The sequence below is a fragment of the Silene latifolia genome, chromosome X (assembly GCF_048544455.1).
Source record: "Silene latifolia isolate original U9 population chromosome X, ASM4854445v1, whole genome shotgun sequence".
In the NCBI taxonomy this organism is placed as follows: Eukaryota; Viridiplantae; Streptophyta; class Magnoliopsida; order Caryophyllales; family Caryophyllaceae; genus Silene; species Silene latifolia.
This window is the reverse complement of record NC_133537.1, coordinates 22,705,871-22,777,959: the sequence shown is the minus strand read 5'-3', so window position 1 is coordinate 22,777,959 and position 72,089 is coordinate 22,705,871. Positions and strand designations below refer to the sequence as shown.

The window sequence follows — 72,089 nt, the reverse complement described above, 5'->3', positions numbered from 1 at the left end:
TTACCTTGTGGTCGTCGCTTTGTTCCCCCTTAACTCTCTCGGCATGTCAAACAACGGGCCACAAACTCAAATCTCTTTCTTCATTCCAGGCCACCAAAACGTGTTCTTCAAATCCTTATATAGCTTGTCACCACCTGGATGTCTCGAATACGGTGTGCAATGTGCCTCTGTCATGATAGTCTTTTTCAACTCCTCATTATTAGGAACACACCACCTACCATTAAACCTCAAACTACCATCTGTGGGATGGAGAATCGAGACACTTGTCCCTTTCTCTACTCCACTCTCCACTCCACTATCTTAGGATCCAACGCCCGCTTACCTCGAATGTCATCATAAAACTCAAGCCGCACTTTGTCATATCACCCATGGCATCTCCTTTCTGCATCATATGTATCCCAAACCTCGCTACCTCATCTCTCGGCCTCATCAAAGATAGAGCTGCACACGAGAATGTACACTCTTCCTACTCAAAGCATCAGCAACTACATTGGCCTTCCCTTCATGGTAGATAATTTCCATGTCATAATCGCCAATACGCTCCATCCACCTCCTCTGTCTCATGTTCAACTCCTTTTGAGTGAAAATATACTTGAGACTCTTGTGATCAGAAAATACCTTAAAGATTGCTCCATAAAGGTAATGTCTCCATATCTTGAGAGCAAACACCACTGCACCTAACTCCAGATCATGAGTAGGGTAGTTCTCCTCATAAGGCTTCAATTGCCTAGAAGCATAGGCAATCACTTTACCGTTCTGCATCAACACACATCCCAACCCATTCTTTGAGGCATCTGTATAAACCTCAAAGTTCTCGATCTCTTCAGTCAATGCTAAGATAGGAGCTGTGGTCAAACGCTCCTTTAATGTTTGGAATGCCGTCTCACAACTCTCATCCCAACGAAACCTGTTCTCTTTCCTCGTCAACGCTGTCATAGGTCTAGCTATCTTGGAGAAATCTTTCACGAACCGTCTGTAGTACCCAGCTAAACCCGAAAAACTCCCGATCTCAAGAACATTCTTTGGTGCTTCCCACTTTGTCACTTTGCCTTAATCTTCGCGGGATCCACAGCTACTCCCTCCTTAGAGATCACATGCCCCAGAAAAGCAACTTTCTCTAACCAGAACTCACACTTGGACAGCTTAGCATACAACTCATGCTCCCTCAAAGTTTGCAACATGATCCTCAGATGCTCCTCATGCTCCTCCTTAGTCTTAGAGTAGACTAAGATGTCATCGATAAATACCACCACAAACTTGTCCAAAAACTGTCTCAAGATTCTTTCATCAAATCCATAAACACAAATAGGTGCATTAGATAACCCAAACGGCATCACTACATACTCATAATGGCCATACCTCGACGTGAAAGATGTCTTTGGTATGTCCACTTCTCTAATCTTCACCTGATGGTACCCCGACCTCAAATCAATCTTGGAAAAGACCGATGCACCACTCAACTGGTCAAACAGGTCATCTATCCTTGGCAAAGGATACTTGTTCTTCACCGTCACTCGGTTCAGCTCCCTGTAATCTATGCACAACCTCAAACTCCCATCCTTCTTCTTCACGAAAAGAACTGGTGCTCCCCACGGCGATACACTAGGTCTAATGTATCCCTTCTCTATCAGATCATCCAACTGTTTCTTAAGCTTCTCCATCTCCTTAGGACCCATACGGTACGGTGCTTTAGAGATTGGCCCCGTCCCTGGTTTCAACTCTACTGTGAAATCTATCTCTCTTATCAGCGGCAACCCCGGAATCTCCTCTGGAAATACATCCTCAAACTCTCCCACTACTGGTATCTGATCAACTGTCGGACCCTCTATCCGGTCATCTCTCACATGGCACAATATCAAAGGACATCCCTTCCTCAGATATGACTTCAAAGTGACAGCTGCAATCAACTTAACTTTGGGTTTGACTAGAAACCCACGATAAGACACACTAACACCCTTAGGACCTCTTAAAGACACTTTCTTTTGATGACAGTCTATCTTAGCTTTATACGTTCCCAGCCAATCCAACCCAACTATCATCTCAAAACCGTCAAAAGGAAACTCTAGCAAGTCTACAGGGAAGTCAACTTGCCCAACTATCATAGGTACATCCCTATATAACCTCCCACAAGATACAGACTCACCCGAAGGTATAAAAACTTGCTCACTTACAGACTCATATACCCTCAAACCCAACCGTTTAACATGACTCGAAGATACAAACGACTGAGAAGCCCCCGAATCAAACAAAACAAAGGTATAAATACCATTAACAAGAAAAGTACCGGTGATAACGTGTGCATCCTCCTCAACTGCTTTCTTCTCCATCATGAATAACTTTCTACTGGTCTTCTGTCCACCTCCCTGGACAGTACTGGCTGATGTGGTCAGCTTAGCACCCGACCCTTGATTGTTGTTGTTGTTCGTCGATGGTTTCTGATAAGAATTACCGCCATTGCGGTTACCTCCACCCTGATAGCTCTGACTTCCCCGGTTTGCCCATGATCCAGCCGGTCTATTGCTCGCATAGCTCTGCGCAGATCTCTGGAAAGTTCCCGGTGCACTTGTGCACTCATGTCTCTTGTGGCCTACACCACCACAACTATAGCAGGTCACTCCCCAACTACCACTAACACTTCCACGGCCACGCCCAAAGGAAGCCCCAAAGACCGAACCCGACCCCTTAAGAAAACCCTTTAGACTGATTGTGGTTGCCTTTCTTGTGACTAGGTTGGCCACCACCCTCGCTCTCAGACTTCCTTTTCTCACCACCTAACCTCTCCTGAGCCATCTCCACCAACCTCTCAGCTCTCCCAGCCCTCTCATAAGCTTCCTTAACATCAGTAAGGACTCCCACGGGTAACTTATCCATAATCTTAGGAGTCAACCCCCTCTCAAACCTCGGCGCCACAGATTCTCCTCACTCAAACCCATATCCTCAGCATACCTAGACTTGTCATTGAACTGCCTGTATTACTCGGCCACAGACATCTCATCGGTCATCTTAAAACTGTCAAACTCTTCTCTCAACTTACTCCTCACATGCTCCGGTGCAAACTCTTTTCTCATAGCCCTACGAAACTCTTCCCAAGGTATAGCAGGTAAACCTTGGTTCACATACAACTCCTTAGCACTCACTTTCACCGTATCCCACCACTTACCACCGCCTCCCTCGGATAGAATGCGGCTGTTCCACTCTCATCTCATCAGGACAGTGAACCAAATCTAATATGTTCTCCATCTCTCTAAGCCAGCTATCAAGAAGGTTCGGCTCCCCAACTCCCTTGTACTCTTTCGGGTTAAACCTCGCTATATAGAGGCTGATTTTAGAGTGATCAACCTCTTCCTCCTTATCCTTATCCTTATCTTTCCCCACAGTCTTTAAAGCCTCAGTAAGAGCATCCTGATGCTCCAACATCTTAACGATGTCATCTATGTTCATAAGCTCAGCTCTCGCATACAACGCATTCTTTTTGGGCGGCATCTTTAAAATATAACAGAAAAAGGGGTGGATATAAACATACGCGCCAAAACCTCAAAACAAGAAAACAAGCTGCCCGGACCCTACTCGATCGAGTTCCCAAACATACTCGATCGAGTAACAGGCTACTCGATCGAGTGCCCACTATACTCGATCGAGTGCCCCAACATCAGACCCCAAACAGACCTTCTGATCTCTAACATACTCGACCGAGTAGCTAGGCTACTCGATCGAGTGACCCCCTACTCGATCGAGTGCCCAAAAACACGATTCTGGACTCAAAATCGTCAAAAACCCACCCGATCAAGTCAGTCCCACTCGATCGAGTCATGCTAACTCAGAAATGCTACCCGTATGCTATATCATATGCTAACATGCTAAAAACTTTATAAAACCAACATTATATCATAACTAAGCATATAATGCTACGCATCTTTTCATACGATCTACGAAATCCTTATATCATGTTATTAAACGCCACATTGTAAACATCCATCATGTTTCTCATTCCAACAACAGTTCTACATATATCATCAACCTTTCTTTCATATTCTCAACTTTCTACTGCAATCATCCAACAGTTACACACACTTCATCACATTCACACACAAGCTAACCAAACAACGCATACGACCTTGACATACACTCCCCATGTGACCGGTTCAAAATTGTAGGGCGAGTTCGCGACTTCAGGACGTCTCCCAAGCCTTTGCATTAGCTCCTACAACCTTTACCCCGGGTTCATTTTAATTGACTCCCTATGTTCATTAGGTTCATTGGTTACAGGTTTCAGGATCGTCGCTCTGATACCATTTGTAACACCCCCATACTCCAAGTGCCTTACCAGGACCACTCAGGTATAAGGATGCTACCATCTCGGTTACCCGAGGCATGATATTCATAAGACAATAACGAAACAACTTAAATAATATAACTTTAGTGAAAAGTACAACTGAAACCAAATCCCAAAATACGGGTACAAGTTCTTAAAACCAACTGTCTACTGAAATACTGAAATGTCATAAAACTAAAAGACTACAGCGGAAGACTTCTATCGTCAGACGGTGGCACCTCCCAGCTATCCCAAGACTCAACTCAAACTCGCTCAATTCTTGCTCACCATCCCCGAATGGATCACCGCAGTTTACAAAACAACAACCGGGTCGATACTAATCACACAACTCAATATATCAACAATAAGATAAACAGACGGCTTAACCGTCACACACACACAACCACACCAATCCCAACAATCTCAATCACCGACCGTCCACCGGACCGATCCCTGCGCGATGGGGGACCGCACCATACCCACCAAATCCCCGCTCCTCATAATGAGCGATAACCCCGTCCATTAATGTGCACATCCCCTTCCGTGGCGGGTTCCACGAAGGGCGAAACTAGGGCGTGAAGCCACTCCCGCAAGTGACCCCCACTCGGTAGAGGACACGCCTCGAGAACCAGAGACAAACAATCACAATCAACAAACCGTCACAATACAATTACCATATTATTCAATCAACCACAACACATCAACAATCATCCCATTATGGGACTAATGCGAGTAGGAAATCCTACCGGAAAGCACAACTATCGACGGTCTCTACAAATTTGTATCAAAAAGCTTCTTCTACGAAACCTCCTCCTATCATACAACATACAAATGCTACCAAATCACAAACTACTCAAAAACCCCCAAATCCCTAGATTAGGGTTTAACCAACTTAAAGGAAAGACAACAAAAAGGGTACATAGATCTTACCCTTGACGCAAGGATCTCAACGGTATAACAAACGATGAAAACCGACCTTCCAAACTCCGGGATTTGCTAACAATGCGATTAAGATGATGAACGTACTTGCTTTCTCTCTTTGACAGTAAATTAGGTTTTGCAAAAGTGTTTAGAATGATGACGGAAAAGATTATATATCTTAATCGCATAATTAACAAAACCCGAGAAAAACTCCCCGTAAACCGGCTACTCGATCGAGTACCCAAGGTACTCGATCGAGTACCCCCTTACTCGATCGAGTATCCTAGTTACTCGATCGAGTACCCAACAGGTCAGAAGCTATTTTAAAACGCAACTTATCCTTACTCGACAGAGTAAGGCCTACTCGATAGAGTACCCAAAGACTCATAAATACGGAGTATTACAACCGACCACCATTTGCATTACCATCAAGCTGCCATGACTCCGTTCCAGCACCATACTCGGCCACCACCGTGCTCCTCTGATCCTCATCTGCTTAATCAACAATTCGATATTAGCAGCAGCAGCAATCCAACCATCCACGACAACCACAACCCCATCGTCACATCACAAGAACCACCATAGCTCGAATCACCCACCACCGCTGCTACTTGAACTCGGAATCAAAACCAAGTCAAATAGAAGCAATTGGGTTTTAATCCGGTCAACCGATTGCCTCCTACCCAACCGGCTGGGAATACGCAATTAATTATCCCTCATTTGGCAGAGAACTCCCTGCCGGCAAGCTCACCGACGGCCGGCCTACCGGCTCGCAACACAAATCGTACCAAAATTGATCTCCTAGCCGGGGCACCGGCTGCCGACACCCCCACCGGCTCCCACTACCACCAAATCGCTCCTTTTCTTCCAGAGAATCCTCAGCCGGTCACCTAACCGGCGGCCGGTGGGCCGTCTGGGAGAACATATGGTGCTTGACGTCTTATCGTGTTACTCCTCTTCCCCTTTTTGTCTTGGTTATGCTTTGTGTCGATTGTTTGGATGTAATTAGAGTATTTATTATCATTATTATTATTATTATTAGATTATTAATTATTATTATTATTAGAACTATTATATTATTAATTTTATTAGATTAGTATAAAAAGAATACCACATACTACCTTACCTCATAACACACTACCTTAGAAATTAGATTAGAAATTAGTCTCTCTATTAGACTCTCTCTATTATTGTAACAAGAACCCTAATATTTCTCTCTTCAATTTCATTAATAAAAGTTATAATCTTTCTTCATAATTAATTTTTGTAACACCCCCATATACCAAGGAGCCTTAACAAGACCTTCCCTAGCATATAAAGGTGTCACTTTCTCGGTTGCCTGAGGGAAGCAATCATCAAAAGTCGATAAAAGAACGTTTATAATAACTTTACAAGTGATTGCCCAAGCTACTAATATACATAATACAACTCATCAAATACTATGAAGACTACTCCTGTCATGACTCGTGAAGACTCATCCCGCCAAGACTCCAGCTACCATCCAAAACATCACCTGCTAAGACTGACTGCTCACCATAAGGGATCACGGCAGACACAACAGAAGCAAATAAGAAAACAACCACACAAGGTCAGTACTGCGGACAATATAGTAACAACAGGAAACTCACTACAGACACAACAGAACACACACACAAGCCACAACACTCCAAACAATCACCGTCACCGATTGTCCACTGGACCAGCCCTGCCAGTGGGGGACAGCAGCCGTACCCATCAAATCCCCGCTCATCAAACCGAGCGATAAACCCGGTCTCATTAATGTGCACATCCCCTCCCGTGACGGGTTCCACGGAGGGCGAAACTAGGGCGTGAAGCCACTCCCGCAAGTGACTCCACTCAGCCGAGGACGCACCTCGAGAACCACGACAATCGATCCACAACCAATCAGTATCACAACAACGACAACAACAACAACAACAACAAAAACAACAACAACAACAACAACAACAACAACAACAACAACAACAACAACAACAACAACAACAACAACAACAACAACAACAACAACAACAACAACAACAACAACAACAACAACAACAACAACAACAACAACAACAACAACAACAACAACAACAACAACAACAACAACAACAACAACAACAACAACAACAACAACAACAACACCAACAACACCAACAACAACAACAACAACAACAACAACAACAACAACAACAACAACAACAACAACAACAACAACAACAACAACAACAACAACAACAACAACAACAACAACAACAACAACAACAACAACAACAACAACAACAACAACAACCGACACCCTAAACAACCAACAAAAACTGAGTAGGCGAACCTACCTTTAGCCAATCGCAGCGATTCCTTGTTCAACCACATGACACCAACCAAACAAGAAAAAATCCTATATAAAAAGCATAAACAGCTATTACTACTACCACAATCCTACAAGGAACAATAAGGACAAAGATGATGATGATGACATACCTACGCATCGTATATCGCCGTCAAGACCGCTACCCGACTCAGCAACCTATACCCAAGGCACAAGCATCCTCAAAGGCTACCATGGAAAGAATTAAGGTAAAAGGAAGGAGGGAGGCGACATCTAGGTCTGAAGAAAAGAGGCGGAAATTATTTGCGGTTCTATCAAAACACGATTATAAACCCTCGCTGTAAAGACGCTACTCGATCGAGTGACCAAATTACTCGATCGAGTGGCCCCTACTCGATCGAGTACCCAAGCTACTCGATCGAGTAACCTCTATTCGATCGAGTACCACTCATCCCCAAAGTCTATCATGACACAAAGCATCTCTTGTACCAATTCCTAAAGACTATCACACGCCCAAAGGTCGGTCAACGGGTCCCTAAAAGGACGGGTATTATAGTCTTCCCCCCTTAAAAAGAACTTCGTCCCCGAAGTTCGACTCATCCTCCCCCAAACTACACGACAAGGAACCAAGGTCGACAGCACCGTTTACCCGACACAGGTCAACAACTCTCTAGCAGTATTATCCCACTACGTATGTCCATCAAACATCATCATCATCACTTGTCCAACACACACCACATATTCAAGTCCCGAAGAACCACTACTTGAATTACCGAACACACAACATGCGCCAACTCGACTATTGCTTATACAACTACACCGAATAAGCAATTACCAGACTATGCTATCACTAGCCAACAATTACCAACATAAAACATACAACACAACGGTCCTATCATAGATTCACAACAATGTATGATTCATAGCCGCATAACGCAAAACCACTGATGACGACCCCACTACTGCTCATGACCTCATATTCTCATTATATCATGACGAATGATTACTAAAATAAGGTATAACGACATGTCATCTTGTTCGACAATTATCGACAATTATTCCCACTCACGCAATTATACAATTCCCACAATAAAACTATTAAAACAATTATAACTCATATTTTAAATATAACAGACATACTATAAACATCGCTAACATACTGCAAAATTGCTATAATTGCGTCATTTATTTTTCTTTTGCGACATTACTCTTCCTCTCTAAAAAGGAACTTCGTCCCCGAAGTTTACCATCAAACGACTTCCCAGTTCCTTAACCCGACACTTATCGCATCTTGTCTACATTATTCACTAACCACGACTAACATTAACTTATATACACCTGCTACTTTATGAGAATGATTAACAACAGCCATGAAGGACATGCAAACCTTACTAGTATTTTTTTTTTTATTTTCAAGTGTGTAACAACCTGTGTATAATGGAATTATGGAAAGTCCATGAAGTAAGTAACAAGTCTTTTCGGTAATAAATAAGTAAGGCTTGCTTGTAGACGTTGAGGAAGTAAAATGAATGCATTAAGAACCAATTAATATTTTTCACTTTGTGACACCTGACGCCACATAGCCACTACTCGCAAGGTAAAGATATGTATACATACAAAAATATGAACTTTTATAACATTACTTGTATGCCAAATTCCCGCAACAATATGTGTTATTGTCCCGTCACATCTATTTCTCACAAAACGTCATTTATAAGTCAAGCACGAACCCAAGCATATCTAATAAATCGACCCAAACATGTTACTAACCTTCAATAACCATGATAAATATCGAAATATGCGAAAATAAAGGCATTCAAACAATTTAATTTTTGAAAAGTGCCTGTAACAGTGCTACTCGATCGAGTGGGTTATGCACTCGATTGAGCTAGCCCTACTCGATCGAGTAACTTAGCTACTCGATCGAGTAGCCCGATATTAGAATGCTCCCAAATTGACACACATGCTGCTACTCGACCGAGTGAGGGGCACTCGATCGAGTGGCTTCAGGTCAAAAGCTACTCAAAACTTCCCTAACACAATATATATGATCGCATAATCACTAGTCGGGATGGTAACCCAACCACAAATCCTGCAAAACAAGTCCAGAAAAAGCAAGTACAGCCTTATGGCCACCAATACAAACCAAATATGACAGGTACGAACCGAAATAAACTAATATCCAACATGACCGATAATCATACAAAAAAGGAAAAGTAATATCACTCCTGTTGCTGCTGCTCATCCCCCATATACCAAGGAGCCTTAACAAGACCTTCCCTAGCATATAAAGGTGTCACCATCTCGGTTGTCCGAGGGAAGCAATCATCAAAAGTCGATAAAAGAACGTTTATAATAACTTTACAAGTGATTGCCCAAGCTACTAATATACATAATACAACTCATCATATACTATGAAGACTACTCCTGTCATGACTCGTGAAGACTCATCCCGCCAAGACTCCAGCTACCATCCAAAACATCACCTGCTAAGACTGACTGCTCACCATAAGGGATCACGGCAGACACAACAGAAGCAAACAAGAAAACAACCACACAAGGTCAGTACTGCGGACAATATAGTAACAACAGCAAACTCACTACAGACACAACAGAACGCACACACAAGCCACAACACTCCAAACAATCACCGTCACCGACTGTCCACTGGACCAGCCCTGCCAGTGGGGGACCGCAGTCATACCCACCAAATCCCCGCTCATCAAACCGAGCGATAAACCCTGTCCCATTAATTTTCACATCCCCTCCCGTGGCGGGTTCCAAGGAGGGCGAAACTAGGGCATGAAGCCACTTCCGCAAGTGACTCCACTCAGCCGAGGACGCACCTTGAGAACCACAGACAATCAGTCACAACCAGCCGTATCACAACAACAAAGACAACAACAACAACAACAACAACAACAACAACAACAACAACAACAACAACAACAACAACAACAACAACAACAACAACAACAACAACAACAACAACAACAACAACAACAACAACAACAACAACAACAACAACAACAACAACAACAACAACAACAACAACAACAACAACAACAACAACAACAACAACAACAACAACAACAACAACAACAACAACAACAACAACAACAACAACAACAACAACAACAACAACAACAACAACAACAATCGACACCCCAAACAACCAACAAAAACTGAGTAGGCGAACCTACCTTTAGCCAATCGCAGCGATTTCTTGTTCAACCACATGACACCAACCAAGCAAGCAAAAACCATATACAAACATCATAAACACCTATTAATACTACCACAACCATACAAAGAACAACAACGACAAAGATGATGATGACGACATACCTACGAATCGTATATCGGCGTCAAGACCGCTACCCGACTCAAGTAACCTATCCCCAAGGCACAAGCATCCTCAAAGGCTCCCATGGAAGGAATTAAGGTGAAAGGAAGGAGGGGGGCCATCTAGGTCTGAAGAAAAGAGGCGGAAATGATTTGCGGTTCTATCAAAACACGATTATAAACCCTCGCTGTAAAGACGCTACTCGATCGAGTGACCAACTTACTTGATCGAGTGGCCCCTACTCGATCGAGTACCCAAGCTACTCGACGAGTAACCTCTATTCGATCGAGTACCACTCATCCCCAAAGTCTATCATGACACAAAGCATCTCTTGTATGAATTCCTAAAGACTATCACACGCCCCCAAGGTCGGTCAACGTTGATCAACGGGTCCCTAAAAGGACGGGTATTACAATTTTAATCTCTCTTTAGTTTATTCAAGTTCTTCAATTCTCATTAGTTTACATTTAGATTATTGGGTTATAAGAAGATTGAAGGTTTCTCCTTTCTTATTTCAATCCAAGTTCCTTTCCTTGCTATTGAGTTGGTATAATTTCTCTCTTTAATTTTATTTGTTTACATTTGCTTTTCTCTTAAGTTTTGTTAATTGTTTATGCTTGAATTTTTCTCTTTTGTTGTTAGATTATTATTGTCTCTATCTTGTTCATCTTATTCATGTTCACCATTGTTGTTTCTCATCTAAAGGTTGAACCTTTGGGTGATTGTGTTAAATTTTGAGTCTTTTTGTCTTAATCCTTGCTCTTCTTAGTTAAATTAGCATTTCCTTTTAGATTTGTTGAGTTATTACATGATTAATTGTAGAATCCATTTTGACATCATGTTCATGATTAAAGAATCCATCTTTATTGTCTCTTTTTTCTTAAGAACCATGATTAGTGAGTAGTCTTTTACTAGGACTCGGTTTGACCCAACATGAGTAATTTCACCAATTGATTCACATAAGGGTTAATTATTGGGGGGATATTGGTAAGGGTAGTCTAGAGGATTGATTTGGTTTATGGGTCAATTGTGGGTAGTGTCGATTTGTAACCCTTGTCCACCAACGAAAGTTGGTTAGGTTGGGAATTGGGTACCCGGAAATTGGTCTTATCGCTAACCTAGGTTGAGACCGATAGGGAGAACCAAGGGAGGGTAACTCTAGGGTAGTGTTTGAAATCGACCTCCGAGAGGAGTGGGATGACCCGGAATACGATGAGTGCTTTGTGACCTTAGCCTAATACTAGGTTACCTCGGGAAAATGCATGTTTTTGGGGTAGCCGGGTGTTAAGTTAGGGATTCCGACCTTCGAACCCGAGAGGGGGGTTGGTGGGTAGAGCTAGTGTCCTATTATGAGCCCGAGAGGGAGTTAGTAGGCAAATTAGAGCCATCTCCCCCTTACTTGTCTACCCGAATAATTAGCCTAGAGAATCGTGATGTGGAATTACGAATTGTTGTGGGAGAACCGAGTTCTAGGCCTTTTAATCATTTGATTTACACTTAATCTTTTCTTGCTCAATTTTCTTTCTTTTGTTTAATTGCATTTCATTTTGTTAGTTTAGTTGTTAGATTAATACCATCATCTTATTATTGTCGAATTAGCTAAGCTTAAGAATTAAAACAATTAGTAATCTTCCTAGCTCTTCGTGGGATCGACCCTCAATAGTGTACAACGACAACCGCGCACTTGCGAGGTTTAATTTGAAACCATCAGTTAAAGCGAAAGGGAGAGAGAAATAGAAGCACGCGGAAGATGGAGAGGGCGAGGGATATGAAGGCGGGGAAAGAGGAGAAAAAGAAATATGAAGGGTGAGGGAAGAATACCGAGTAGTATGAGTAGAAAAGGGAGGAGGAGCGGAGGTGTATGAGGACGCGAGAGCGTTGAAGATAAAATTGCGAAGAGAAAAAGTATGAACGTTAAGAAGGGGAGGAATTAGGGAAAGAGGGGAATAGGAAGGGGTAAGGAGGGAAGGACGAGTCTTATAAGGAGAAAGAGGTAGGAGTAGTACTTGGAAGGGAAACGATTAAAATTGTAACATTCCGTCTTGATGTTGATCTTGTTTGATGGATTGTCTTGGTATTGAGTTTGCTAGGGAGCGTTATGGAAGTAAGACAAAGTTGACAACACTTATGTTGTGGGTATTCGATAGTATTATGGAGTTAGTATCGAGAGGCTATGCTGTAGTTGAGGCTATGCTGTAGTTGGGACGATATCGTGAGTCATGGTATGGAAGTAAGCATGGTTGGTGGAGTTAGTGTTAGGTGTTCATGTTTTATAGTTGGGTTGAAACTTCGGGGACGAAGTTCTCTTTAAGGAGGGAAGATTGTAATACTACGGTTTTCCTAAGTCTGTTACTCGGCTGAATATGGCTTACTCGGCCGAGTAAGTGCGTCGTGTATTTCTAGTCAGGCTAATGTCCAGGGATACTTGGCCGAGTATGGGAATACTCGACCGAGTAGGGGATACTCGACCGAGTATACTCTATACTCGACCAAGTATCCGGTCTGACGGTGTTTATTTCCGCGGTTTGATTTAGAGAGGATTAGAGTTATATAAACGAGATTTACAGTTTCTTAATCAGTTTCTTCCGTGAGTCTTGTTCATCCTTCCTTTGCGCCAATTGTGTCGGTAAGCCTTTAGTTCTATGAGCTTTGTCATTTATCTTTTAGGGTTTTGCCCTAGTTTTATGATTTGAAGGAAAGGGGTTGTTGTGCATGTTTGTGATTCAATTGTATGATTATTGTTAGGTGGAGAATTCGTAGAGGAGCCACTTTAGCTTGCTTGATTACCTCGTGTCAGATTTGTGCTAAGGTAGGGTTTCCCTACTCGGTTTACTGTTTAATTAATTTAAGATATGTGTTATAATTGATTGTAAGATTGATATTGTGATTGATTGTTGTTGGTGGATTGGAGTATGGTGTTGGTGTTGAGATGGTTGATGATGTTCGCAAGGTGCGTCCTCAGCTGAGTGGAGTCACTTGCGGGAGAGGCTTCACGCTCTTGATTCGCCCTCCGTGGAACCCGCCTCAGGAGGGGATGTGCACATTAATGAACAGGGTTATCGTTCGTTGATGAGCGGAGGCTTAGGTGGGCAAGGCTGCGGTCCCCCACTGGCAAGGCTACACACTTTTGTGTGTAGTCAGTTACGAGAGGTGATTGGGAGTTGGAGATGGAGTGTGGAACAACTGTTTATCTTTATCCTACTTTGTCTTATTTTGATTATGCAGTGAACTGACCCCGTTGTTGTTTTGTAAAATCTGTGGTGATCCATTCGGGGATGGTGATCCGATTGTGATAGGTGATGATGGTCTTTAGCTATGGGAACGAGATGAGGAGTCATCACTTCGAGTCTAGCTTCCGTTGTTACGAGTTTAGTTGTTTAGCTTTCAGTTGTTTTGAGTAGTAGTAAACATTTCTTTGGTCTTGTTTTTGGAACTATGTAAACTTTAACTTATACACTTTAATAAATGTTGTGGAATGGTAACAGTCTCTCATGCTAGGGTGGTCCTTGGTAAGGTGCCTTTGTATGTGGGGGTGTTACAAAAATGAAAAATTAAAATAAATAGAAAGAAACTCGACTAAAAAACAATTATTAACCTTATCATGTTTCTTTTTCATTAATGTAGTTGTTAATAAAGACAATCTTCATAAAAATGTCATTTTCTTGGAAAAAGTATATGGTAATTGATGGAGGAGTCACAGTAGAAGGTAAGGAGCCACAAAAATATAACGGAGAGGACGAATAGAAAATAGGAGAAGGAGGATGATAAGATAGAGGAACATAAGGAGGCGGCAACTGTAACACGCCCACTTACCAAAGAGCCTTAACAAGACCTTCCCCAATAAGTAAGGGCGTTAACATCTCGGTTGGCCGAGGTATGTATATCAAATAGACCATAAAAGAACGATTAAATATCTCTTTACAAATTACAGCGGAAACAAAAGATAAAGGACTAACTATGACACTATAAGAAAGTACAATTAGTGAACTACTATCGACTCAAACCAACTTTATGTCATGCGACCATTCCAATACCGCAGCTATAACCAGAAAACAACTATAGCAACCTGAAACGTCTCACTGCTCACCATTTGCCGGCAATATCAAATGGATCACCGTAGACACAGGCAAAAAGAAGAAACACACCAATAAATATACCACACAAGTCAGTAACGGGATATTAAGATAGAAGAGTAAAGCAACTCAACATAACAAAACAACTTAACCAACAATTGCCGAACTCCACCACTCCTACCATATAGAATCCAATGGTACCCATCGCAGCAGGTAACCAAAACCGCCAGTGGGGGACCGCAACCTTGCCCACCTAAGCCCCGCTCATCACAACGGGCGAACCCAAATCATTAATGTGCACATCCCTCTTGTGACAGGAGCCACAAGGGGCGAACGTGGGGGTGAAGACCATCTCCCGACAATGGCTTCACAGTCAATACCAGTAATAACAACATCACCACCATCACCGTTTTCATACTGTAGCCGAAACAACTCATCAAGGTAACAATCAACAACAACAACAATAACCACTTGACATAATCAAACAAGCAACACCCATAAACTAAAACTGAGTAGGGAAACCTTTTCGTTGTTTCATAGAAATGTATCAATCATACTATACCAAGCAAAAACCCATATCATACCCTACAAACAACAATCATACCCTATTACTATACTATTCAAGATCTACTGAAAGATAAACAATTATTCACAAACTCATCTTGAAGAACAAATAGATGCCGACGACGACGGCAACCCGACTCGGTGACTCTATGCATAAGCTATCTCCCTTCCTGGATTAGTGTTACAGGCTAACTCATGATTGGTAGAGGGGGATGAGAGAATTGGGAGAGAGAGGAAATTAGGATTAGAAATGATAAAATGTATCGTGGAAATGAATTTTGTTTTAGCCTCCGTGTTTTATATTAACACGCTATCAGACGCGCTACTCGGTCGAGTATGGGACATACTCTACCGAGTACGCCGCACTCGGTCGAGTACCACAGTTACTCGGCCGAGTGACCTCTACTAGGTCGAGTAACGAGTTACGATGGCAACATAATCTCCCCTTGTCTCCTTTACTAAGGGTCTCTTATGATCAAAAGGTCAGCAAACGGGTCCCTAACGGGGCGGGTATTATAGCAACATTAAAGAGAAGAGAAGAGAAGAGAGAGAGAGAGAGAGAGAGAGAGAGAGAGAGAGAGAGGGGGGGGGAGAATGAGGGCGAGAGAGAGAGAGAGAGGAATAGGGGAGAAAATGAGGAAAAAAGGGTAAATAGAGGAGGACAAGTAGTAGAAGGAGAACATGAAGGAGGATAATGCAGATGCGGGGAAGGAGAAAGAGGTGGAGGTCAAGAAAGAGAGTAATGGAAAAGAAGAGAATGTAAGAGAGAGGGAAATGGAAGGATGCGAACGACAAGAGGAAATAGAAAGAAGGAGGAGAAGTGAAGATATGGAGGAGTAGTACGAGGGAAATGGAAGAAATAGTATGAGAGCAAGTAGAGAAAGAGGGAAAATAGAGGATATATAAGACAAAAATAGGGGAACACAAAAGTTATAGGGGAGGAAGAAGGGGAAAGGGAAGAAGGAGGACCGCGAGTTTTGAAAAGGAGGAGGTGGTTTAGGATGCGGCGCGTTGGAGAGAATAGAGGGAAAGAAACAGGAGGATGAGGTAGAGGGTGAGGAAGGTGGAGAAAAAGAAGGATGAGGAGTAAGAAGGTTAAGAGGAGAAGAGCTATTAGTATGAGGAAAGAGAGGAGGAGGAAGAGTAATTATAATGAAAAATAAAAATATTATAAAACAATATCGACAAAAAAAAAAAAGAATTTATCCATGAAATGTTTCAGAGGTGTGCCAGCGTAGCATGAGACTAAACATTACTAGGCGTGTTGTTTTTCCGTTAGTCAACGTTCATTTTACCTTCTCGTATTGTTATCAAATTCTTTTAGTTTGATTGCCAAAGAAAACCCTTACTTTGCCATAGAAATTCAATGTTAGTTCACACATGAAATGTCAACAATCAAAATATGCTAAGATACGCACTAAACGTCACCGTCAAAAATATCTTTGGTTTTGATTATTATATGGTTTGATGTTGTTGACCTTTCCAGGTTTGTGAAATTAATCCAAGAAGGGAGTTGGGTTTTTGACGTAACTGAATACCGAGATATATTGTGTATATAAAAGGATAATACGTATTGTTGGCTATAATAGGGTTGTTGGGTTCTCTTAATTGTTGATGACATGCCCATTTAACTTGTGCTTTCTTAGTTTCCCATTTCAGGATTAATCGATCAATTTGCAAGTCTTAATCAAGAATCGTCAATCGTTTGCTACCCAAGATTTAGAGTCTTTCATGTCAACTAATGTAAAGATGAAAGAGTAGAATACTTGTAATGGTAACAGTCAAGCCTACCGTTACTCATCACTGGTAACAGTGTGCTTGACTGTCACGTTTGACCTGTCACACTTGAAGCAAGTCTTTCTTTTTCGATATTTCACCTTTAATCAAAATAGGCTTTTATACATCAGCTTTAAAAGGAGTTTTAAACTTGAAATATTGGAAGGGTGGTCCTTGAAAAGATATTGTAATTTGCACTTCAAAAATTTTTCTCTTTTATGCTACAACTTTTCCTTGACTTTTATGAAATAAAGTTTGGCTCTTTCCTTCTATGATCAAGAGTTGTCCTCTTGTGAATGTCTTCTTCATTTTGTTTCTGAAAAATACAAATACCCTTTAAGGATAATTACAAGCCTTCTTTTCTCCTTTATGCTTCTTAGAAGGAAGCCCTTTTGGTGCTAATTTGGGAAGGTCAATACTTTTGTCACATGATCAAAAGTCTTGACTTAAAACCCTAGCTTACTTCCTCTCGTTTTCCCTCTATAAAAGGAACACCATCCTTCACTTTCAAATCAAGACTTTTACTTGAGAATTCAAAGTATTTTGCAAAATTAGTTTTATGAACTCAAAGCTTTTTCTTTTGCAAAAATCTTCTAAGTCTTCAAGAGTCACAGTCATTACCACTGTTACTTCACAGTATTATACTATCTCATCTAGAATTGTTTGAACCAATAAGTTGTCCTTATCAATTCTTTTAAAGAATTAGTTTGAGGAAACTTGGTCTTGTAAACATTCTAGTTAGAGTGTCGAGTTCCTAGACGAAGTAGTCTTAGAACTCGTGTCGCAACCGGAGTAGGTTGTTGGTCCTTTTATTGTAAGTGTCTTAAGTAGTCGAAGTAGATCGCTTCACTTATTAATAAAAGAAGATTGGATGTAGGCCCTTAGAGTGTTGGCCGAACTAATTCAAAAACCGTTGTGTTGATCTCTCTGCGCTTTTAATTCGGCTGCAATTTACTTACTCGTTCTTCATTTATGGTTTTGCTAGTAACAGTCCTGAATACTGTTACTTCTGGTATGTAGCTCTTACTTCACTAGCTAAGACAATTAAGTAACAGTCAGGTCAACTGTCACTCCCATACTTCATTAATCTCCTTAGGCTTTCGTGATACACATTTAATTATTCAATTTACTTTGATGTATCCATTTGCTCTTTATACTATTACTCAACTTACTTTAAGACAATAAAGATTAATTTGAATTTTAAAATAGTACCTAATATACCCACTCCCCCTCTTAAGTACTTAGAATCATAAACTCTTCAAGGATAAGTTGTTATGGATATGAGTGATAGGAGTAAGTCGGAGTTAGGGAACATGAATAGTGAACCTTCAAGTTACAATCATACTGGTGGTATGCGGCTGGGTGATTGGCGATTTAATGATGGTGGTTTAGGTAATTCGTCGATGGGGCTGGTTTCGAATGGGAATCCCATAGGTGTTAGTGGTGATGGAGTTGGGACTTCCGGTTCCTCGGGTGGTGCAACAATGGTGGTTTCTTTTGGCCAGACTGTGTGGGAACATCCTGCCAATGTGCCAAGCTTAGGTTTTAGTGAAATGAATGTTCATAGTGGCATGTTTGTCACCTATGTAAATTTTATCTTAGTATTCACCAAAACTCAATGGTGTATAATGATCAAAACAAAATTAACTAAAACAGTATTGTATCCGATGTTGTAGGATAATCAAACTACAATTTATTCAAAGACAAATGTTTTTCTGCAATAAAGATTTGTTGTCATACATATGAAACGTAAAAGATTAAAATATCTTGGGGGATCGTGCGCGATCATGCGCATCGCGCACGATGCAACGAACTAGTCTTATGAAATATTCTTTTCCTCAAGATTGTTACTTCGTATGGTATAGGTGGCCGTGACTCATTTCATACAAATAAAGGAAAGACGAGGGGACCAATTATTGGATGAAAAGTGGAGCAAATTAAGTGTGAAATATCAAATTGTCCATTAAAAGAATTCTCAAAATAAAAAGATAAACAATTGACTGAAATACCCAAAATAAAAAAAAAAGTAAATAAATAATCGGAACAAAGGGAGTACTCCATAAGTGATGAGACTGATACTGAAAATTTGCAGTTATGTACTAGCTTCATGAATGTCAAGAGAAGATAATCCCTTGGATCACTAAAATGTAAACAATTCTGTGGAAAAAAAAAGATGTAACCAAAAAATCCGCAAACGTGCGCAATATCTTCCTTGTTCCATGTATAAATGAAGACAAAACAATGAAAACAACTCAATCAACTCAACTACTCAACAAGCTAGAATCACCAAGAACAACTTACTTGACAAATGAACAGAGCATCTTATTTGTGATGTGAAACACAAACTAAAATTTGGTTGCATTATGAATTTTATTCACTCAATCAAATCCATTACACTATAGTTTACATATCAATATATATCTACAATCAAATAGGAGTAGAAGTAATTAAATCGACAACACATCATTAAACTCTACAATTACGTACTTCCCATTTCTGAAAACTCGGAAACAATAATACATTTAAACTCAGTTAGATTTGAGTCGATTGTATTGTATTACCTCTGAAGGTATTTAATCCTTTTTTTTTTCCGTCTCTCATTTCCCTAATAACCCTATCTTATTCCCAAGAATCTCTTCATAATCTTTAATCCCTACTTCTTCCCAATCATTAATCATTTCATCATCTTTAATAATAATTTCACCTTGATCACATTCATCATCATCATCATCTTCAACACTCTCAATCTCAATTTCAAACAATTTTACATCTTCTTGAATCATTTCTTTTAACCCAATATCAAAACTTACATCTTCATGAACATCATTTTCTTCCACCAAACTTATTTCGTCACCATTTTTACTATTTTCAACTTCTTCCATTTCTACCCCTACAACCCTATGGAATTCTACCATAGATTTACCCTCATCTTGAGCTTCTTCAAGCTTGATCACCTCATCTTTGAAGGGTATCCATTGGAAATTGTCAACTTGTAGTTCATTTTCCTCAGTAAAAAGATGATCATCTTTGTCGGCGATTATAGGAGTCATAGCAAAAAGCTTAATGAAGAGAGAAGTGAAGATTAAAGAAAGTGAAATTGTGAGAAATAGTTCAAATAAAAGTTCCATAGATTAAGGTGAAAGATATAGACAGATTGTGTAAGGAAAGTTTTTAAGCAGAAATTGATGAAGAAAAAAGGAAGAGAAGTGAAGAAAAGAGCAAGCTAAGGGAGCAGAAAAGTATATACTCCTACGAAATAATATGCTTACTTTTTCTTTTGGGTTCCTAGCTTTAATGTGACCAACCAGGAATTTCATTAAGAGAAAATATATGATTAGGGGTAATTATCTTTATACAGTAACACATTGGTCAATACTCCTTATCATAAGCTTTCGTCTAACATAAGATAAGGCCTCCATGTAATCTTACTCCTTATTTTTCATCAGAAATTCTCATTTAAGACGGGTATATCCATCTCAAATAGTTAGAATAAACAAAAGCGTAAGTATAGGGAAAAGCGACATTTTGTATTATATGTACAATGGGATATACTTGACCTGTCTTAAGGAGATAAATGGTTTTCTTATAATTAGGGATATTTGTGCATTCCATACTTTGTCGATTACTTCGTGTAAGATAAATACATAATACTCCTATTGAATAGTTTATTAAGTTATTTTACTCATTAAATTATTTTTGAAACTCACAAAAATACACGTATAGGAAGTATACGAGGAAGTAATAATTTAACCATATCGCCTAAAAACCTTTTATCTAATTAACTATGATGGAGTGTGATTAAAAATAATGAGACTTGACATGGTGTTTATTGGTTATAATGGAGGAGAGTTTCTCTCCATTTCCTAAAAAGAAATGGAGAGGTCATTTTCTTTCGGTGGTCCAGATCGTATTCTGGCATTATCGAACGACTCAAAATTTATGGGTAAAAATAAAGGGATAATGAATTTTGGTGGAAAAAATATTATTAAATGAGTTTAAGAGATGAAATGGGGAGGAAATGGAGAGAAAGAAAGGCATGAGGTACAATAATTGGTAATAATAAATAGTAATTTCAACTTTCAAGTGTATTTTCCTAATCCTTATACTGATGGCATTTTCATCGTTATATTTGAATGTTATAGACAATAGCTGTTTAATTATTGAGTACTTCATATATTCACAATTTCGCGGACAATTAATGTTTTAGATTACTAAACTTGCTTAATTCTAAAAATTTATAGTTTAAGATTGCATAATATAAATAAAAATAATGACAATTTAATTAAAATGAACGTATACGCTAAAGAGTTGTCTTGTGTAAGGCGGTTTTACACTAATATTATTGTAAGACAGAGTCAAACACAACCTTATTACCGGGTAGAAGTGGTTACTAAAATATTTCACTTTACTACTATAAATTTGTATAAACCGTCTTACACAAGCATTTACATATTTTAATTATCTGCTGATACACAAAATCTCATAACACCTTCAATAATCATAAATCATCATGTAATTACTAATTGACTACCATAAATGTAAATATTTGAAATTGACAACTAGCCTACAATTTACAACACTTACTATAATAATAATAATCATTGTTTGTTAGATGTCACCATAGATTTAGATATAGATGGGTTAAATTATACAAAGTAGCAATCAAACATGAGGAAATGGTCCTAACTTAAAGAATGTAGGGACAAAAAGTCCCAAAAGGGATGAGATAGAATGAAAGTGATTGGGTGTCTGAAAGAGAAGAAAAAAATCAGAGTAAGTTGTAATTAAGGTATCTTGCATCAGGTACCTAACTGCATTATGTCACTAAGTAAGATTTAAACATTACTTGACGCCTTTGTTTCAGTAAATACCCTTCTCCACAGGAATTTAGGCAATTTAATGATTAGATCGATCTTCCTTAAATTTGGATTTTTCATCCATAAGAGTTTAGAATTAAACTTTTAATCACTTATTTAAAAGATAAGTCTTCACCATTCACAACAACCAAGTTTAGTTGCGCATAAGACTATTTAAAACCTTGTTTCGTGTTCAATTGCCTCATTTCTACTCTGCTTTGGCCGGCCTCCATTTTCTCCTCTTATTTCCGACTAATTTCACTTGTTATATTGCCATTCAGGCTTTAGCTGCTCTTGTCGGGTACCTAAAAAAATTCATAAATACAAAGCAGTACTGAAATCCTCCACGAGTTAGAAAACGAGGGTAACTTAAATCTATTTATTTGCAATCACGGTGTTAAGCGTTCTTTCAATTATAGTTTGGGCATAAGATTAGAGTCAATAAGTCTCAAAGGAAGTAATCACGGGATGAAATAACATTATACTCCGTACATTATTAATCGAAATAGTATCAACTAAATGGTTTTTTCACACATAAAAAATCCGTATTAGTGTTTGATATCACAAGAACTAGCCATGCTTTCCGATAACTTTTTTTAAACAAATCGTATCACGTATTTCCGCATGTTAAATACTTCATACGTACGAAATACGGTTAAAGTATCGCCTCGAAAACCACTCAAAAGCAAGTGTTACCTTTGTTATGAGTGGGAGGAGGCGTAATATAAAATAAGCTATTAGTAAAAATGATCATGGTTTATAATAAAATAGACATTATGAAAACCGATGTCAAATGAAATAGCCATTTTGAGTTACCAAAAAATAAAAGGGATGTGAATAATGCATAAAGGAATACGAAAAAAGAAGTCTTTTAATAACTTTGTGAGAGAAATTTGTTCAAACTATAATGCTTAATAGAGAAACTAATAAAATGGGATTCGTAAAAAAAAATAGCTATCAAAAATAGGTACACGTCGTATTGTTTAATTATTTTGCATTTTTATGTACAAATGGAAAAAAAAATTGGTAGTGTGCTAGGTGTGTTTAACGGTCTCGGATCTGGATCTAAATACCGCGTAGAACGAACAATCCCATATCCCAAAGCCAAAAATCGGACCAAATGGGAGGGTGCTCGGACCGGTTCGAAACGAAACCTTTTTAAGTGCTATGTGGACCAAACTAGTATCGTTAGGGAGGTTAATTGTTTTTTTTTTTCAGCTTAAATCGGACCGGAGATCGAATGCATATTTGTGTACCCAAAATTAAGCGTGCGTTTAGTCTGAGAGTACTAGGAAGTGGGAAGCGTTGTGCATTGTGCAGCTAGGTTGCACGGACACGCCTGTTTTTTAGCCTTCACGTGTCGGACACGGTGTCCGACACGGACACGTGAGGGACACGCCTCAAAACGTGTCCGACACTCGTTGAACCGTGTCCTTGGTTTTATTTAATTTCAATACGTCTTGGACACGGCAAAGACACCTCGGACACGGCCCGTGTCATATGTAGACACGGCTAATTGCAATATTCATATACCATTTCAAATTCTCAACTACGATTTACAACATCTGTTCAATTGGAGTATCACACAGTTCCCTTCGCCTTTGACTACTCCGGTGAACAGCACCTCCGACGCCGACGACCTCCGGCCTCCACCTTGTCGTCGACGTATCCCTCTCGGCTCTCGGCCTCTCACAAGTTTGTTTTGCAATTTTTCCCAAATTGAATCTAGGGTTTGTGCAAATTACATTAATTTGATCCTTCACTATCCATTTATTTGATCGTTGAACATGATTGCGTAGAAAATAAATAGAAAGTAATGGTGCGTTGTTGGCTTGTTGCTAAGTAAGATGTGATTGTTTCTTGGTTTTATATTTTTGTAGAAAATAATGGGTTTATTTCTTAGTTTCTTGATAAGTAAGGCCTGATGATGGGTTTATTTCTTGGTTTAATATTTTGTACTCCCTCCAAGTTTTATCCTCACATATATTAGAGGAAGGGGAAGATACGTATTACTTGGAGTGAGTATAAAAAATAATGGATGTGTGATCGTAGACTTCTTTGCATTTTTACGTGTAAGGTATTAATATTAGTTTTGTTATTTTACGACTTTGTCGTCTTTAAATGAGCAAATTTTAGATATTCGTTATAAGAAAGATCCACATGGTAAGGTTTCTCTTTCTTGAAACTTACCTTTCGCCACAATAAGATTTTCAAGCTAGAATATTTTTAAGCTACAAACTACTACAATGGTAAGCTACTAGCTTAGTGTTGTCGCCTTAAAATCACTATATGTCAACTACCTTCCACAACACTCTTTTAATTAATACATTTACTTATTTTACCTAGAAAATAAAAATTAAAAATATTTAAGTGTTGTTTTAATTGGTAGATTTTTTCTTGTAGGCCCATTTCAGCCTACTACTTATTTCGGAGCTACTTAAAATTTAATTTAAGCTAAGATATAAAAGTCTTTCCCGATGGTTAAGCAAGTAAAGAAAAAAACTTTTTTATTTGCAAGCGATCGTTTTCGCTAACCATTGGAGATCTTTAATGTTATTCAAATTTCCTTTATTTTAATATGTATATTGATTTTTTTTTGCGTGTCCGTGTCATAAAAAATTTTAGAAGTGTCGATCCCCGTCGTTAATAAGGTGTAGGTCGTCCCGTCCGTGTCCATACACTAGTACCGGCCTATAGTGGGTACTTGGATAGTTTACATTTCGCGGCAAAATCGAGGCGCGCAATTATATATCCGCGCCGGCAACCCCTTCTTTCCCTCTCAATTCGACAATGGCTTCCATGAAACCACTGCCGTCCGATCCACTCAAATCACCCGCCAAACCTTCACCGTCCGATCAAATCTCCATCGCAACTCCGATTAAACTCTCGGATCCCCATAGTAGGACCCGACACAATCGCCGCCCTCTTCAACTACCCGACAAGTAAGCACGCATTTCAAGTTAATTAATCATTTCATTTATTTAATCACTTTCTAAATCATTTCCTAATCATTTGTTTATCTTTTTATTCTATGATGAGGTGCAAGGGTATTTTAATCAAATTTAAACAAATGATTGAGACGGAGTGAATATTTTTTATCGATGTTAAATTCAAGTTTTGCACTTTTTTTTTTTGGGATGAAGGTATGAGATGTTATTGAAGGCTTTTGATGCATTGGATGCGTCATTAAAGTTGCTTCGGTTACGGAAATCTGTTCCTGTGTTTAGCAAAGTTAGGGTTATGATTGAGACTATCTCTGAAAGGTATTTTATCATTTTCTCTTTTTTCATGTTTCGATGTGACACGATTTGTGTGTTTTATTTTTGTTGTGCATATGTTTGTGTCATTGTAAGGATAGGTTGGATGTCATTGTTGTTAGGATGGTTGCGAAACCGTTTCCGCCTTTGGAGAGTGAAGGAGGGGTTGAGGGATGGAGGAAAATTGACATGTACAGAGTATTTGAGATATTGTAAATCCTTGTAGAAAACCTTAAAGGTTATCAATTGTGCTAAGACTGTTGTTAAAATCCCGATCCGGATTGTAGGATCTTACGATTCTACGATCCAAAAAGTGGTGACCGATCCCGATCCTAGGTAGGATCTTGCGATTCAACTTGTGTCAAATTTTTTTTAAAGTAGAATCTTAACCCGATCCTACGATTACACGACCAGATCCTACATTATTACCATTTCAATTTTTACTATTACTAAAATTTTATATATGACTTTTAAAATAGAAATCTACTATAAACCAGAATAGTTAGTAGGCACATGCTAAGATAGTAGTGTTTTGAGATTTAAGTACGATATTTTAATATATTTTGATAACACAATTATGTATTAAAGTTAATCTGTAGGATCTTACGATTCTACGATTCGATCTTAGGAAGCTCATCGATCCAAAGTAGGATCCCGATCTTGACAACATTGAGTGTGAGACACTTCTTTTCTATATACACAAACTTATTTGTTGATAATAATGAGCGAGTATTTAACCGATAAAAAGAACGTCTCACAGTGTATTTATGATGCTCAAGAGTTTGTTTTGCGAAGTTGGGAGCGCAATTGGAAGATGTTGTTGAGTGGCCTGTAAGAGCTTTCGTGAGGGTTCTGACATCAAAAATGCGCGGAGGAGCTTGTATCTCGTTCATATGCTACATTTAAATATTTCACATGGATTATTGATGAGAGAGTTGAGGAAGTATACTGAGTTCACTAGTCCTTTGGTTGTCAAATGGTTTTGGGATGGAACTTGAAGTCGATGGGGTTATGAAAATGTCATGTTCGGTTGATGGTTCTTTTGTCACCAGTCACCACACTGAAGTTCTCCGTTGTGATAATACTTTAATATATTGCATTGGTAATGGCTTGATATCTAGAAAAATTTTAGGCATTGGTGGATTTTGATGTATAAATGTAATCCAGGAGGTTTACTCATCAACATTTGGCGCAATTAAAGTTTCTTTTGCCAGATGAGATTGGAATTGGGAAGGTCTTATTCCCTGACGAGGAAACTCGCTGTATGAAGTATGATCTTCATCTCACAATAACTGGTTCCAACAAAAGGAAACGAGGAAAGAGATACTCATGCCTTAGACACCGTCTAGTCTCACGGCTTTTGCAATTCCTTAAAGCCCATCCCGAGGTAAGAGTGCACGTTGCTTTGTACATGTCTCTTAGAAGTACCTTGAAATTTCACTTTGTTCAAAAACTTGCTTGCGGAGCTCAGGATAGGAAGCTTTATTGAGCATTGAATGGTTATAACCAATAAACAGTACCAAATTCTGTATGATCTCTAGACTAGGTTGCCAAGTTTCTAAAGACAGAATTATAGATGCTTTCCTAAGGTCCACTGACTACCATTTGAGGATAAGGACTGATTCTCGATATGACATTTTTCTCCCTTCCTCCTTCTCTGAAAGGAAGGATATGTTTGTGACGTGTCTGTTTGAGGTGTAGCTTCTTTGCTTCCGGTCTTTCCGACTTTCCCTCCCAATGCCAGGAAATTGGTCTCTGTATAATGATGAGACGCCTTCAGCTGAAAATTAGTTTTCCTGCCAGTATAGCAGCAATCGAGACTATAAAATGCAATTAAATTCATGTAGATGAGCTGCTGGCTACTTTTCTCTTTTATGGGGTTTGATCTTTATATCAGTTTACCAATACTTTGTCAAGTTACTAAGACCACATTCGCTGTCTATGTCCTAGGGAACTGAGATACCAGAGAAAGAACTGCCAGAGCCTTTCAATCAACGAAAGCAGGATCAGATGTTAAATACCATCAAACAATCAAGCTCTTCCACAACCGCGCATAAATACTCGGAGTCTAAAGAAAGCGGCCAAGCACAAGCATCTCACTTATCTATATCATTCAAAAAGCATTTTTCAAAAAAAGGCTTGGGTAGTCGAATTGAAAGAACTATTCAAAGTTCATCAGTGCCTTACCATTCACCATCTATATCTACCTCGAATCCCAATGACAGTGAGTCAAAATCTGTCATCCCGGTATCTGGAGCCGCACAATCTAGGCAACCTGCAGCTCAAATAAAACAGAAGTCTTCGATGGATCATGACACATGCTCTTTTCATGTTGCCAAAACTCAGGCAACGCCTATAAAATCAGTTGGAGCTACAATGATGCCAGCCACACCATCCCTCCAGACACCGAAAATGTGTAAGCGTACTCCAGATAATGGTAACACCAGATCAGCATGTGATGTCACCAACCGCCCGTCTTGCGCCAGGTCACTTATGTTTGAAGGTCCTTCAAAGAGTACGAACATTGAGCTTCAGTTAGATGAGGCTGACTGCTCAGACATAGTTGATGTCCTTCCAGAGAATCTATTACATTTGGTAATATTATTAATATTTCACATGTCCAGTATCAACGCTGTTGTCCTGCTTAGGGCACGTCTCTCCCCACTTCTTATTTTGATGTTCATGGCTACTGTGCATCTGTGCAGCTAAAGGAGGAAGAGAAGAAAAAGGTAGAACAATCAAAGAGGAAACTGATGATAGTCAACCTGCCAAAGATGTTTGACAGGATCCAATTATTGTTCCAGAACCCTAAATCTTCAGCTATTAGAAAAGAGGCCCTGATTCGCAACCTGACTGTCTGTCATTCAGACATAACTGATGAAAGTAAGCTTGGACAGTTACAAGTTCCGTTACCCAATAGTATATTAATATTCCCATATGCAGCTGTCCCAATATACTGTTATCGTGATATTGACCAAAATGAGATTTAAATGGGATAGTAATTATCTTAGTGAGTTTATGCGTATGGGTATTATTTATAACTTAAGTGAGTTGGTCTCACATTACATCAACATTATCTTTCACGAGACAAAAGGGTACTCCGTATAACATATAGTATAGAAAAATTTATGGAGTACTGAATTGTATTTACAGGTGAAATTGAGGAGCAGCTAAAACTATTGGAAGAAATTATTCCAGAATGGATTGTCCACAAATTTTCACCTTCTGGAAATAAACTGTGCAGGTTAGACATTTTGTTCTTGCTTTCATATGCTTTGAATTATACATTGTGTTCCTGTAACCTTATCTTAACTGCGCATGCTTGACACATTTTCAGCATCAATAAGGCATTAAATCCAAACACCCTTCGCCAGCAGATCTACAAATCTATCTGACAGAGTCCCGTATGTTCGTGGGCATCAATATGGGTAGCCACTCCGTATTGCAGCCGAGCCGTTCAGAAGGTTGCCATGATTCCATTTGGAGGCGATATTGGTCAAATTTATAGTGCCTAGACAGAGATCAAACCAAGACATGTCTACGTCTTCTTTTGCCAGTGACAAAGGCAACCATTAGTCACTTAATGTAGTCTTTGGTCACTGGATGATGTCCTTGGCCTGTGCCATCTAGGTTGGTGATGCTTCTGTTGGAACACGTTTTGTGTCGTGCCCAGCCGTGCCCAAAGAATGTAAATTTTGGGGAGTTTTTGTGTTCCAGAGGCACATACTATCCTTTTCATGTACATAATCGATAAGACTTTTTAGTTACTTGACTCGAGTAGTTTGACCTGTACTCACATTTGACATCTTGCGTCCCTGTTCTATCAATATTTACATTTCTCTAGTTTTATAAGCATATTGATGCACTCATGCACAGAGAAATCAAATCAAGTTATACACCCTGGGCTTATTTTTAAGAGAAGAAATCAAATTAAATGTTGTTTGACCGATACAATTCCATTACTTCATATTAGTTTTAGTTCCAATATCCAACGGCTTCATGCCAGCCTTACAGTCGCATCTAAAGCATACTGGCACTCACTCTGTCACCTCAACAGTTTTGAACTTCTGATCAACATTTTACAGTGTGGCCATTTGGCCAGTTCAGGCCAGCTCCAACCCGACAAAAACGCACACATTAAAAATTGGTCCAACCTCAGCCCACTAGCCTATAAATTTGTAGAGTTAATTGATTTTTGTTCATGCATGACATTAGGTGGCAAAACATTAGGTATTTTCAAGCAACACTCTAATAATCACTTATCCTCAAGTACAATGGATCCAGTGAAAAGCAATTACAGGTGGATGCAACTGCAATGACAAGAGTTCGGTGTTGATAGGATACAATTTTCAAGAATCTGTGTGCTAAATCACATCACATCTATATGATGGCCCGAAGTGGCATCCACCAATCCACCATTAAGTTACAATAACCCTGCGCTCAAGGGCATACGACTGATCCACTATTGTGTCCGCATTCGGCTACTCTCCGCAGCTCTCACTTGAGAGAAATATGGATGTGCCTGCGACATATATCAGGTTATTCAGGATCAGTTGACATGGAAGTGCAAATTGTAAGAAGCCCACACAAGAGCAATCACAAAGTCAAATTCCACGAAAAATATCTTACACTCATATGTCAAATAACAGGTCGGTGACCAAATCGCTTAACTATTAGGTTTAGGTTAAGTCATACAAAGATTGTTTCCATGACATGGGTCTCAAACTTGGTAGCATCAATCTACCCTCGTGACTTACACCCTTTACAGACTGGAAATTGAAAATTCTATGGGAAAGTAATTCAAGGCTAACACTCGAAAAGTAACACAGATTGTTAGCTTAACTCCATGCTGTGAAATCAATCCCACACTCTTCAGGTTTGTTTGCCAATTATGTATGGTGGTGGGTGGGGCCAGACTCCAAGTATAAATTATTAAGGACATTTAAAGTATAAATTATCAGATTAGGCAATTTAGAAATATAGAATATAGTTTGTCTAATAACATATTGGCTGAAGACCCCATAAGACACCATGCAGCACTCAACTAACTATGTCCACCTCACAACAAAAACAACAACAACAACCACAACAACATCAGAGCCTTAATCCCAAAATGATTTGGGGTCGGCTGACATGAATTATCCTTTCGAACCATCCATGGGTGAACGCACGCCTCAAAATGCGAATAGAAAAAGGGAAACTGAAAAACAAAAAGGAAGAACGAAAATGTAATGGAAAGTCAAGGTAAACTTAGGGGTTTTAAAATCGAATTCCGGATTTCTTTTATAAAAACTTAAAATTTAAATCGAGAGAAAAGATTAAAACGATTTTTAAAAACCGAAATAGAATTAAGGATCCGGAATGAACCAAGTAAATCTATAAGAAAGTGGTTGGTAAAAAAGTGTAATAAAGAAGAGAAGAATAAATAATTTAATTTCTTTAAATTAAATAAAAAAACACTAAATATGTCAAAAAAACATCAAATACTAAAAATGCACATGTATCCTTTCCCTCCATTGCGCCCTCTCCGTCACCATACTCTCCTCAAGCCCCAGAAATCTCATATCGTACTCTATCACTCTCAACCATGTCTGTCTCAGTCTTCCTCTACCTCTAGGGACCTTTTCTGTTCTCCAAGTCTCCACCTCCTAATCAAAAGGCCCATAGGTCTCCTTCTCACATGACCAAACCATCTTAGTCGGTTTTCCATCATCTTGTCCTCTATTGGCGCCACTTTTACCTTTTTCCTAATCACCTCATTCCTTAACCGATCTTTCCTTGTATGTCCGCACATCCACCTCAACATGCGCATCTCCGCCACACTCATCTTTTGAATGTGACAATGTTTCACGGCCCCACACTCGGAACCGTAAAGTAAGGCAGGCCTAATTGCCGTGCTATAAAATTTTCCCTTTAATCTTTGGGGCATATCTTTATCGCATAGAAACTCTGAACCACTCTTCCATTTCAACCATCCCGCTTTAATTCTGGGAGCCACATCTCCGTCTAACTCCCCATCTTTTTGAATAATAGATCCTAGATATCTGAAGAAATCAGACCCCTCAACAACATTCCCATCGAAAATAATACTCCCCGCCTCTGTCGATCTCAAGCCCGCCACCTACCACTTAGTCTTACTCCTGCTCAGCCTAAACCCACGAGTCTCTAAAGTCTGCCTCCACAATTCCAACTTTCTCTCCACCCCCTCTTTTGTCTCATCAATCAACACAATATCATCAGCAAACATCATACACCAAGGGATGTCGTCCTAAATATCCCTTGTCAACTCATCCATAACTATAACAAAGAGAAAATGACTAAGTGCGGAACCTTGATGCGCCTCGATGGTAATGGGAAATTCTTCCGTTCTCCAACATTAGTGCGAACACTTGCACTAGTCCCCTCATACATGCCCTTTATGAGGTCAATATATTTTCGCGACACACCCTTTCTCGCCAAAGTCCACCAAAGTACTTCTCTTGGTACCCTATCATATGCCTTTTCCAAGTCAATAAAAACCATATGCAATCCTTCTTCTTGTCCCGATGGTGTTCCATCAACTGTCTCATGATAAAAATCGCATCCATAGTCGATCTCCCGGGCATAAATCCAAATTGGTTATCCGAAGCCTTTGCTCCATTACCCGCTCTCATAACTTCATCGTATGACTCATAAGTTTAATTCCCCGATAATTGGAACACTCTTGAACATCACCTTTGTTCTTGTACAAAGGGACAAGAGTGCTTCTCCTCCAAGCCGATGGCATCTTGTTGCTCCTCCAAATCTTGTTGAAGAGCATGGTTACCCATTCGATCCCTTTCTCCCCGAAGCACCTCCAAACTTCTATAGGTATACCATCCGGTCCCTCTGCTTTCTTTGACCCCATCTTCCTTAACGCCTTTTTAACTTCACTCTTTTGTATTCTACGCACAAATTCCCGATTAACCATGCTTGGTGTTACCTCTACATCCCCAAAACCTTGTTCCTGATGTCCATTGAATAAAGTATCAAAGTAAAAACTCCATCTAGCCTTTATTTCGTTATCCTGAACCAGAACCTTGTCGTCCATATCTTTCACACACCTAACTCTCCCAATATCTCTCGTCTTTCGGTCTCTTATGCGAGCCAGTTTATAGATATCCTTCTCTCCTTCTCTCGTGTTCAACCTGGCATACACTTCTTGGTTAACCATTGCCCTCGCATCTCGTACTGCCTTTTTAGCGGCTCGTCTAGCCTCCTTGTACTTTTCAAAGTTCTCATCACTCATGCATTTCCCCAAAACCTTATAGCATTCACGTTTAGTCTTTATCGCTTGTCTCACCACATCGTTCCACCAAGATGTGTCCTTACTTGATGGTCTATTCCCCTTTAGATTCCCCTAACTATGTCCATCTCAATTAAAAAATTATCAAATTCAGAAAACAAAACAGCATTGAAAATTAAAACTTGGTAGGAAATTAAGTAACAGTAGCATGACATTAAAACAAAAATATATAGCACGACAAGATTGTAGGGCAATTGAAATGACGTCTGCAAGCTGTCCCTTCTTTTCAAACTTTCAAAATTCTTAGATGGCCCTAAATAACTAGAGAAAACCCCCATAAGCATGAGACTGCTGAATCACAAATCTGTCCTAAGTAGCTCTACTACATCAATCATTCTCTACTGATTAAGATGTACAAGTACATCATGGGAAACGATGTGTACATATATGTATAGCATCACAATGTGTAGAGACAACATTTTGTCATTTTCTGCTTCCAAGTTTCACAGTTCGTAATATGAAGGAAATGAGACTATATTATGTTGTGATCTTCTTGCAAATAGACATTAATGAGTAGATTGTAACATTTTCGATGAACTTACCATTGCCTCTTTTGCAGTGAGCCTATCCTGATGGTCATAACGAAGAAGCTTATCAAGAAAATCAATAGCCTACAGGAGGAACGTGGATTAGAATGTTGCAAACTTGCAAATAAAGGAGAACCAACAAAAAAGAAAAAAAAAATATATGTGCATTACCTCTGGGGAAACTAAATGCTGATTATCTGAATTAATAAATCTTGACCATGGTTTCCTGCTGTGCCTGTAGTCATGGATCAAAATAGTAGGAATTTTAACGTAGTAATCGAGAAGTCATTCTGCGTAAGACTGTTATGTCACAAATGTGGACTCTAAACTGTTTCTGAAAGAATATGGGAATTAACCAAGGAGTACCTCCCAACAAGAGCATCAAGTTCAGGGGAAAGCTCTAGGTGATATTTATTCAGATACGCGTTTAATTCATCTGTGCCAAGCACCTGAAATGACACCAGATATCAGATCGGATTGTAACACGCTAAAAAAACTATTACCACACTTGCATTTAGTTAGGACCATCCATTAACGACGCTTTCTTTTTGGAGAAAAGCACTGTATTTAGTAAATGTATTGTCGTCTTTGTCTTATGTTTGGTGAAGATCGACTTCGATGCTTACTTTTTTCTACAGAAACTAGAAATTTTTTCAGGTTTTAGTATTAGTTGCCTATTTTTATCATTCCCCAAAATCACCATCGTGTAGTTGCAGAAAAGCCATCGAATATCAATCTTGGCCAACCATACATCGAAATTTCTCAAAGTTGATAGAAGCATTTAAGGTATTCGTAAGTGCATCTACAGCAAGAAATAGGATGCAAAGGATAAACAGCCGAAATAAACGGGAAAGCATGCATTTCACAAATTTATGTGAGACATGGAACTTCAGAAACATACCTTCGCAATTTTAACAAGTTGGTCATGGTTGTCATGTCCATAGAAGAATGGTTCCTTTCTGAAAATCTGCATAATAACAGCCACATAGCGACTAGTAAGTAACAGAGATAAATGAAATGGTTTCAGAAAAAAAGGAATGAGACATCACATCTCACCATTCCAGCAAACATGCAACCAAGGCTCCACATATCCAAAGAGTAGTCATAGTCTTGCAAGTCAACAAGAAGTTCAGGTCCCTTGAAGTATCTGTATTCAAGAAAAGCAACAACTTCAGAGACTCCGTGTTACCAGGATTGCGGAGCAGGTCTAACCTTAGATAATGGAATAAACTTACAAAGTACATCACTAAATGATTGATGTAAAAGGTTTTTAAACAAGCGCCAAGCGGACACTGCTAAGCTCATACCATCTTCGATAATGTAGTAGGTTGATATGTGCTCTACCACTTAAAGAGGAGGGCGGTGAGAAGGACAAAAGCCTTTCACATGCTCTAATTGAGGTTCTAACATGAGACCTAAAGGTCACTAAGTGACAAGCCAACAATCATCAATTTACATACACCCTAACGGAAGGCCTATTTTAACTCGTATTCTATATCATGTCACTCAAGAACTTGTTTTCTGACTATTGCCTGGGAAGGTTTTCTGCAAACAGAAACGCAGCCTCTAGCGTAGAGACATTTGTATAAATTTCAAACGGCATCAATATAAGCGTTCAAAGAAATTATCAGTCTAACAATACAAGGATAGCAGCTATTTGAATGATAACACACCGGGATTTCAAAATTGAACACTCACCTTGAAGCCACACGAACATTGTACTCCTTGCCAGGATGGTAGAACTCAGCAAGACCCCAATCTATCAACCGAAGTTTCCTTAATTCATGATCAATCATAACATTGTGGGGCTTGACATCACGGTGCATTATCCCTTGTGAATGACAGTAATCTAGAGCCTATAAATGAAAAAATTCAGCTTCACTACAATTTGCGACAAAGACCTTGAAATGCATCATCTTTCAGGAACAGCTAACAGCTAGTTTGCTACGGAGCTATATGAGAAACATGTGCCCATTAAATACTAACAGAAATGTATGCATAACACAGGCTCAGTCATTTTTCCGTACATCAAATAAACTATTTGGTTTTTATGAATATATCTTGCACATGTAAAACATTTACAAGAAATGAGTGTACTGCAGAGCAGTCGGGCTGAGATATTCTCTATGGAGAATTGAGGACCGTCAGTAATGGTATTAGATATCGTCTGTTACGCGGCCTATCCACCATTACAAGAATTATTTTCAGCTTTCCGCGCTGATACTTTACCATATGTAAAAAAGGCTACCAAATATAACTGCTACTTAGCTGATACCGCCAATACTTGACCGATATAAGGCTGCTAATAAAATTGATACTATGCGTACAACTTATATTGCCGATCCACAAATAACCTGTGATAAACCGCCTCCGGAATTGCCATTGTATCATAGTTCACAGCTGCAGTGCACGACCCAAACCACGATCGTGACTCTGTCGTGATTTAATACCATGCCGTCAGCCTCCTAGCCTATAATGATTATAATAGCTCACAGATACCATTTGACTTCCTAAATAAAATGCAAGGTCTAAATTTACTAAGCCCAAAATTTGCTCATCCAACTCAAACAAATTTGTACACCAGATATACAAAGGGATGTAGGGGATATATCTATGAATTAATGGCAAATTAAGGTACAGAAATAACCAACCCTCACATAAACTAATCCCTAAGAAACACCATATAACAAAAAAGTGACCTCATACTTTTAGGCCTCCGAGTTAAATACCTTATTAAATACCAAATTAACGGAGAAGCCAGAAATTACTAAATTAGCGCACAGAAAATCCAAATATTGGGGAAAGAAGCTATGTTTCTCAAACTTGGTAGCAAGTATCAAATGCGGGTGCGCGGCGAAATGTTTGAGAAGGCTAATCTGTTAAAATTTACACGGTTTTGTCCTAAAAAGAAAAGTAGTCACGAAAGGATAGCTCTATCCATGCACGACAAGCAGCATAAATAAAGAGTCGAGGTCCAGAAGCATAAGGGAATATGGCATTACAACTTAAAAAGGGAAAATGTAAGAAAAACCAAAGGGTATGACCTAAGTGCCTCAAGTTCACCAACATTGCCTATACACTGAACCAAGGCATAATTTGCTGATGATTAAGTCATTTTTTAAATAAATCAATTGCATGAAATTGTCATTCTATAGCCTAAGCTCGGTAGCACGAAAAATATCAACCCATCTAGCACTTACCACCATCAAACCTTAAACACCTTCTAATACGAATGCGGAAGCGATTTAAATATATGAACGATGATAGTAGTGAGAATCGAACTCGTGACTCGTGAGACCGAGGGACAAGTTTGACTTCAAGGGGATATTTGACTAAAAGTCCGCCGAGACTTCGAGTCAATGAGATATTTGCTGGAAATAGACCTATATCTCGAACAACGGGTGCTTAAGTTAAAGACCTATTTAACTTGAAGAGATGAATTAAGTTAAAACCTATTTAACTTAAATCAAAGATCTGAAGTACCGTACTCGAATCTGTAATTTTGATCAAACCATGACCAGTTTTCCAACTTTTTATTAATTCTTCAACAACACCACCAACAACATCAGTGATTTGGGATCAGCGACATGAATCATCGTGACTCGTGAGACCGAGGGACAAGTTTGACTCTAAGGGGATATTTGACTAAAAGTCCGCCGAGACTTCGAGTCAATGGGATATTTGCTGGAAATAGACCTATATCTCGAACAATGGGTGCTTAAGTTAAAGACCTATTTAACTTGAAGAGATGAATTAAGTTAAAACCTATTTAACTTAAATCAAAGATCTGAAGTACCATACTCAAATCTGTAATTTTGATCAAACCATGACCAGTTTTTCAACTTTTTATTAATTCTTCAACAACACCACCAACAACATCAGAGCCTTAATCCCAAAATGATTTGGGGTCGGCGACATGAATCATCCTTTAGACCCATCCATGGGTGAACGCACATCTCAAGAACGCGAAAAAATAGAAAAGAAAAAGTGAAAAAAAAAGGGGAGTGAAACATAATACAAAAGCCCGATAAACTTATAGGTTTTAAAATCGAAGTCCGGATTTCTTTTATAAAAACTTAGAATTTAAATCGAGAATAAAGATTAAAACGATTTTGAGAACCGAAAGTGAACCAAGTATTTAAATATAAGAAAGTTGTTGGTAAAATGTTGTAATAAATCCGAAAAGAACAAATAAATTTTAAAAATAAAATAAAAACATTAAACATATCAAATAACGTCAAATACTAAAAATCCACATGTATCATTGCCCTCCATTGTGCCCTTTCCGTCACCATTCCCTCATCAAGCCCGAGAAATCTCATACCGTGCTGTATCACTCTCACCCATGTCTGTTTTGTTCTCCCTCTACCCCTAGCAACCTTTTCTATTCCCAAGTCTTCCTAACTGCTAACTGGTGCGTCCATAGGTCTCCTTCTCACATGGTCAAACCATCTTAGTCGGTTTTCCATCATCTTGTCCTCTATTGGCGCCACTTTCATCTTTTCCCTAATCACCTCATTCTTTAATCGATCTTTCCTTGTATGGCCGCACATCCACCTCCATACGCATCTCCGCCACACTCATCTTTTGAATGTGACAATGTTTCAGGCCCAACACTCGGAGCCGTAAAGTAAGGCAGGTCTAATTGCAGTGCGATAAAATTTTCCCTTTAATCCCTGGGGCATATCTTTATCGCATAAAACCCTGTAGCACTTTTCCATTTCAATCATCCCGCTTAAATTCTGTGAGCCACATCTCCGTCTAACTCCCAATCTTTTTGAATAATAGATCCTAGATATCTAAAAAATCTGACCCCTCAACAAAATTTCCATCGAAATTAACTCCCCACCTCTGTCGATCTCAACCCCGCCACGCGCCACGTTACTGAACTACGTTACCTCAAGTAATCGGTCTTACTCCTGCTTAGCCTAAACCTACGAGTCTCCAAAGTATGCCTCCACGAAACTTTCTCTCAACCCCCTCTTTCGTCTCATCAATCAAGTAATCAACACAATATCATCCGCAAACATCATACACCAAGGGATGTCGTCCTGAATTATTCATTAATTCTTCAATGAATAAAAATAAAATACAACTTCCCCTTTAAATAACTGATGTCTCCTTAACAAACGAGACTCCTAATCGAAATAGAAAACAATTATTAATTCTAACTTAATCCTAACAACTAAATCTGATGGAATGATCAGTTTTTATTAGCCTAAACTACTTCCTACAATTCGAACTCTCCTCACCCGCATTCGATCCTTGCCCCTGCACTGAACTACTTAATATGTCATCTTCAGGAATCGTATCACCTTCTGTAGTCTCTATATCATGAACTTATTCGCCACAGCATCACGCGCAGCACTCATGATCATCCATTAGCCTAACTTCAACTGAACCACACTCCTCCTCTTCATCTTATGTGTCAAATGGTACACAAGAAAGACCATTCTTATACTGATTGCAATATGTTGTGCCCATCCAAACTCAATACAGTGAAGGCTCTCAACAATACTTGGTGATTTTACCCCAAGTATTTGTCCCCGCCAACCCATATTTCATTCCAATTCCCACCTTAACGAAAAAAGTGACAGTATCCCAAAAGTCCCACAAACAAGGGAAAGTTCATTTTTGAATCAATAAGTAACACCTAGCTATATCATATTACTGCACTATTTTCACCCTTTACCATTTGTTTCCGTCTCTGTTCTGACTAAAAGCGTCTATTTGCTCCTTCATTGATATGTATGCAAACACTAACTTGTGATCAAAATAATAAAAGCACCAGAGAATACTACCTTTGATCAAAGCATAAGCAAGTCAGCAGTAGAGTATTAGAGTCAGACAAATGACACAATTAACAAGCAACACCGGAAAAAACAAGTGTCATCTTTGGAAAAACTGTCACAAAATCTACTGATTACCTTCAGAAGCTCATAAATGTAGTAGCGTATGTCATAATCAAGTAATGTCGGGTACAACACTTTGAAATCTGTGGCGTTGACATGCTCAAATATCAAGCTTGGTGTTTTAGAATGCTGATCTCTCACGATATCAAGAAGCTTTATAGTATTTGGTCCACCACACAGATTCTGAAGAATCTTTATTTCTCTTTTAATCTGTCAAAAATATCAATCACAATTAGCTCCAAGTTTTAGATGCATTCACACAAGTCAACCATCAAAACCATTGCAGGTAGAGGAACGTGAATACCCTGGACAAAAGGAGTAACAGATAAACCAAGGGAAATTAATTTTTGCATCATAGGCCAGACAAGAGATTAATGGAACAGCAGACCAGCCATATCATGATGAACATACTAAATCATCAGTAAAACCATCACGAACTCAGCGTTTACCTATACTAAAAAATTACAGTGGCTCTGTTGCAGTGAAAGAAGCACACATGTAATTCTTTTCCATAATCAATTTTTAGCATAAACCAATATCCTATCGTATTGGCAGTGATGTCACACGGTCATTTTAGCAAGCAAACAAGCCTAAATGATTTACTTACTTATTTATAAGACATCTCCTTACTCCTTGGCTATCGTAGATGCACAGCGATATGGTAATACAGTAACACCGAATGAGAAATAAGCTGAATTCAAACATCTTATGAGTCAGTTGTATTTCGTTAATTGAAGCAACATACATACACCTAACGGCATGCTCAAACATAACAAAAGAGATTTAAAAGAAATGAAGTAACAGATATACAGCTGCGAAGCATGGAAAGATGACCCAGTGGAGAACTAACTATTTCTTCAAACCAAAATAAGAAATCTTATTTATCTCATATCTTAAAAAGAATGTATTTTGCAGAAGATTCACACCCCAAGTCCTTGAAGAAACACTCTTACCTTCTTCTTCTTGACAGGCTTGAGGATTTTGATGACACACCGTTCATTGCTATTAACATTTATTCCTTCAAAAACCTCGCTGTATTTACCCCTTCCAATCTTCCGTACAACTTCATAATCATCTTGATCGCTGAGAATTACACCAAAAGGTTAGACACTTCCAAATCACTGACCCAGGAAATATACAAAGTAATAACAGAAATGAGCAGCGAAAAATATATTAGTCAAATTCAATTCAAACCACATAAACACCATTCCAGTCGAAAATAAAATTGGTCCACATGAAACCCTCACTAATGACTTAAATCCTGGCTTCCCAAACAACAGTCACAAGAAAGAGGCCAATGATTGAAAGATTAAATAGCTGAACATTCGTTCATGCAGAAAACAATGTAAATCCTATGTTACTCCAACACTTCACTTTGGTTGTGTTCCGACACTTGGACACGACAAAATTCATCAACAGCGCCAAAAATATGAAAATTTCGCACAAAATAAATGTATTCGACATTCTAACCCCAAGTCATGTCCTACACTTGCTATACAAATGACAGTCCTATCACGTATCACAGCATCTTCCTATAAACATCAATCCAGTCTACCTACGCACACTTCAACCGCAAAAACCGTCATCATCCAGTTCATTATTTCTTGTAGTCTCAATCACAACATCAATTTTCTAGCTTAAGCACTTCATCTTAAAATCTACCATATCATCACTTTCCTGCTTTCTCATACCATACTATTGCATACAAACCAAATCACGCACTACAAAATTCATCAAAATACAACAATAATACACAGATTATCACAAAAAATTAGAACATAAACAACAAAAATCCAAAAAAAAAAATACGCAGATTAATAGAGATATACCCCCACTGAACGGTGAGAGATTCGTAATCAGAGTACTCTCTAGGACGAAGAACATTGACGTCAGTATAAACCCTAGCTTTCGACATCAGAGATATTCCGGCGACCTCAATACTATCGACGGCAGTTGTTGCGGCGGCAGAAGTAGAATTACGAGGAAATAGGGTTTGAGGTGGGCGCACGATAGGAGGCTGCGCCACCGGCGCACGGAGAGCGAGGACGGCGCACAATAAGAAAAGACGGCGGATGAGTGAGAGAGAGACTGGTGAAGAAGAGGTAGAGGAAGAGAGAGAAAAATTAGTAATTGAGGTGGTTTTACCGCTGGTAAATTTATATTTCATGTCATTTGATTTACTTTTTGAGGGGTAATTATGCACTAGTAATTCCGAGCCGAACCCGAACCCACCCGAGCTCGAGCTCAAATCGATTTGTTTACCGCCCTAACTGGATTAACTGATTGAGGGGGTGGAGTTTTTGGGTAATTGGGTTGCTTTGAAATGAAGCACAATCCCCCTTTCTTGGTTTTGATTTTGACTAGAGATGTTTGGAGTGTATCCTCACATTGGTATGTCATTAGTGGAATGCATGTATTTGAAAACTAGTTATGTATGTGTCATTTTTATTAACATAAGGTTAGGTCAACTTCCGATTGAAAGCGACCAAGTAGCATCATTAAATTTGAGCAAAATAAAATCGCGAAAGTGGTAAACAATTTTCTTAAGTTTACTTTTACGTGAAATTAAGCCTCTTAAGTTTCATTTGGAGTAAATAACCTCCTTAATTTGCTATAAAGTGAAATCAAGCCCTTTTTATTTTTCCGGTCAAAATCTCACCGGATTTTTCAAATTCTTACAAATTTCTCATATCGGTTGTACATATTAGGTATAAATTTCTCTCGGACACGTTTACTTTTTCATTTGTGTGCTCCTGTCATCAAGTAAGGGTGGTGATGATGATCCTCAAAAACTGTCGAGTTGTTTGCCCGGTAATCTAAGATCAAATCCATGGTTTGCCAAATTGGTCTTCCCCTCCAAAATCTATAAATATTATTAAAAGGGTAAACCTTAAAAGTCACGTAGACAATGCCACCTCGCTTTACTAAATGTCACCTTGCATAACCAAAATTCCACGTCACCAGTTATAGAAAGCCACGTCATTATCTATAAATATTATTAAAAGGGTAAACCTTAAAAGCCACGTAGACAATGTCACCTCGTATTACTAAATGCCACCTTGCATTACCAAAATTCCACGTCATCAATCCTCCATATAGTATGACGTGTTTAATTAAGAGGGTAATTCATGTTCGTCTAATCTTATCTATATAAATTCGGAAGACAATACTCATTGTACAGCGCGCCACGTCATAAATACATTTTCTTTTTCTTTTTTTTTTCTTTTTTGGAAAATCCAGGTTATGGTGGGACCCATGAGTGTGCAACGTATTTAATTATTCAGATATCCGTCTTTTCGAACATGCGCTAAATTCCGTGTCGCAACAAATTATATAAAATAATCTTATGGAATACTTCTTCGAATTAATATTATGATAAAATTTTATACATTCCGTGTAAAGAAAATGCATAACATTTACGCAGAATTAATTACAAATGCGAGTAAATGTGATTAAATTACATAATTTTTAAAACAAAATTACATAATTTTAAAAACAAAATTACACAATAAAATTACAGAAGGATTACAGTTAGATACGGGATCGAACATACAACGGAAATGAATTACATGTATTTTTGTTGTTATTGTACCACAAATTCACAACATAATTTTTTAAAACTACAAGGTACAATTTTTTTTTTTTTTTCAAAAAACAATAATGACGGGATATGTACTTGGAATATAAAACTCGGCATCTTAACTATCAGCCGCGCACACCAAAATTGGTAGGTGACAATGATAGGAAACCGAGTTAATATAGTCTTCAACAAGCATTTAAAGCTATTTTTAATTTTTACAAAAGTAGATTACGTTATTTCCTTATAAACCAGTGCGTGTGAACACATGTTTGTAACAAATTTAAACATTAATTATGTACATCGTTGATTTACACCAATTAGATAGGTACAATAGAAATGCAAAAAACAAATATACATAAAAAAAACATTCATTCTGGCCCAAATACATACCCGTGCAATTTTCCACGGGTTTAAAACTAGTGATCCATTTAAAACGATACACCAACTAAAAAATATTTACATAAAAAATAAATTAGCATAACAAACATTAAATTTTGACCTTTTTAATTTCTAGATAAAATAAAAAACAATTAAAAATCAAAATTCATACTAAATTTTAAATTTCTACGTTTATTTTAGAATATTTTAAGTAACAAATAAATATCACATAAGTCTAATTTTACGCCGTTTATGAAATAATAACGAATTTGTAAATATTAAGGGTAAATAATAACATACTTAACATTAAACATTCACATTTTAATTTTTAAAACTACAATTGGTTAAACAAAAAATAAAAATTTACATTTGTGAGCCGAAATTCAAGCGAATATTTTTTTACCCCCGTCACCAAAAGAATTAGATGTGTGTGTGTGTGTGTGTGTGTGTGTGTGTGTGTGTGTGTGTGTGTGTGTGTGTGTGTGTGTGTGTGTGTGTGTGTGTGTGTGTGTGTGTGTGTGTGTGTGTGTGTGTGTGTGTGTGTGTGTGTGTGTGTGTGTGTGTGTGTCAATAATCTTTCTTATCATTGTATCAACATCAAGGTAAGTGTACTAAGGTTTTAAATTAATAATTTATTTATTTATTTTTAAGTTTCATTGGTTATGAAGTAATCTTCACATTTTTAACCTTCACATATATGTTGTTTTGTTATCATTTAGGGGCTATAAAGATTTATGGAGTTGTGTTATTCATAGGTAAATATACTTACATCTTTATGATTCAATACCCTATTTATATCATTATTTAAGGGAAAACTTAAATTAATAACAATAAGGTTAATATTACATAAATCAAATTCAACCATTTTGTTTTTTATTAATCACTCAGTGGATTTTTTTTAGGGATAGTTCATTGGAGAAAGAAGACTATTTGAAGAAGAGAAATACTAAAATTGCTTAAACAAATATTCCCTCCATTTCACTCAATACTATGTTATAAACAAACTACAAAATTGACTATATGAATGTGAATGACTAATTGCTTTTAGGTTCATAAGTAAAATTTAGTATTTCAGAAACTTTCAAATGTATGTTTTATTTGGGTATGTGTTTCTTTTTTATTCATCATTTTTCCTTTAAAAAATAGCTCTCATAGAATGAAATTGGAGTTGCGAGGATTTCAATCTTATTAGTAAGTTGGACAGAAAATTCAATTGACATAGATAATGGCTAAATGTAAATTATTATCTAATATTTATGCGTACATGTCATATTATCTAATACATATGTCTTATAACACATAAGAGATTGCAATGAGATTTGTAGTAGGTTATTATTTAACTCATTTTATCATTTATGCAAAAATATAAAATTTAGAATTTTTGACAAATTGGTATAGATGATATAGTAAGACTAGCATTTATTAAAATTCATAACTATGCTACTGTATGATTTATGACGATCAAAATATTGAGAAGATAAAAAACCTTATAATTCTATATGTTTTAAGCTCCTTACATTGTGAGATTTATTGTTCTCAAAAAAAGAAGGAAAAAAAAGAGAAATAATTAAATATTATGCATTAATTTGCCCTTATGTCTTTACTTACTAACTTTATTTACCGGAAGACAAAGGGACGTCCAAACTTTTACATAGAAAATTTAGTACAAAATCTATACAATCTAATAAAAAAGCAACCTTAAGCATTTAATTTTTTTTACATGGTGTCGTGAATTATTGGACTCATTGAAAGGTAACTTTTTTTTAAAAACCACATGTTTTTAGTATATTAATCAAAATAACAACTAAAATACAATATATATAGTTTTGAAAATAAACCAAAATTGTAAAAGAAATAAGGCATTAACCAACTAACTTTTATGTATTTCAAGACTATATTTTTTAAATGGATCAACTAATTGCTCAGACAAATATAAACAATACGATAAAAATAACAAAACTAAAACAGATAAACCCGTGAATCTCACGGGTCACAAACCTAGTTTAACATTAAACATTAATATTTTAATTTTTAAAACTAGAATGGGTTAAACGAAAAATTAAAAATTTACATCACTCTAATTTTAAAATGTTTATATGTGCAACTCCCTCGTAAATCTTATTGAAATAAACTTGCTCAATTTTGTTAAATTTGATAAATAAATAAATCTATAAATATAATTTATAAATAAAAGGCAAGGCAAAATGTCCACCTCTTTTAGTTTCGTAAGATAACTCCCTAGACAATTCTCATGTAATGTGAATTATGTAAAAAAAAAAATGAAAAAAAAAACCTTTTACATTTCTTTCTATTTACTCTATATTTATGTCTATAATAAATATGCTAATAATGAAAACGAATACTTAAAAATCATGAAACCTTTCTACATATTTATGTATATATTAACTTTGATAATAATAATAATAATAATAATAATAATAATAATAATAATAATAATAATAATAATAAAGTCTAAAAGTCATAAAATGCATCCTCATTTGGCTATATAAATGTTTTATGGAAGGCAACATCTGTGAGCCAAAATTTAAGCCAAATTTTTTTTTACCCCTATTGCCAAAATAATTGTATGTATGTGTCAATAGTATTTCTTATCATTGTATCAACATCAAGGTAAGTGTATTAAGGTTTTTAAATTAATAATTTATTTATTTATTTTTAAGTTCGATTGGTTTGAAGTAATCTTCACATTTTTAACCTTAATATATATGTAGTTTTGTTTTCTTTTAGAGACTATCAAGATTTGTGGAGTTGAACTATTCAAAATTAAATATACTTATATCTTTATAATTCAATGCCTATTTCTTACCTTATTTAAGAGAAAACTTAAATTAATAACGATAAGGTTAATATTACATAAATCAAATTCCACCATTTTATTTGTTATTAGTCACTCAGTGTATTTTTTTTGTATGAATAGTTAATTGGAGAGAAAAGACTATATAAAGAAGAGTGGTAAGAGAAAACTTAAATTAATAACGATAAGGTTAATATTACATAAATCAAATTTCACCATTTTATTTGTTATTAATCACTCAATGGATTTTTTTTGTATGGATAGTTAATTGAAGAAAGAAGACTATATGAAGAAGAGAAATACTATAATTCCTTAAACAAATACTCCCTCCATTACACTCAATACTATGTTATAAACTAACTACAAGATTGACAACATGAATGCGAGTGAGTAATTGTTTTTAGGTTCATGATTTATTTTTATTATTTCAGAAACTTTCAACTATATGTTTTCTTTGGGTATGTTTATTTTTTTATTCATTATTTTTTCTTTGAAAAATAGCTCTCATAGAATGAAGTTGGAGTTGCGAGGATCTCAATTTTATTAACAAGTTGGACAAAAAAATCTCTTTTGGTATTGATAATAGCTAAATGTAAATTATTGTTTAATACTTATGCGTATATGTCATATTATCTTGTGTGTATGTCTTATAACACAAATGAGATTGCAATGAGATTTGTAGTAGGCTACCATCTAACTCATTTTATCTTTTATGCAAAATTTTAAAATTTAGGATTTTTGATAAATTGATATAAACGATATATTAAGCTTATCATTTATTAAACTTCATAATTATGCTACTATTAGAAAATATGATTTATGAGAATTAAAAGATTGAGAAGATAAAAAGCCCTATAATTCTATATCTTCTTAACTCCTTAAATTTCGAGATTTATTATTCTCAAAAAAAAAAAAAAAAGATCAATAATTTAATATTATGGATTAATTTACTCTTTCGTCTTCATGTACTAACTTTATTCGCCTAAATGACAAAGGGACATTCAAGCTTTCACATAGAAAATTTAGTATATAATCTAGACAATCTAATTAAAAGGTAATTTTAAGCATTTATCATGAATTACTTGACTTATTAAAGGTAATTATTTTTTTAAAACCACACGTTATTAGTATATTAATCAAAATAAACAACTAAAGTACAATATATAGTTTTGAAAATAAATCAAAGTTGTCAAAGAAATAAAACACTAACCGACTAACTTTTATGTGTATTCCAAGACTATATCTTTTAAATGGATCAACTAATTGCTCAGACAAGTATAAATAAAAAGATAAAAATAACAAAATTAAAACAGATAAACCCGTGAATTTCACGGGTCACAAACCTAGTTACAAATTAAATTGTTCAAGATGCAGCTATTATTCTTCAGTGCGTCTTGCTTCAGACGGCTGTTTCCTGTCTAAAATAAGACGGACAACATGTTGTCGTTTTACAATAAAATGTTGTTATTTTTCTGATAACATGTTACCATTATTTTTCACATTATTTTCAGGGTAAAAAGTGACACATCTAGTTATAACATTTTGTGGATTAATGTTTACATTTTCTTAAAAGATGACAACATTTTATCCGTCTTATTTCAGACGGGAAAACAGCTCGTTTGAAATAAGAATTTCCAATTATTCTTAGCATCATTCAAGGGTGATGGTAGGGAAAAATATGTTGTACGACTATTGAGTGTGCGCAATTACTGGAATTCATAATTATTCTTCATTCACGCATTTTAGTCGACATTTTGATTGTTAATATCAAGAGTATGATCATGTGTTTTTTGCGGTACATCTACATGTACACCGATATGAGAAATTGGTGAGAAATTGAAAAATCGTGTGAGATTTTGGCCGGAAAAATAAAAAGGGCTTGATTTCACTTTATAGCAAAGTTAAGGAGGTTATTTACTCCAAATCAAACTTAAGGGGCTTAATCTCACGTAGAAGTAAACTTAAGGGGATTGTTTACCACTTTCGCGAAAATCAAACTCATTCATTTCTTTATTTAGTGCACAATTTGGTAACTACGATTGCACACAGTATAACATATGATGCTTATCTCAACCAATCTACAAGACTCTTGAGAGACTTTGCCAAACTGGAAACTTGAATACAGGCAACTAGCGAGCACGCTCGACATGTCTCCTTCGTACCTAGATGCTTGTGGAAGCATTTGGTTGTAGTAAGTTACATTAAAACTAACCTAAGATAATCCTCGGAAAGGGGGTGCTCTTTCTTTTGGAGTATTTTCTCCGAGTAATGAGTATTTAGCTTCATAAAACTGTGAATCATTTCCGAGAAGCATCAACCTGGAAATGACACATAACACACAGTGGCACATTCATGTCGGAAAATGAGCAAACAAAATGGGTCACAGAATCTCGGAAAGACAGACAAAGAGGGGACTTCTATGTCTCATCTATACCTGATTAATGGTACAAAGTTTCTGAATTACTCAGATGTAAGGAATAAGAGACTATCACATCTTTACATCAGCCTAATAAATCCTACAACAGCTAACAAAAGCGATAAACATAATTGTTGAAGATGAGTTTTAACCCAAAGGATACATTTATCTTAACCAACATGTACAAAAAAGTGATCAAACAGGCTTTGGTTGAATTTGCTCGAAGTCGAAGACCTCAAACATGAGGCGTCTAACGTCTGGCTTTCCATATACAGCGTAAGAAAGGCCATGAATGGCTTGATTAACAGCGGTTGTGGCAGGGTTTCGTAACCTTCTATTGTGTTCATAAGAATCCTGGACTTGGTCAGAGTAAATAATAAAGCGATGCAAATACTTTTCCCGCAAATATTTCCCACAGAATTTGTTCATGAGAAGACGGCGATGTTTCTCTTCAAGCCACTTCCCTGGTGCATCCAGGTGCTTCATTAGTATTCGCTCTGCCAACACTAGATCCTGCAAATGAACCCGAGACGACGTTATTTTTCTGTTTAGTTGCTCGCTAGTGTTAAACAAACAATTATGGTCATACCATTACTCTTAATGTCAACAAAGTGGAAAAATCAAAGTGAATTTGTTAAACCTTAGGGCACTTGAGTTATTTAATGTCAAACCTGAGGATATCAAAGTGAATTTTCTTAAAAGTAATCATAAGGAACGCCTTAAGTTTCCTAGTTGAATACAGAGATGAAGACTCACCTGAATCTTTTGGCCTAGATACTCCAGTCGTTCGAAGCAAAACCTAGGATGCTCGTACTTATATTTTGACGGGTGCATGAAGCAGAGCTGAATAATTCAAATAAAACGCAAGGAGGTCAGAGTTGTTCCATCACCATTCACCAGTAGCTTAGTATTTCAAGTATATATATACAGTATCACCAAATAGAAAACCACCAGCTTGTTTGGAAAAATCGCAAGGGCAAATCATTTAAATATGAGAATAAAACCAAAAGAAAGCTCCACAATCTGACGAAAGTGAAAAGATACCTGAAGACCAAGTCCAAGCTCGATATTCCTTGCTTCAGTAATCTCTGGAATTCTATCATTCGCTGGTAAAGGATACCCCAGTGTTTGCATAACTTGCGGTCTGCTATCAAAATCCCATATGTTTCCTCGGAAGCGATGCATACCCGGGGGCACACAAGCTCTAAAGACTCTTGGATGTGCAAAAAGAGCATCCTCAGGAGGCTGTAAGAACAAGGATAGTATACGTCATCAATAAGAATGCAATTCACGAAATTCTCCAAATATCATTTACACATGGGCAAAGAGAAATCTGATGACTGGCTCAGCTGAACTGATTATCAGTTGACAACTGAAACCTACACAGCAGAATAGCAGTCCCTCTATATCACTGCATTCTCCACAGTTTGGACTCACTCAACTTTAGTAGTAGTAGAGAGATTAATAGTGGAATAGTGGATAGTAAAAGTCTAAAAGATACCCATGTGCTTACACTCAATTGTTCGCCAAAAATAGAAGTGTTAAAAATTCATTAAAACAACACAAAAAGAGAAGTGTAAAGAAACAGATTGAATCTCAGAAAGTAAATGTAAGTGACCATGTGAAGTTCTTGACATACATTTCATCATTTGGGATCCAGCAACTACAATGCCAAGCTAAAATTTGACCCAACTCAGAGCTACCACATCAGATTTACAAGCTACTCCTTCAAGTTACAATATCCTCCAATGTAGTCTATATTCTTGCAATGTATGTGGTCCTGTACAGCTGTACTCCTATTTTCTTTCTCTCGTATGGAAAGTGTGGGTCCCATGATTTTAAAGTAAACCAATGGCTTGCAGAAGCCAATAGCTTGGCGCAAGCTAAGGTGAACTTCTTTCACACCAATAGTAAGTGATTGGCTGCAAGGAACTTGATCATCTAATTGAACCAATACTCAAAGGAGGGCCACGAGAGCAGGGCTCAATGAAAAGCTCAAAATTCAGCTTTTTTTCATTCCAGGAGAAGAATGCATGCCAAAGCTCTTGGCGAGTCAAACTACCTAAAGGATGTTCAGCGAGATCAAATAACCGGTCTTTGACAAAAAAATTCGTTTCGTTCAAGCAGGATCTGAACGTACTCAAAATGTGTTCCTATTGGGAGTTGCTCTAAAGAGTTTCCTAGCTTCTGCCACTTTGCTAGTATCATTAATGTCAGAGATGTACAACACATACAACGAGCCTTCTTTAAATTTAACTACAAAATTAACTAAATACAAAAGTGAGGATATCTCTGCATCCATAATTATGCAGTAAAATTTAGTTTTCGCATAAACAAAAACGGGTAATCATGTGCCATTGACCAAAAATGTGCAATCATATGCTTCTTCATTTAAAAGATAGTGCAGAAGAATTTAAAAATATTTTTGGTTTAGTCCATTGTATATCAAAGCACCAAAAGAATCATGGATATTATGGCTATTAAAGCTAACGATGGGTTTGTAAAGCGTTCAAAATAGAGAAGGAAGTGTAAGCTAATAAATCTAACATACTGGACGAATAAGACTATAAGTTTAGGTGGACAGAAACATAATAGTTAGACCAGCCTGGACTCATTTAATTTTCACTTTGTTGAGGAATATTAAGGCTATAAATCATAGGCAACTGAAGGTATGAGGGTATAACTTACTCTATAAGTAGCCACATCTTGCCAACTGAGCTTTCTGCCTTCGAATTCCACTGACACATAATCTATATCTTCAAGTTGCCTTCTCTTCTTTGGCTGGCATTCCTCATCTTCTGGATCCATTCCAAACACCTCAAAAAGTACGCGATATACTTCTGGCATGCCGAAACATAAATATATAGCTCCAAACAGAGCCCAAAACACAGACCTACAAAAAATACATAATTTGAATTTGATAAGTGGAAAAATAAAATCAAGCAATATTCATGGTCAGTAAAATTATTACAAAAAAAAAGGCATCTAGTAAGCAACATTCTACAGCAACCATATGATAGTACTTAATCTACTTTTTACGGCCAGAGCATTGACTTTTGAGAATTGAGAGATGATGCATAAGACCCACAACAGCCACTGGGAAGTTAAATGAATGTTCCAAACTCTGACATAAATCGATACAAAAATCGACAATGTGGTGGAAGCGACCCAAAAAGCAGTCATCAAGCTAATGCTTCGGTCAAACGTAATAATGTTGGGGTAAGCATGTCATTCTATGAAATGGCCATACGAGAAAGACAGTCATTAAGCCATCGCAACTCGCAAGTTATGAAGTCTGCTAGATATACATATTACATAAAAAAGTTGTTTTTGACACATATTCTTGTTTGGCTCCTATGCTTGTCACAACATTTCACTTCAATAGAGTTTTACTACAGCCACTCCTTGGAAGGACACACTCACAGTATTTGGCTCCAAAGATGTTAAGCTTTGGTGACAAAGGTCCTACTTGCAAGAACAAAAATGCCCTGCTTCTTTCTCGATACAGCAGTCATAACTTCCTATGAGTTTCTTTCTCGTATATTTGGCAAATTTTCAAATTTTGGATGTATTAGTGCAAGAGCAACGTCATGGCATACATTCAAACAAACTAAAACTAACAAAAGAGCATATCCAACATATTGTCTTTTTTTAAGAAAAAACTCTAGATAACAGGAAATAACATAACGGCAACCTAGAACTCGTGACGTAAGTAACGACACTATTGTACCATGACCCTGATCAAGAGAAGGAGCTTGGCAAACCAAATTCCACCACAACAGTTCATCAAATAACCTCCAACCTTCTTATTCTATATAATCACCAAATTACAAAATTTAATCCTCACCCTTCATCAAACACCTCCAACATTTCACATTTTCAACCATCCTTTATCAAATACCTCTAAAAGTTCACATGTTCACGGCATCCTTCATCATTATGACATTATATGATTATAGAAAATCTCTCTTTAGAATACTCTACTAACTGACATTGTCTAGAGGTAGCACCTCAATCCCCCCAAAAAGTCCATAATCCATAAATGGAGCCTAGGAACTTCATAAGCAAAATTCCTTCATCGTAAGACCTCCCTCAAACCTCTTATTCTACAGCTGTAAACAACAACAACAATTCCCACTCTTAATCCCTCCACCTGAGCTAAGGCATTTTCTAAGTCAGCAATTCCAAAAACTGTCTTTTCACATATCAAAACAACGGCATTACCTCAATGCCTTAAGGACTCCTAAAAAAGGCAGCATAAGGGAGTCGGAGGTACGCAACCTCACCCTGGAAGTGACTCAAATAGCAGTTATCAAGCTAATGCCGCAGCTAAATATAATAACGTTGAGGTAAGAGTGAGATTCTATGGTCACACGAGAAAGACAACCATGGAGTCACTGCAAGTTATGAAGTTGGAGTATATTTGTGAAGGCTCCTATGCTTGTCATACCCTTTACCTTCAATAGAGTTCTACTACAGCCACTCCTTGGAAGGACACACTCAAAGTATTTGGCTCCAAAGAATGTGTCACAAAAGTCCTATTTACAAGAATAAAAATGCCTCTGCCTCTTTCCCTATACACCAGTCATAACTAACAATGAGTTTCATTCTCATATTTTTGGTGTAGAAGGGTTGATGAATTCGCACATTTTTTATGTAGTTTTTTTCAAAAAAGGAGTGATGTCATGGCATACACTCAATGAAATTAAAATTAACAAAGAGTATATCAATATTTCACCATTTGTTCTATAAAACACTAATCTTACGTAACAAGAAATAACAATCCGTTACATAATGTAACGAGCACACAATTGTCCCATGGTCCCTAATCAAGAGTAGGAGCTTGGCAAGCCAAATTCCACTACAACAGTTAGTCAAATAACCTCGAAGCTTCTTATTCTATATAATCACCAAATTATAAAATTTAAACCCATCCTTCATCAAACACCTCTAACATTTCACATTTTTAACTATCCATTATCAAATACCTCCAAAAGTTCACATGTTCAAGGCATCCTTCATCATTATGACATTGTAGAAGATCTCTTTATAGAATACTATGCTAACTGACACAGTCTAGAGGAACTGCTTCAATCCACCCCAAAAGTCCATACTCCAAAAAATAAGCGAAATGTCCTCTTGGTAAGACCTCCCCCAAACCTCTTATTCTACGGTCATAAGCATCAACAATTCCCCCTCTCAATCCATCCATCTGAGCTAAGGCATTTTCTAAGTCAGGAATTCCACAAACTCACTTTCCACACATCAAAACAACAACATTACCTCAATGCCTCAAGGGCTCCCACAAGTGCCAGCATAAGGGTGTCAAAGGTACACAACCTCACCCTGTGCTAACATCATGAAAATTGCGTCTAGAATTACATTGAATAACTATAAAACATACTTTATTTTAAGTTGACAGAATTATCAATGTCCTATGGTAGCACAAGTACATAGAAACAAACTAATAATTCTCTAACTCAAATTATTCTACAGCAATAAAACTCGAAAAAACCACCATATTCAATCGAACAAACTATCATAGCAGAGAAATTCAAACTACAAAACATTAATTTCCTCAACTGGTACCAAAATCTTATCTCCTACAGTAGCACAAATACAATCAAACACAGCTCCGCCAATCAAATTAAGCGAAACAAGTCGAACTTACTTAGAAGCGGGTTCACGCTCAGGCCGCCTCAACTTATCAAAATCATCAAAAGGAAAAACCAAATTATGCAAACTAGCAGCCTTAATCCACTTAGGCAAAAACCGCTTTCCAATCAAAGCAAACACCCTTTCCCTCATAGGCCCAGGAGATTCCCTAGGATACCTCTGAAGAAAAAACTCAGCCAAACCCAATTCAAGCACATACTGCCCCAAAAACATCAACCTAGAATGCCCATATTTAACATGTCTAGCATTAACCCTACGACAATCAACATAATGCGGGTGTTGAAACGCCAAATACAACAGCGTATCAAATTGTTTAGCAGGAGTGTTATCAGGGTTAACAGCTGACGGTTCGAGCGAGTATCCCAAGGCTTGTTTAGCCTCAAGGAGGTACTCGTCGATCCAAGTTTGATCTATTTGGGTTAAATTTTGACTCGGAAGGCATGAGCTGAGTAATGGAAATGTTTTGAGGGACAATTGAGGTGAGTTTAGGAATCTTTGAGCGAGTTTGGCATCGTCCAGAGGCGGTTTAAGAATGTACCTGCGTGGGGGTGGTTTGTGTTTGGGTGAAATTACCCTTTTGCGCTCGGAGAGTTCTTTGAGGAGGCGTTGTGGGCTGGTTTTTGGGAGGGGTTGGGTGGGGTCAGGGTCAGTTTTGGAAATTGCATATATTTTGTGGGGTAGGGGGAGGGGGAGGAGGAGGGGATTGTTTGGGCGGAGGGAGAGGAAAGTGGAAGGGAAGGAGGAGGAGAAGGAGAGGAGGTAGGGGTATTTTGGGAAAGGTTTGAAGGAGGAGGAGAGTGAGAGGTCCATGGTTGAAGGGGACTGGTGTTAATGGAGGGGTGTTGAGTTAGAGGCCATTGAAGGAGGATAAGGTGGTGCGTGGAAGGAGGGAAAATGAGTTTGGAGATAGTAGTTAGAGTGAGTGAGAGTTTGAGGAGATGAGGATGTGTTATGGTATTGAGATTATAGGCCCATTTCTGAACTTGATTGATATGAGGTTATAGGCCCATTTGTGAATTCGATTTTTTATAAATAAATTGAGTCTAGACCTGGCAAACAGATCAGGTCGTGTCGTGTACGTGTTCGTGTCAACTTTAAACGGGTCACTTCTACTCCAACCCTAACCCGACCCAATTACATAAACGGGTCATTTATCTCAACCCTAACCCGACCCATTTAATTTTTCTATAACCCAACCCGATCTGTTTAACCCATTTATCTTTAAGTAGGTCATTTTTAACCCACTTAACCCGTTTAACCCAATCTATATCTATCTATATATATATATAAAAGAGAGTTTTTTCGAGCGATCTGAAAGCGTACACATCATCAAAAATCAATTTAGGAAAGTATAATTTTTGATGTAAAAAATAAAGTGGAAAATCTTTTAATTATTATAATATGTATATTTCCTAAATTATATTCAAGTGATATTTCCAATTTTTATATCAAACTTTTACATTTCATTTGGCAAAAAAATATCGTTAAAAAAATTATGAAAATAACATAATTAGCTTTGTGTTAAAAAATGCTATCATTAGAGTATAAATTTCATATTATTTGCACATATTAAAGATGGTGTACTTCTTAATACGTAAAATTGTATACTTTTTAGTATGTTTTGTCCCACATTGGAAAATAAGTAGGTGTGGTGAATATACTACATATAAATAGTAGAATTGTCCCACGCCGAAAGATTAGTATAAGGTGATGTGATCCTATGATTATAAATAGGATGCATATTTGGAACTTATGTATCCACCCAAAATTTTTTGAGTCTTATAAATATTGTTTTAAAAAGCTCTTAAGATTTTTTTATCATTATCTACGATATGATATAAAAAATAAAGTGGAAATCGTTGGGAACTACCCGGGAAAGAGTTAAGAACATGAACAAGAAAATCAAAAAATAACTAAAGGTTTTACTAATGGTAATCTCCTGACACAATACAAAACTAAAGATTTTACTAATGGTTGTCTTCTGAATGCAGTAGTAGAGCGTTAATGAGTCGTTTTATGTACGATGTAGAGATCCATATCTAATGATCGAGACTAAGTGATTTTACCTTCAAAGAAAAATAATATGTATACAATAGTGATTTTTTAAGAAGAGACATGTATTTCTTGGTATGTTATATCTTTCATATTGAAAAATAATGTAGGCATTATGAACATACTACGTCTAAATAATTAAATTATGTATCTCACATTGAAATAATAGTATACGGTAGGGTGATTCTATAAATATAAATAGGAGGCATCCTTGAAACTTATGTATTAATCCAAAATTTTTTTATATAAAAGATATAGACTTTTTAGCATGTTATATGTCCCACATTGAAAAATAATGTAGGTGTTGTGAATATATTATGTATAAATAATAGATATGTCGCATATATACACATTTTCTATATTATATTAAAGTGATGTTTATAATTTTGATATAAAAACTTTATACGGTATTTCATTTGAAAAAAAAGTATCGTATGAAAATTATATAATTAGATTGTGACAAAAAAATGCTATCATTAGAGTGTATATTATATTGTATTGTATTTTCTCATTATTAAATCGGGTTGATGTCAAAGTAGGTGCAAAAAAAAAATGGTGTACTTAGTATGTTATTTGTCCTACATTGAAAAGTAACGTAAGTGTGGTGAATATACTATGTATAAATATTAGAATTGTCCCACATCGGAAGATTATCATAAAGCATGATGATCTTATGATTATAAATAGAAGTCATAACCCAAAATCTTTTGATTCCCTTAAGTATTATCAAGGATAACTCCTAAAAGAGTTTGTATTACTGTCTCTACAATAATGGTTTCTAACCTAAGTTAATGTTTGGAAAATCTTTTAGTTATTATAATATATAGTATGTATTTCTTATTTTATATTCAAGTAATGTTTCTAATTTTTATATAAAAACTTTTAAATTTCATTTGACAAAATAATATAGGTAAAAAAATTATGAAAATAATATTATTAGATTCATGGTAAGAAATGCTATCATTAGAGTATACTCCCTCCATTCAACTCCACTTTACATGTTTGCTTTATCACGTTTGCCAACGCGACTTTTACGTGATAAATATCTTTAGCTACGTATTTGCAAAAATTATAAAAGTTAGATATTTTTAATGTACTCTTAAAAACGAATCAAATAAGATCTCACATGAATATATTTTAACTTATGTATCGAGAGAAAATTGAAGTTGAATGTCCGCTTGTAAATAGTGTGCAAAAGAGAAACCTGCAAAGTGGAGTTGAATGGAGGGAGTATACAGATTTCATATAATTTGCACATATTAAAGATGGTGTATTTCATAGTATGTTATATCTCCCACATTGAAAAATAATATAAGTGTGATAAATATACTACATATAAAAAATAGAATTTTCCCATATCGAAATATAGCATAAGGTGGGTGATTCTATGAGCATCCTTGGAACTTAGGCATCAACCCAAAATCTTTTGAGTCGCTTAAGTATTGTCTTGGAGAGCTCTTAAAAGTTTATATCATTATATTTTCTACCTATATATTATATGTCCCATATTGAAAAATAATGTAGGTGTGGTAAACATACTATGTTTAAATAATATAATTAGAATTGTGTTAAAAAACATTTCATCATTAGAGTATAGGTTCTTATCATTTGCACATATTTTAATTATGATAAAAAAAAAATAGAAAACAAACGTCCATGGTAGCATGTGTAATCTATCAAAGTTCAAGGTTACCATGAGAAATTTCCAATATTATAATGATATAGTTAATAAAATTTGCATTTAAAAGAGAGATATCCGTACCAATAAAACAATAAAGGGGGTATTATTTTTTAATTGTTATTTTATTGCCATGCCATCAAACTTAACGTCCATTTAACAGCCTTTACATTATGGGGTACCATGGACAAAAAAATGGAACCTCAAGGGTACTATAGGCAGATTTTTAAAAGTAGGGGTAACATGGAAAATCTAACAAAATTAAGGGGTACCACGGGAAATTTCCGTATCTCAATTATGTTAATTTTTTTTTGAAGAAAAACAACGTACAAATATTAATGGAGAGTACTTGATCATATTATTAAATTTAAATATAACTATTAGATATAATGAGCAACAATTATCTCGTATTCTAAGTATTCGAGATCCTGGTTGGATGTCGAACTAAGTACAAAAAAGATGGAGTAATTCTAAGTATGTTATTTGTCCCACATTGAAAAATAATGCAGGTTTGATAAATATATATTACGTATAAATATTAGCATTGTCCCACATCAGAAAAAAAATCCAAATTTTGTGAATATATTACTTATAAATAGTAGAATTGTCCCACATCGAAAGATTAGTATAAGGTGGGGTGATTATATGATTATAAATAAGAGTTAACCCACGTATATATTAATCTTTTATTTTTTTTGAAAGAGATATTTTAATAATACGTAAACAAATCATTAGACATATAATGTAAACATTAAACGCTTATAACGTTTTTTTTTTTTGCATTATAAATAAGCTAATTACCCCGTTGCAACGCACGGGCATTCAAACTAGTAAACTAATAAAATAAACTACACTTTATAGCCATATTATCTCATAAATGATGAATAAAAATGCTTATTTTTAAGTGTTTTGTTGAATTATTGACTCAACACAAATATATTACGACACTTTTAAGTAAATGGGTCATTCGTGTCAGGTTCGTGTCAAAAGACCCCAACCCTAACCCGACCCATTTAAGTTTCGTGACAACCCAATTACTTAAATAGGTCACAACGTCTTGACCCTAACCCGCTAACTTCGTATCGTGTTTTAGGATTGTGTCAATAATTGTCGCCTCTAAAATCGAGTTATTTTATGTTGATTAGTTTTAACTTTTAACAGTGTTTCGATAAGAAATTCGTCATTTAGATTTTAAAAAAGCAGTTCGGTTTAGGTTGATTAAGTTAACGTTGTTCCAATTAGTAGTTCATCGTTTTGATTTTAGAAAAATCAAAACAGTTTATGTTGATTAGTATAACATTTTTTTATTTGTAATTCGTCGTTTTGATTAGGTTGTTAGTTATTCGGTAGTAGTTGTTAGTTTTGATTTATCGATTAAAGTGTTTTTTCTAAAGTTTAATTGAAGCGCTTGGGATGTGATGGGTAGTTTGGATAGTTCATTAAAATTGTCGACAATTTGAAGCAATTCGCCTACGACGAATGACAGTTGGATAGAGAGGTTGTTGTATACTTGTAGGTATATATCATGAATACTTAGGCCCTGTTCTTTGGACTTAATTTCAGCTCATTTCAGTTCAGTTCAGCTCTATTCAGTTCAACTCATCTCTTTACAAAATAACACTGACTTCAGTTTAGTTTAGTTTAGTTCAATTCAGCTTCATTAAGTTCAGTTCAAGCTTCATTAAGTTCAGTTCGGCAATTTTCAGCCGAAAAAAAACCATGGCCTTATTCAGCAACTCTATTATCGGAGTGTCCTATATCATACGACAGGCCGAATATAATGAACGAAATTTGTCCATAGTGACACCGTGGGTTGTCACTTTGTTCATGGTACCCTTGTTTTTAAAATTGTACCCTTGATGTTCACTATATATGTAACACCCCAACTATCCGGTCAAGATAATTGGAGCGTTACCATCTCGGTTTCCCGAGGCAGGGTTTCAAAACTCCAATCAAAGAACATTTTATTAATGTAATGTTTAATGAATTACATAAACGTAAACAAATGGATAAATAAAATACAACTCGTGACATCTATACTCTTCTAGCCAACTAGTCTCGTCTCGTGATATCATCAAGCTCGTCCTGTCTCCCGCGTACTATCCAAACAACCTGAGCATAATCTGCTCCCTATATGACCAAAGGATATCATATGGATCGACACAGGCCACCCCAAAAGAGACAAGTGACAAAGACACAGACACAACAAACGTCAGTTTCAATAAACAATAAAGTGTGACACGACTCAAGTGTGTGAATATGCAACATGACTACTAATATGAATAAACCACTACCAACAACTACCACCACGGTATCGGGACACGCCCAGCCATATCGATAAACACACTGGTACCGGGACACGCCCAGACATACCGATAACCACACTGGTACCGGGACACGCCTAGACATACCGATAATCACAAACAGTGGGGACACGCCCGGACGTCACGGTCCTAAGCCAACCAGATCCCCTACCAGACGTCGTGTCTCAACCAAACGAGTCCCTCCAAACTCAAGTCATTAATGTGCACATCCCTCTTGGAGTGGGAAGCTCCAAGAGGTGACTCAAGCGGAAGACGGTCTCCCAACCGCCTTCCGTCTCCTCAACAACAACCAAACCATCACAACCGCCATATTATCCAATATACATGACAATACAAGAAATGCAAGATACCGCACCATATACCAATTACCGACTCATCAAGTCGTCTTAACCAACATCATGTTATAATGCAATCCAACCAACATACTTGTCTCTTTGACAATGCCATTATCCACTAAACATGTCATAATGCAATTACTCTAATTATGTGACACTAATTACAACATAAACCACAACATATATAATGACCACATTATTGAAACCGAGTAGGATTAACCTCCTTTTAGCATTCTTCACAAGCAAATCCGAAACCACCAAGCATCCACATTATAAAACCGTCCCATCCTACATAATTCCATAACAACTATCACAAAGCATCCTACAACAACTAATACTACTAATTAACCCTTCATTATTACCCATTAATTACTCCAAATACTAATTAAAACACTAATTAACAACACCCATGAAAACCCCCCAAATCCTAGGATTTAGTCTTTAAACGAATTATCCAAATTAAAGGGAAAAAGGTAGTATAAGACTCACCAAGTGACAAGGAACAAGAATATGTGAATGAATCTTCCAAAATCTTCACTCATAGTTGTAGATCTAGGATTTAGAGAAGGAGGGATTGTAGAGAGAAGTAGGAGGGTTTTAGAGAGAAGGAAATAGGGTTTGGAAACGGGAGAAATCTGAAAAATAGGGTATATATATGTCAAGGTCCACTAAAAGAAAAGCCCACGCGTGAAAACTCAACGGTTCCCGCAGCACTCGGTCGAGTGCTCGGTTCACTCGGTCGAGTGGCGGCTCCACTCGGTCGAGTGAACCTCCACTCGATCGAGTGGCCTACGAATCAGGGGTTATTAACAACTTTGCAGGCTCACTCGGTCCCTCGCTCGGTCGAGTGGGTTCCACTCGGTCGAGTACTCGGTTTACTCGACCGAGTACAGGTCTTATAACTATGGGATATTACAATCTTTCCCCCCTTAAAAGGAACTTCGTCCCCGAAGTTTACCTCACTCTCTCTTTTCCTCAAGTCTCATCACTGACTCTCATGCATTCTCTTTCGTCTCACATGCTCGTTTACCATATACGCTCCTTTATAAATATCACACGCATTCCAAAGTTCTTTGTTCAACTCTCATACTTCCTCACATTCCGTACTTTCTCTTTCCTTAATTTCTAAATTGTTACATTCACTCCCCCTAAAAGAGAACTTCGTCTCGAAGTTCAACTGTCAAACCTCATAATGTGCTCTCATATTATCATTACTAAATTCCACAATTGACTATGATCCAGGTTCAATACTCTCTCTCACTTATTGTGAATCTGTAATCGAATCTCACATAATTCCATCGATATAATCCCCCCCATCTACAAGCCTTCCAAAGGTCAAGTATCAGGTCAAACCCACGGTTCTAATCTATAATCCTACGAACGACTCCCAATTCAGGTTGGCTATAAGTATGCGTCTATCACGGGTATAACTCGATTATTATTACGTATGTATATCGCATCAAATCTCATACATTCACACGTATGCACATCAATCACGAATATGCGGACTCCATGAAACAATCAAACGATGCCAGAATTACTCGTAATGTGACTCAACCATGTTCAACATTCCCATTTCCGGACATCATGCCACGCATATACCGCGTCAAATCCACCTAATGATCGCACATGTGTTTCCATATCCATTCCCATCCATCATCAACACTTCCCTTTATACGGAAGACCATAATCACAATCATGCAAACGACTATTATGCAACACAAAATTTGCATATTTCCTCTTACTTTTACACAACCAAATAAAATCACACCGATTAACATACATCAAACAAGGTTATCACATCATTTCCGTCATCAATCCATTCATATCGAATCAACGATTTCCATTTACTAGCAAAATGCCACACCATGTGATCAAACGTAAATAATTCACACATATCACCCATGTAAGGTCAATCATGGTCATCCAACACAAGTCAACTAATAGAAACCGCTAAATAGGGGTACATGTTCAATATTTGGTCAAATATCAACAAAACAAGGGTCAAAGCAGTCCACTTGGTCGAGTGTAGGAAACCACTCGGCCGAGTAGGCGACTACTCGGTCGAGTGCATGGTGCACTCGGTCAAGTGTCACCTGGGGCAGAATGTTTTCATTCTCAACTCGATTCCAAACTTCCTTATTTCATCACATAAATGCTAATAGGCTTTGTTGGTGCCTAACACACAATTAAATAACCGAATTTTAAGCATAACCCTTGCCCCTATGGCCATCATCATTACACAATTAAGATAAAACATCCGATACACACTACCGACACAAAATACTATTTTATAGTTCTTTTCGCACCCATTCTGTTTTCTCCCCATACCCGGCGACGGTATCACCATACCATCATCAACAACCACAACAGTCACATCGGTAGCCACAACACTTATACTATCTCATGGACACAGCCCTAACCACTCATTACTCTCAAGGAATAACAACATCATCACCCAAATGGACACTATAAAACGATCACGATGTATACCATAGACGCTCTACCTGACCATTGGGAGGCAACTATACAACATCTACACTATCACTCATAGGGTCAGATTTCCACGTAACCATTTTCACACTTCATGCGTACCCACTCAAATTAAACGATTATACTCTATAACACCAATGATCGAATACCTCAACAATATGATCGAATTCTAAAGTATTACACGCCACACTCTTACTCTCATAACCACGAAAATCAAACTTGTAATATTAATTTTACCATCATGTATCTCAATCGTCTATCAACCAAAGTTTCCAAGTTATGCTTAACAATAATATTCCTTAATATGCAACTCAACTCCATTCACTATCCATGGTTTCAAACGCTCAACAGATATTCAATTTAGATCGCACATCACTCATTATCCACAAATTACGTCATATAATCATCTGACTCAATTCATGACACCTTACGTAAGCTAAAGCCACTCTCTTCTACTCTTAATTTCCAAACAAGAACCGTATACCACAATCACAACTCAGATAATCTGTTAACCATACCCATAAATTTGGATTGCTACTCCGCATAAAAGAGTCCTTTCTCCAAAGTCAATTTCCCTCATTCAGAATACCTACATCACCATTATCGAATCCAATTTATCGAATCAAAATTTAGACCAAGAGCATCCTCATTCATCAAATGACTTTCTCTCTTTCACGACATCATATACTTATCTACTTACACGGTTCAAATCCAACTCAGACGAAACTTACATTAATCCCACTAAAACACATGTTTCACACTCATAATTCTCAAATACAACACCACTCATCACAAATTATTAGCATTTGCCCAACTACCCTCATCAAAACTACCACTCAACAAATTATCTACACGTCTTTATTCATCAAAACTATACGACCCAAAAGGTAAACAAAGCATTGATCTGTATATAAGCAAAACACATTATTAACAAACATTGTAAGCTTGCGGCATAATAAAACCAAGTATTAGGCACAAAAAACAAAATTTGAGCATCAACACTATAATTTCCACACATATCATTATTGACGAGGTTTGAGCACTATGAGATAATTAAGCCCTGTTTCAAATATAAAAATCAACATTTAGGGATGTACACATGAAATCTCAAAAAGAAATTGGTCCACTTTTAAGACGAAAATTTCGATTTAAACTATGTTATTACGGTGATACTCTTAAAGATTACTGCCTTAAAACACCGTTAAGCCAAATCTATAAAACATTATTAAAAGGCTAACCTAAAAAAGCCACGTAGACAATGCCACATGGGATGAAAAAAAGCCACGTACGCAATAACAATGTGAGTTGGCAAATTAATATGACATGAATTATCAATTTATTATTATATTATATTAATTTAATTCACTTATTTCCTTTAAAAATCCATCCATATTCCATTAGCTTTAAACTTAATTAACTCAAAAAAACTACAATAAAAAACTACGCATTAACTATAAGTTAATAATTTCAAGTTTTTTCATATGGAGTAGTATTATATGTATTCGAAATAAAAAAACCGAATACATGAAATTAAGAACGAAGAAGAATAAATGAAGTTGAAAACAAAAAAAATTGTATCTATACAATATAGTTAAAAGGCTGCTTGAAACATTTAATTTTAATCCACATGTCGATTTTTTATTGATAAATACTAATTCATCTATATTGATTAATTGATTATTTATTTATACAATATTATAAAAGTCTAGATTATGTATTAAAAAGTTATCTTTAAAACTGTCACATGCTTATAAGTGGATAAAAATTAAAAAAATATTAATTGCAAATACAAAAAATAAATTAATACAAACTCTTTACTTTCCTCTCATAAATTTGATTATTAATCTACTTATTTATTTAACCTTTAATTTCTTTTATTTAATAGGATGGTTTTTTGGTTTTCTCTCACCATTATTATAATTTGTAGTTATCATAATTTTTTTTATCTCCCTTTTAATTCACAAAATCGTTCCTCTTCCCTCGTATAAATTGTTGAAATTAATCAATAATTAATAACAAAAAGTTTCCTATATAACTCTTATAACAATCCTAATTTTCATTTATATTCAAAAAGTTGGTCGGTAAAGTATACATACATAGATAATTAAATGAATTCTTTCGCTTTTTATCCTTATTATGTTTTAAATTTATTAATAGTAAGAATATTATTTAGTTATTGTTTTTGTGTTAGTATTGAAATTGCAGGAAGATGACATACTCAATTATCAATAACATTGCATGAAATCTATACTATCTAACTAAAAGGATAGCTTAGAACATTCAATTCCATTTCACATGACATTTTCACACCCCATTAATTCTTATTCATTTTTATTGATTATTTAATTATATTGACAATATGACATGCATGGAATAATAATTGAATTTATAAAACTATAATCTATAATTAAAAAGTAAGTCAAACTATATCCCATTAACTGAATGTCATATTTTAAATTTCATCAGATAATTTCTAAACCACTCTTATGCAAAGTGGATTTTCTAAAAAAAAAAAAGAATAATAATAAAGCAAATCTTTTACATTCCATTTCTACTTTGCTCTATATTTATGTCTATATTAAATTTCATAATAATGAGAAAAATTTATAACTCAATAATCTAAATATAAAATATATAAGTCTAATTAAAAGCAAGCAAAACTAACTATTATCATTTACATGTCATATTTTAATTACATAATAAGACAACATCTTAAATCAATCTCCTGTAAAATGGATCTTGTAAAAAAATAAATAATAATAATAATAATCAAGAAAACTTATACATTCCATTTCTCTTTATTCCTTATTAATGTTTCTATTAAATTTCATAATAATGAAAAATGATGCTCAAAAGTCGTGAACCTTGATTCATATTTATACCTATATTAATTTTGATAATAATGAAAAAAGGGTGCTCAAAAGTCATAAAATGCATCCTCAATTCTTTATATATTTTTTATGGAAAACAAAATTTATAAGCCAAAATTTTTCTTATCTCTATCGTCAGTAGAACTAATTGTATCACTAAACTTCCTATCATTCTATTAACATCAAGCCAAGTTTATTAAGGTTTTAAAATTATTAACTAATTTATTTACTTTTTATGTAAGTTCCATTGGGTTATGAAATATTCATCACATTTTCAATTTCATCATTTGTGTTTGTTTTGTTCTCATTTAGGGGTTATCAAGATTTGTGGTGTTGAGCTATTCAAAGGTAATATACTTACATCTCTACGACTTCATTCTCATTCCCTTTTTCTTTCACTATTTAAGAGGAAACTTAAGTTAACAACGATAATATTGCATAAAACAAATTTCACTATTTTGTTGGTTAATTCAGACTAATTACTGAGTTACTTTTTTTATTATAGGGTTGATTCGTTGGAAAAAGAAGACTATATGGAGAAGTAAAATACTAGGATAGCTTAAATAACTATATATCGGAGACTAACTACAAGATTGACGACATCAACGTGAATGACTAATAGTTTTTTTTTTTCAAATGTATATTTTATTTTCGTATTTGTTTGTTTTTTTCCCATCATTTTACCCTCGAAAAAATAGCAATATTCACCACCTACTTTGGCTTATTTAATTTATCGATTTTGATCTTTATGTTAACATGTAAATGCCTGTAATCTTAGTACGCAATCAATGATGACTTATTCATAAGATGAGCTTACTATATGTTTTGATATTTTATAAAATTTCAATTACTAAAAACACTAGAAACATCATACTTAAAACAAAACATCCCGTGAATTTCACGGGTCACAAAACTAGTTTAAGATAAAAGAAGGAAATCAAAATTTGGTCAAGATTTTGAGGCGGAATTACCCACTTAAGACAATACATAATATTACTAATGGAAATTGAAGCATTATTACTCAACTAATTCAAGAAATCTTCAAAAATCAAATTCTCAAATTTTGAGACCATGCTTAACCTCGTAAAATAACATTTGAATATTTATTACAATATTAGATAAGAGTGAAATATGAAATCAAGATTAGGTCATTTTCGATACAACTAACATACATGTCGAAATTTGAGGGGCTATTGGTAAGGCAAAACTCCTAGGTTCATGCAACACAAGAAACAATTAGATAGTGTTATGAGTGCAAAAATCATAATCATTCATTTTAAGATGAAATTGGGCTATTTGGGCGTCTTTAGTCAATGAAACTAAGTTTTAAGCACTAGAATAAATCGAAACTTAAACATGAACATCCAAGCTTCAAAATTTCGTGACAAAATTTTCAAAAATAAAATTTTAAATGTGTGATAAGAGTTAGCGATAACAACCCAACTTTAGTCCTTGTCAAACGACTGGTCGTGCAACAAACACCAAGTTCAATTATTTACTCAAGAAAACACATATTTTCGAGTTCAGAAGAAAAATTTTGGGCAAAATTCAACATGAAAATTTTGCACTTGACATCATAAATGGTATAAAAGGTGATTAATATAATGAATCAAGCAAGGCATGCACTTAACTAGCGAAATTTGGGGAAAACGCACGGATTTAAACGAAACCACATTTGAACAAATTAAGAGTGATGGGAAAAATATTAACATTGTTTAATTAGCAAGAATTAAGAGGATAAAATGGAGTAGAAAACTTAAGTCCAAGCAACAAACATCCATAATGGAGTTTTAGAAAAATATTTAAAGAGATTTTGGTATTTTTGCCATGATAAATGATGAAGAAATGCAAGAAACAACGTAATAATACAAATCTTGCGAATTTCACAACCCAGAAAATGGCACTCGGTCGAGTGCTGAGTCTACTCGGTCGAGTGAGAGTCCACTCGGTTGAGTGACTCGCTTTCCAGAAACTTTTAAGTCTCTAGAAATTGGTCTACTCGGTCGAGTGGTAGGTTCACTCGGTCGAGTGACTGGTACTCGGTCGAGTACTAGCTCGCAATCGGCTGGGTGCCTCTTTATGGTTTGCAATTTCCGACTAAGGATTACTTTTCTTATACTAGCAACTATTTTACTAATAACCATTACTAATCACACTCTAACTATAGCATTAATGAAATTCAAACATATATATACGGTATTGAAATGCTAAAGGATGGGGCTAAGACTCTTCACACACCAACACGTCATAAGTATCGTTACTTTCATCTGACTCTTACACGTTATCACATACCATATGAACAATTATATCATGCAAGGATCCTATCAACTATGCAAATTACGGCTTCAAAACTCATCATATCCAAACATGCAACACTAATACAAATAAATGCATTTCATATGAAACAATTCTCTACTCACATCACACATACCTTATTCAAGTAGATATTTTCATTTTATCCTTTCAACTATCATATGTTATCATTAACCACACAACCACTATATCATTCAAGATGCTCAACAAAACTATACACAAGTATATAATGCAACATTTTACTTCGCGTTTCCCGACTCATAACCACCCACGTAGTGACCAACCGAAACAATAGGATCTAGTTTTTAAATGAGGGATCCTTCTCACCCAAAACCGACCTCTTATTGCACTCAAGTCAGGTTAATTTTATTAGACACTCCTATGTTCATTTTAAATCATTGGTTTGCAAAACCGTCGCTCTGATACCACTTTGTAACACCCCAACTATCCGACCAAGATAATTGGAGCGTTACCATCTCGGTTTCCCGAGGTAGGGTTTCAAAACTCCAATCAAAGAACATTTTATTAATGTAATGTTTAATAAAATACATAAACGTAAACAAATGGATAAATAAAATACAACTCGTGACATCTATACTCTTCTAGCCAACTAGTCTCTTCTCGTGATATCATCAAGCTCGTCCTGTCTCCCACGTACTATCCAAACAACCTGAGCATAATCTGCTCCCCATAAGACCAAATGATATCATATGGATTGACACAGGCCACCCTAAAAGACACAGGTGACAAAGACACAGACACAACAAACGTCAGTTTCAATAAATAATAAAGTGTGACACGACTCAAGTGTGTGAATATGCAACATGACTACTAATATGAATAAACCACTATCAACAACCACCACCACGGTATCGGGACACGCCCATCCATACCAATGACCGCACTGGTACCGGAACACGCCCAGATATACTGATAACCACACTGGTACCGGGACACGCCCAGACATACCGATAATCAAAAACAGGTACCGGGACACGCTGATGTACTTTTTATTTGTCAATGAAACTCCATTCAATAGAATCATAAGCTTTTTGCAAATCCATTTTGAACATACATCTTGGTGATGCTGTTCCTCTATTATACATTCTCACCAAATCTTGACAGATAAGAATATTTTCAAGGATGCTGTTTCCTTGAATAAAGGCACCCTGATTCCTTCTTATGATATCAGGAAGAACTTCAGCCAGTCTGGCACACATTATCTTAGATATTGTTTTATAGATGACATTACAGCAAACAATAGGTCGAAAGTGTTTTTCATTAGCTGGTCTATCTATATTTGGGATGAGAGTTATCATAGTGGCATTAATTTGAGTTAGCAGCTTACCACTATCAAAGAAAACACATCAGCACAAACCTCATTCCCTACAATTTCCCATGCATCTCTGTAAAATTGGCTAGTATAACCATCTGGTCCAGGTGATTTATCTTTTGGAATACTCAACAGATGCTTCGTAACCTCTTCAGTAGTGACTGCCCTGTCTAATATCTCCCAATGAGCTAAGGTACAACAGTTACCCTTTCTGACTACCTTAACATTAACAAGAATTATGCTCTTTTGAGAACCCAGTAGCTCCTTATAATAGTCCAAGAATGCCTTCTGAATTTGAGTCCCCTCAGTACAAACCCTTCCATCTTTATCCTCAATGCTCATAACCTTATTCTGTAGTACTCTCCTCTTGATCGAATTATAGAAGTAGGCTGTATTCAGATCTCCTTCTAAGGACCATTGTACTTTAGCTTTCTGAATGAGGAAGCTATCCCTTGCTGTCATCAATTCCCTCAATTAATTGGCCACCAACATCTCCTGTTGCATCAAATCTAAGTCACCAGGAGTGTCCACCAAATCCTTCTGAAGTTGTTCCAACAGTGCAACAGTTATAGAGGTACTATTTTCAATGCCAGAGAAACATTCTTTGTTGAGTTGTTTAAGGACAGGCTTCATAGCCTTCAATTTCTTGACAAGTTGGAACATTTTGGTCCCCTGATAATCCTTGATCCATACACCCTTCACATATTCCTTAAATGACTCTAATTTTCCCCACATGTTAAAATATTTAAAACTTCTCCTACCATCCATATCAACTTTCTTGTTAATGATTGTGCATGGATAATGGTCAAAGATCCCTTCTGGATGGAAGTGAGCTAAGTAATCTCCAAACTCCAACATCCATTCATGGTTACCCATCACCCTATCAAGCCTACTGTATACTCTATCCAATGGATTCTATTTATTAGACCAAGTAAACAAAGCACCATTTGCCTACAGGTCTTCCACACAGCAAAGAGAAACACACTCCTGAAAATGTTCCATTTCAGCATCAGAAGTGTTACCTCCTAGTCTCTCCACAGGGCTCAATACAATATTAAAATCCCCAGCTCAAAGCCAGGGCTCAGTGCAAGTCATAGCTATGTTCTTTAGGAAGGACCATAACTCAATCCTCTCATACAAATCATTATGAGCATAAATCATAGTAAGCAAGAAACATTTAGCATAAGTCCTAGATTCCACCCTCATATGAATGTACTGAGCACTATAAGCTAAGACATTAACTGTGAAGAGCTCAGGTTTCCACATCACCTAAATTCTCCCTTCTTTATGCCAGCTACTATAAGTAGTAATATTTCATCCTTTACACAAAGAGGTATTTTTATTCAACAAGTTCATAGGTTTTATTTTTGTTTCCAAAAAACCAAATAAACCTACTCCATTATTTTGCATAAACCATTTCACAAGTTTTTGTTTATTTATATCATTTAAGCCCCTTACATTCCAAAATCCCAGATTATGCATAATTAGGTTGAATGGGTGGGGGGTCTTTACCACTCTGCTCCACTCCCCCTTGGAGTAGTGCCATTCAGAGCATCTAAGAAAGAGTGCGGACCTGTTTTCCCTGATGCTCTTATCCCAGTTATTCCCCATTGCCTATTGATTTTCATGATATGCATAGCAGGAGTGGCAGCACTAGTCCTAACCAGAGGAGGAAACACCTCAGGAGTAAACATAATTGAACGTTTAGCTCGAGAGTGATCCATTGGTTTCTGACCTGGCCTCCATTCTTATTTCTTCTGTTTCTCTTGAGGTGGGTTTGGTTTTCTTTTTTGAGTGACTTTAGGTTTTGCCTTCTTGCACTGCTGTTTATCATGCCCAAATCCCTTACAACTCTCACAAGAGACATGCCTCCACTCATAACCCACCTGGATGACCACCACCTTCCCAGACTCGTCAAGAAATTGAACTTTGTCTGGCAAAAGTTGGTCCATCTTTAGTTCCACCAATACACGAGCATAACTCAATCTCTTGTTTTCAGTAGTGGCAATGTCCTTCCTAACAAACTTACCAACAAGTCCTGCTATGGACGTTAAGCAGCCCCCCCAAAACTTCAGAGGTATGCCTGCTTATCGTACCCAAACAAGGACCACGTTAATTTTCTCCTTAACAAGGTCCACATCAACATTCCAGGGCTTAATCACTATAGGTTTGTTGTCAAAAAATAGTATCCAGCATTCAGAAGAGCAGTCATCCCAGCAGGTGTTGTAAACCTAACTAAGAATACACCATTCTCCATGAAAGATACCCTGTCTATTCCAAATTCAGACCAGGCTTGATACACATAATCCTCAACAACTTCCCAGGGAGGGTTAAACCCTAAGATATAACAATAGACAGATTGGTTCCAAAAATCTACCTCAGTTTTGTTGTCTTCCTGAGTGAACTGAAGTAAATCCATCTGCTCCTCCTCTTCTTCAATGGTATCCATAACTATGTTTTTGCCACCTTGACGAATCATCCATCCAGAGTCTTGTGTTTCTGCTTCTCCTTCATCGAGATTAAGGATAGGGATACCCATGATATCGCCCATGGATACCGTCTTCCTCGCATCTCCAGTTTGGGGTCTCGGAACACTAGTTTTCTCTGCAGCAACCGTCCGCGGAACTTT

At 36.7% G+C, this 72,089-nt stretch overlaps 4 protein-coding genes across 4 annotated transcripts; 1 reads left to right on the top strand and 3 right to left on the bottom strand.

The window, feature by feature from the left end:
- Positions 1-24,720: 24,720 nt before the first annotated feature.
- LOC141623130 (CDT1-like protein a, chloroplastic) lies at positions 24,721-29,277 on the top strand. Its single transcript, XM_074439199.1, has 7 exons — positions 24,721-25,119; positions 25,321-25,440; positions 26,602-26,821; positions 27,385-28,029; positions 28,140-28,317; positions 28,588-28,678; positions 28,772-29,277. Exons 1-7 carry the CDS (start codon positions 24,968-24,970, stop codon positions 28,827-28,829), a joined length of 1,464 nt encoding a protein of 487 aa, XP_074295300.1. The 5' UTR covers positions 24,721-24,967; the 3' UTR covers positions 28,830-29,277.
- A 388-nt stretch (positions 29,278-29,665) lies between these two features.
- On the bottom strand, positions 29,666-41,616 carry LOC141623131 (casein kinase II subunit alpha-2-like). The gene is made up of 10 exons (XM_074439200.1): positions 41,027-41,616; positions 40,151-40,280; positions 39,213-39,407; positions 34,984-35,141; positions 34,342-34,432; positions 34,187-34,252; positions 33,652-33,734; positions 33,457-33,520; positions 33,301-33,369; positions 29,666-29,956 (listed from the first exon to the last, which is right to left on the bottom strand). The coding sequence occupies exons 1-10, from the start codon at positions 41,362-41,364 to the stop codon at positions 29,897-29,899; spliced, it is 1,254 nt and encodes a 417-aa protein (XP_074295301.1). The 5' UTR covers positions 41,365-41,616; the 3' UTR covers positions 29,666-29,896.
- A 6,751-nt stretch (positions 41,617-48,367) lies between these two features.
- Positions 48,368-54,994, bottom strand: LOC141623128 (ribonuclease III domain-containing protein RNC1, chloroplastic-like). Its single transcript, XM_074439198.1, has 5 exons — positions 54,058-54,994; positions 51,075-51,279; positions 49,431-49,631; positions 49,143-49,229; positions 48,368-48,899 (listed from the first exon to the last, which is right to left on the bottom strand). The coding sequence occupies exons 1-5, from the start codon at positions 54,870-54,872 to the stop codon at positions 48,582-48,584; spliced, it is 1,626 nt and encodes a 541-aa protein (XP_074295299.1). The 5' UTR covers positions 54,873-54,994; the 3' UTR covers positions 48,368-48,581.
- Positions 54,995-68,759: 13,765 nt separating this feature from the next.
- LOC141617036 (uncharacterized) lies at positions 68,760-69,922 on the bottom strand. Its single transcript, XM_074434205.1, has 3 exons — positions 69,476-69,922; positions 69,203-69,350; positions 68,760-68,857 (listed from the first exon to the last, which is right to left on the bottom strand). The coding sequence occupies exons 1-3, from the start codon at positions 69,920-69,922 to the stop codon at positions 68,760-68,762; spliced, it is 693 nt and encodes a 230-aa protein (XP_074290306.1).
- Between the last annotated feature and the right edge of the window lie 2,167 nt (positions 69,923-72,089).

Bases quoted from the DNA above. Each gene is read 5' to 3' on its own strand.
- LOC141623130 (XM_074439199.1), top strand. From the start codon at position 24,968: ATGGCTTCCATGAAACCACTGCCGTCCGATCCACTCAAATCACCCGCC. The intron at 25,120-25,320 runs GTAAGCACGCAT...TTTGGGATGAAG, and splicing joins CCTCTTCAACTACCCGACAA to GTATGAGATGTTATTGAAGG. The intron at 28,030-28,139 runs GTAATATTATTA...GCATCTGTGCAG, and splicing joins CAGAGAATCTATTACATTTG to CTAAAGGAGGAAGAGAAGAA.
- LOC141623128 (XM_074439198.1), bottom strand. From the start codon at position 54,872: ATGGACCTCTCACTCTCCTCCTCCTTCAAACCTTTCCCAAAATACCCC. The intron at 49,632-51,074 runs GTAAGTTATACC...TTGTTCTTACAG, and splicing joins AAGATGTGGCTACTTATAGA to CCTCCTGAGGATGCTCTTTT. The intron at 48,900-49,142 runs GTGAGTCTTCAT...GTTCATTTGCAG, and splicing joins ATCTAGGCCAAAAGATTCAG to GATCTAGTGTTGGCAGAGCG.
- LOC141617036 (XM_074434205.1), bottom strand. From the start codon at position 69,922: ATGACAGCAAGGGATAGCTTCCTCATTCAGAAAGCTAAAGTACAATGG. The intron at 69,351-69,475 runs GTAAGCTGCTAA...ACAATATCTAAG, and splicing joins ATGTGTTTTCTTTGATAGTG to ATAATGTGTGCCAGACTGGC. The intron at 68,858-69,202 runs GTATGTTCAAAA...TGTGTCTTTTAG, and splicing joins AGGAACAGCATCACCAAGAT to GGTGGCCTGTGTCAATCCAT.
- LOC141623131 (XM_074439200.1), bottom strand. From the start codon at position 41,364: ATGAAATATAAATTTACCAGCGGTAAAACCACCTCAATTACTAATTTT. The intron at 35,142-39,212 runs GTAATCAGTAGA...TTTCATTTATAG, and splicing joins ACATTTATGAGCTTCTGAAG to GCTCTAGATTACTGTCATTC. The intron at 33,370-33,456 runs GTAATGCACATA...TTCCTCCTGTAG, and splicing joins AGCATTTAGTTTCCCCAGAG to GCTATTGATTTTCTTGATAA.